Source organism: Bidens hawaiensis, unplaced genomic scaffold (genome assembly GCF_021521415.1).
Source record: "Bidens hawaiensis isolate Kalapana, Puna unplaced genomic scaffold, B.hawaiensis_p1.1 tig00018037_1, whole genome shotgun sequence".
NCBI lineage: Eukaryota > Viridiplantae > Streptophyta > Magnoliopsida > Asterales > Asteraceae > Bidens > Bidens hawaiensis.
Window position 1 is genome coordinate 421,827 of NW_027492725.1, and position 72,089 is coordinate 493,915.

At 35.4% G+C, this 72,089-nt stretch overlaps 1 protein-coding gene and 1 pseudogene across 1 annotated transcript; both read right to left on the reverse strand.

Moving 5' to 3' along the window:
* Positions 1-10,550: 10,550 nt before the first annotated feature.
* LOC143555303 (ent-copalyl diphosphate synthase 1-like) lies at positions 10,551-41,205 on the reverse strand (annotated as a pseudogene).
* Positions 41,206-57,915: 16,710 nt separating this feature from the next.
* Positions 57,916-60,283, reverse strand: LOC143555304 (putative jasmonic acid carboxyl methyltransferase 2). Its single transcript, XM_077044877.1, has 4 exons — positions 59,836-60,283; positions 59,081-59,353; positions 58,609-58,958; positions 57,916-58,042 (listed from the first exon to the last, which is right to left on the reverse strand). Exons 1-4 carry the CDS (start codon positions 60,205-60,207, stop codon positions 57,916-57,918), a joined length of 1,122 nt encoding a protein of 373 aa, XP_076900992.1. The 5' UTR covers positions 60,208-60,283.
* Positions 60,284-72,089: the final 11,806 nt, after the last annotated feature.

Below are 72,089 nucleotides of genomic sequence, written 5' to 3' on the forward strand. Positions count from 1 at the left end.
TCTAGATTTTAATCATTAATTGTCTTTGATACATAAAAAGGGTAAAATGCGGAAGCGTAATACGAGAATGTAAAAGATAACTCTGGTATCCACCACATTGTTTATAAGGAAAATTAACAAACTAATATACATCATATTAGATGGTTTTAACTTCGTTTACAAATTAGGCGTTCACAACATAACCAGTTTTCTAGGCCACTTTATTCTTTAACTATGTATTTGCGTCTAACAACATCAGCATGATTTATCACTTTGAGTACATAGCAGTTAGCACGTCATTCCAACTTGGGAATACCTGAAAAGCATGTTAAAACGGGTCAACTACAAAGAGTTGGTGAGTTTCAAAAGTTTGTATAAGATCAGTATGCGTAATTGTAATGTTCAGTATGTATGTATGTAAGTATGTATATGATATAATTATACTATGCCACAAGTGAACCCTTCTGACGTGCGTGTTTTTACGTGGCCCCTCATTGCCCACGCACTTCCTCGGCCCCGTAGGCCCATTTGCCCCAAGTAGTACTATATCTAACACTACATAGAAAATAGTAATCATAATTCTATGGTCAAGTGCAATTGATTAGTTCCGGTACACTCCACTGGTGGTATCAATTGGGTTTGTCAAACCAATAGTACTATTCACATACCACGGGCTCATAGTTAATCACTCGTGTAGGAGGCCTTTCAAGTGTTAGTACTTACATAATTCACATCATAAAACGTTTCCAAATAAATAGGTATATATAAACGTGCTTTCCACCCCAAATGCTCGTAAAACAGTTTAAAGTGGGGTCATGAAACTCACTTTATAGTAGTATTGATCAGTTACACGTGCAAATGTGGTATGCCTCGATTGTAGTACGTATCATATAATCGGTATAGTATTGTTAACACTAGTACAATCATTAAACGAAATCGGGTTGTATATGTAGTCTGGGTATGGGTGTTACTCCCAGAACATGTAAGTAGTCTTAGCTTGTGACGTTGTACGTTATGAAATATTCAAACCCAATTTTGGCTCAGCTTCACCGTTTTTCGTGCCTGGCCAAGTTGGTCATTTACGCGTTTCGAAAATAGTTATGATCACACAAACTTTAGTAAACATACTGTTTGATAAAATGATTCGATTTATAAAAGAAATTTAAGGTTTCAGTATCTGGATTGGTCGCATGGTTCGTTTCCGTTTTCATACGGGTTTGTTTACACAAGACGCGTAAAATCCACCCGAATTGTCCAAAAATCTCGTAAAAAGTTTGTATTTATTAAATTCATTCAAAACTATGATAGTTGACCACTTTTGACGTTTTGATATACCAGTGAGTTCGTAAAACATAATGTTGCAAGTTTTGTCAAAACATATATAATTTAAATCTTTAAATTATTATAATTATTTATATAATTATATATAAATTATGAGAATTTTTGTACAAACAAATTAAAATTTGTAGAAGTTTATAAAAATAATTTCAGAATTTTTACCCTTAACTATTCATAAAAATTCATTTTATGTGTTTTAATTAACCGATAAATCATTGGTTTATACTAAATGATTCCTGAAAAATCCGAAAAATTTGCAGAATGGTCAAAATATCATCAAATAATCCCTTTAAAATTTCCAAAACTTAACTCCTTTTCCAAAAAAGCTTTTTGTGCATGAATCGGCTGTTAAAACCCGATTAAACGAAATTGCTCGAACTATAATTAGACTTCTCCAATTGATCTAAAATTTTCAGTGTGATTTACCAATGGTATTTGGGTGTTCGCCACAAAATATTAAAAATGTTTCTGCATTTTAACTATTTTTCATAATAAATCCTCAGTAAACGGTAATAAAATCGCTAAATATTCTTCGTTTATCGAAATATTATCAAATTTGGACAGAGACTCTCTTATATGGTCCCTAATGTTCCTGCAAAGTTTCATAGGAAAAAAAATGCTTGTCACAATCTAATTCTAAACAACCCCTAAACGATAATTCAGTTTAGTGTATTTGCGGTTTTTTACTTGTTTACGCTCTTTTCTCGAGTTTCTGGCTTCTTGGCTCACAATATAGTGTATCTACAGATCATATAACACAAAATCAAGCATCCAATATCAACCAACAAGCCTTGTATATTAGGGTTTCGGTTAGGGTTTCAAACCGAACTTTTAAACCGTGAAAACGTTATATCAATGTTCTAATCCGTGTTTTTGGTCAAAAATCCATATGTTTCTGGTTTTAATCATGCTTAAGATCAAATTACGATATTAGGTCATTTTAAGAGGTTTTGGATGGTATAAAAGTTTTTGGATGGTTTTAGGTCATTTAACATGTTTATATGATTATAAGTTGATTAAAACAAGGTTAAAACTTACAAAAATATGATCTTACATAGGTGTTTTTTGCTGTGAAAGATGAAGAACAAGCTGGTCCAGAGATATTATAAGTCTTTAAGTGTGAAAAAAACTCTATAAAATATCTAATGTTCAAGATATACCAAAGGGGCAGATTCTCCATGTTTGTGGCCACCATTTTAGGACGGGGGGGGGGGGTATGGCCCCCTCTTTTGGACCCACTTGCCTCGTTTTAGGTACCCGAAGTTCGATCTTGATTTCAATTTTAGTTAGGGTTCAGTATTTCACAAGAAAAATAGTTCGGGTGCGACAAACAACGCGACAACAAGTGTTTTTCAGCCACTTTTTGTAAAATAAGAAAAACGTACTGACTTGTTGTAAAAATCCAAAATTTTATCACGGATTTCTTGAAACATCTTATATAAGTGTTCTATAAGTCTTTTTCAGTTTGACTGATGATATAGTGCTTGTTTTGGTATTAACAATCGCATTTAAGTTTACAACGTATTGTTAAACGAAACCTTTTTTGTTTAAATGGTTTTGTACGTACCGAGGGTCTTAATATCAACATTTTAGCCACTATAATGTATATATTACTTATATATGACCCTAGAGTATATTTTGGGTCATAACCAGTATCGGTCGGTTACTCATTTAATCGCTGCGAATTAACCGATTAGGTGTTTATTCACCATGTAGCGACTAACATGTACCTCGTTTTGTCACGAATGTCACAATTAACGATAAAAATTGATTAATGATATCGAAAATACTAAAATTGAGATTTGTTAAATTATGTAGATGGCCACAATCAACAATCCACCTAACGCAATTATCCCGCCCGTCCATAACCTAACACTAAGAACCATACTCGATAAGGATCGTCTCAACTACAACAATTTCATGGATTGGCATCGAAACCTGAGAATCGTTCTCACGCAAGAGAAGAAATCCTACATATTGGACGATCCTATACCCGACGAACCTAACCTTGATGATGGTTATGCCTATAATGATTGGTTAAAATTCACCGAGGATTCGGTCCAAGTTTCTTCCCTCATGCTAGGAACTATGATTCCCGAGATTCAAAAGGACTTTAAAAAACATGAGGCATAGTACATGATCGCCCAACTAAAGGAAATGTTCCTAACACAAGCTAGGTTGGAACGCTTCGAAACTATTCTAGCGCTTCATGCATGTCATGTAGAAGAAACCCAATCGGTTTCATCTTATGTGCTTAAGATGAAAAGCCACATTGATCGACTCTAACGGCTAAATTGTCCCATCTCGACAGAGTTAGCCGACGGGGCTTAACCAAGAAATTTAAGACTTTTTTCATGAATTACAACATGAATGGATTGGACAAGAGCATCAGTGAGCTTCACAGAATGCTCAAAACGGCCGAAGCGGGAATGGGAAGGAAGGTTTTACCAGTTCTCACGATCAATGAAGGTAGCAATATGAAGAGGCATCACCCAGAACCTAAAGCAAAAGTTGCCAAAGGTAAGCGACACGTCAAGGGAAAGTTCAACGGGAAGGCTAAAGAGGAAACACCCAAACTAAAGGAGAATAAGCTAAAGGTTAGCTCAGAATGTAACATCTGCCCGAATCCGACCCGACCCAGGTACCCGTTTCTCTGACCCGATCTCTTTCTTTTATGATTTAATATTTATACTTATATTTTACTTTTAATAATAATATATATATTTTCCTTCCCGCCTCTTTCTCTCTCTTTCTTTCCGCCGTCCCGTCCCTCCTTCTCTCTTTCCGCCCTCTTTTCCCTCTTGTCGCCGTCCCGCCCTTAAGCCTTGTTTCCCTCTTTTTCTTCTAACTCTTTGCTTGTCCTTTGTTCCTTCCCCGCCTAAGGTTGTCTGCGCAGCTCCACGCGCCAGACCCCTTGCAAGGAAGCCTGCGTGAAGACCATCTGTTCCAGCGATACGCGAGACGAACTCTTCTCGCGGCGCGCTAAGAATTGTAATTCTTCCCGCAGCGCGCTAAGGAATTGTAGTTCTTCTCGCAGCGCGCTAAGAATCGTAGTTCATCCCTCGGCGCGCGAAGAATTATAGTTCTTCCCGCGGCGCGCTAGGAATTTTAGTTCCTCCCGCGGCGCGCTAAGAAATGTGATTCTTCCCGCGGCGCGCTTAGAAATGAAGTTCTTTCCGCGACGCGTTAAGGTTGTTTCTGTCTGCCTTCGCGCTCGCGCTCTCTTGACCTTCTGTGTCTGCCTTCGCGCTCGAGCTTCTCGCGCTAAACCCTTTGAGTTTTCTTCTGTTTAATCTAGCCGTTGCTTTTGTGTTGTCTTATCTTTTGTGCTGTTGACCTAATCTGCTTTATGTCTGAAAAGTTACTTTCGGCGCAGCATGCGCACCAACCCCATTGGTTGACAGAAAAAGTGACTGACATTATCTTTTGAGATCTGCTTTTTCCATGCTTGACCAGTACCTTTATCTGAACCGCCCATGCCTTTTTTTTTACTGTTCCCTGTCAGCTTTATCTTGCCCCCTGCAGCTGCCATATCTTTCCATATCTTTTGCTTTTGTTTTCTTATGCTTTTTGATATCTTTTGCTTTTGGAATCTTTTGCTTTTTGAGATCTTTTCCCCTTTTCTAGGGATTGTGTTCCCTAGGGTTTCCCTATAAATAATAATCTTATTTTTCTTAACACTACACACACAAACACTTAATCTCTCCTGTTCTCTCTTGCTCCTTGCTCTCTCTGCCGTCTTCCTCTCTGCCTCCGTCTTCCTCCCTGTTCTGCCCTGCTTTTCCGGTAATATATATTATATATAATAATTTACTTATTAATTATGCTAACTTATAATCAAGACTTAAAACCAATCATTAAAACAATAATCTTATTTATAGGTTAACTTGTGCTTGTTTAAAGTTGGTTCTTGCTTTATCTTACACCGCATCGTTTATCAAGTGAGTAATCTCGTACCTAATCCCTTTTTATTTTAATGTTTTGGGATGTTCATGTGTTCATACAAACTTAGAGTCTTAAACTTGTTTATGAACTTTAGTCGCGCAGTACCCCATGTGTTGAGGACGTAGACTTGGCTGTTTATTTGTATGTGTGGATCATTAACCGTCTTGTCGGTCTATTCCGCAGTTCTCATGGTACCATTAGATGAACACGGGAGAACTATCGTTTATAATTTTCTCTTTTGTTTGCACATGCACAGTTTGTCTTGTTTGTGAGCTCAATTGTGAGCACTGGCAGTCTATGAATCTTAGAGTTGGTCCCGATCAGATTACACCCTTGTTGAAAACCAGACATACACATGTTGCGCGCAGATTTATTGTTATCTATGTATTGTATTAAACTTGATTTCTCACCAACACGCAAGTGTTTGACGTTTATTTTAACACATGTTCAGGTTTGCAGTAGCTGTTTTGGAGATTGAGGACACGTAGGGAGTTTTCTTTATTTTGGACCTAGATTAAAATGTATCAAGACAAGTTATTGTTGTTCGAATATTATGATATATTGATTTATGATGATTTATGTTATCTTGTGTTTACTTTGCGCGTGCGCGAATGAATGTATTTATTAAATATTGACACCCAATAGTGTCACGAGTAATGAAACAATATGTGGCGCCCCGATGTATAATCCGCCTTTGGTCGGGGTGTTACACAGAAGACTCGTGCTTTGGTTGTGGTGAGATAGGACATTGGAAGAGGAATTGTCCAACCTATCTTAAAGAGTTGAAAGACAAGAGGGACACGGGGCAAAACTCAGGTACAACTTTAATGATCCATATTGAACTTAATGATATTTCTTCTAATACATGGGTATTGGATACCTCATACATACCCTTCAAAAGAATGGTCTTTTGTAAACAAATGAAGATGATTCATTTGATAAGCGTGAATCTTGTTTACAAGGAAAGATGACCAAGGAACCCTTTAGTGGAACTAACGAAAGGGCATAAGACTTATTAGGTATCATACATTCGGATGTATGTGGTCCTTTTGGACGATTATAGTCGTTATGGGTATGTGTATTGTTAAGACACAAAGATGAAACTTTTGAAATGTTCTAAGTCTTCAATAATGAAGTAGAAAATTAACTCAATAAAACCCTCAAAGTTCTTCGTTCGGATAGAGGAGGTAAATACCTTAGTGATGCTTCCCAAGCTCATCTTAGAAGTTGTGGGATCATCTCACAACTCAGTCCACCGGGAACACCACAACATAATGGTGTGTCCGAAAGGAAGAATCGAACTCTATTGGATATGATTCGATCTATGATGGCTAGAATCACATTGCCTCTATCATTTTGGGGCATCGCATTACTCTCTGCGGCATGTGTTCTAAATACGTCCCCAACCAAGAAAGTGGACAAGACACCTTTTGAAATATGGCATGGAATAGCTCCATCATATCATATTTAAAGGTATGGGGTTGTGAGGCTTATGTTAAGGACAACACCCAAAACAAATTTGAAAGCCGATCCACTAAGTGTATCTTTATAGAATATCCCAAAGACTCTATGGGATATTATTTCTACAACCTAACCGAGCAAAATGTGTTTATTGATCGAAAGGCTGAGTTCTTTAAAGAGGTTCCTTATAGAAGGAACTAGTAGAATAGTGGAATTCGAGGAGGATCGAGAACCACAAGCTGATACACGTTTGGTTGATACTAGCAATCAACAAGAGGTTGTTGAGAATTATGAAATAGTTTATCAAGACACACAAAACGTTTGCAGATTTGGTAGAATTAGTCATCCACCTGAAAGATATGGATTTTCCATGTATGGATGCTATGTGGTAGATTCGGATGAACCCACCACATACCATAATGCAATGTCACAATCCGATTGTGACAAATGGCTTGACGCCATGAATGTTAAGATGCAATCCATGCATGACAACCAAGTATGGGATTTGTTGTACCACCTCTTAACTCCAACCCGGTTGGAAGTAAGTGGGTTTTCATGCATGAAAACTTGGATACTTATAAAGCAAGACTTGTAGTAAAAGGTTTCACTCAAAGTCAAGGGGTTGATTATGATGAGACCTTCTCGCTCGTGGCAATGCTAAAGTCAATTAGGATATTATTTGCCATAGCCGCATATTATGACTATGAGATTTGGAAAATGGATGTCAAAACCGCTTTCCTAAATGAGAAGATGATTATATGGTTCAGCCCGAAGGTTTTGTTGATCCACAACATCCTAATAAAGTATGCAAGTTAAAGAAATCAATCTATGGATTGAAACAAGCATCTAGAAGTTGGAATCACTGTTTTGATGAAGAGGTTAAGAAATTTGGATTCATCAAGAACAATGATGAGGCTTGCGTGTATAAGAAAGCTAGTGGGAGCATCATTACTTTCTAAGTATTGTATGTTAATGACATACTACTATTTGGAAATGACATTCCAACCATGGAAGGTGTAAAAGCCTGGCTTGGGAGTTGTTTTTTTCTCAAAGATCTTGGTGAAGCCGCCTATATTATGGGAATAAAGATATATAGGGATAGATCAAGGTGGTTTAAACCAAGGTGCGTACATTGATAAAATCTTGAAAATGTTCAAGATAGAGAACTCTAAGAAAGGTTTGATACCCATTCAAAGAGGAACGATATTGAGTGAGTCTCAATGTCCAAGCTCAAAGAATGAGCAAGATAAAATGGAAGGAGTCCCATACGCGTCAGCTATAGGATCCATCATGTATGCAATGATATGCACTAGACCGGACGTGTCATGCACTTTAAGCATGACAAGTAGATACCAACAAAATCCTAGAAGTAGCCATTGGATGGCGGTTAAGAGTATATTGAAATACCTTAGAAGGAATAAGGATATATTTCTAATATGCGGTTCTTGTGAGGAAGAACTCGTTGTAAAAGGTTACACATATGAGAGTTTCCAAACCGATCGAGATGATTCTCAATCACAATCGGGATATGTTTTCGTTATGAATGGTGGGGCAGTCTCTTGGAAGAGCTCGAAACAAGATGTGGTACGTTGTCCGCCACACAATCAGAATACATCGTCGCCTAATTCACAGCATAATAAGCTGCGTGGATAAAGAAGTTCATTGGCGACCTAGGGGTGGTCCGTACCATTCAGGACCCTCTAGAGATCTTTTATTACAACGAGGGTAAAATTACCCAAATCAAGGAACCTCGTGCACATCAAAAGAAGAGGCACATTAAGCGGAGATTCAAATACATAAGGGATGAAGATGAAAACGAAAATATATGTATTCGTAAAGTTCACACCGATCAAAACATTGCGGATCCACTCACGATGCTTCTGAAAGGCGGAATTATGAAACTCAAACTTGCGCCTAGGAATTCGATATTTAAGTGATTGGATTTGATCTATTTTGTATTTGGATACTGGAACAATTGTTATTTTGACTCATTCATATGATTATTGTTTATGATAGATCAAGGAGTTGCAACCAAGGTTCTTAGATATTTATGGGATACAACTGTACAAGTATTGGACTGACCCACTCTCAAATGTTACCACATGGAATCTTTGTGATTGATCATAAGTAAATTTGAGTGAAGGCGAATATTATAGTATCCTCCAACTTGAGATACATATTGGGTCATGATATTCACCAAATATTATACTTTGCGTTAGTTCTTCACTGCTCTGAAACATGACAATACATAAGGCTAAGTTCAGGTGTAGTACAAGGTGATTGTGAGTGCTATATGTAGTCAAGAGGAGATTTGTCCCTCTTATTCGTTGAAAGTAAGATGTCTAAGGCCTGCTAAGTTAAATCCACAGAGAATGATCACTTTGTATCTCTGGATTTGACATGACATCTGTGACAAAAGGATAAATGATTGATTCACCTAAATCATTTTCAAGTAATGGACTTGAATGAGATGATGTTATTGAATGGAACTTCGTCATACATATTAGGGGTAGTAAACCGTTGTTAGGCGGTATTTGCTACTTGCATCAATCTTCTATGTATCTTGTGCAAGTGGGAGATTTTTGGACTCGGTTTGACCAAGACACATACTAAATTGATGTGGCTAGTACGTTATGATCCAAGTCGGTTCATACCCAATAACAAGCTAGACAAACACCCACGATATTTATTTTAATAAATGATCTAGCAAATAAATATTAACAATTAGAGTATTTATAAATTGGGTTTCTAAATATTTGCACTTGTGTAGTAAATAAATTATATGGATAATTTATATTTTGAGAGAAGATACTTTATAATGTTATTTAAGTTCGTCAAATAACAACATAAAAACCTATGACATGATTCATGCTACCTACATTATGTTATGTTACATTTTATGACATCTAACAAGTATAACATAAACACGATTGAGTTTCAAAATTTGTGAGGGAAAACTTTTGCCTCTCTCATCTTTTATTATTGCACAAGTTTCTATAACATGCAAGTATTCTCATTGGGCTAAGAGGTGGTGCATTGGTTGTAAAAAATATCTCTCTCTGTCACACACACACACACACACACAAACAATCTACACAAGTAACAAGTGCAAAACTCATCCCTTTTTCTCTCCCATTTTTGGCCAAGATCAAAAAGGGAGAAGGTAGGAGTCTTAAGTGTAAATCCTAGCGAATCAAAGGGTGTTTTGTTGGTGGCTTGGGGTATACAAGCTTGAGGGTTTCTTCATCTGAAGACTAGCCTCTCAAGAACATCATCCTCTCCATCTTTCCTAGCAACTTGAAGGTAGTTTGCTAACCACCCTATGGTTGTTTCTTTTGATAGTATGTATTTTTGTATATGGATCCGGTTTTTTGGGTTTTGTATATAGAATCAGCTTTATATTCTTCTAAATAACAAGTTTTGAAATAAATATATGCACTGCGTTTTCGTATAAATATGGCTATATGGCTTTGATAACCTTGTTAAAAACCCAACACATTTATCCTCCGATGTTGAACAGTTTGTTTTGACCCTACTTAATTTGTGTCCCCCGTCTAAAAAGTTTCCAGATCCATCCTTGGACTTCGATGTAGAGTTATATACAAATTGAATCACTGCCTTTGGATCGTTGCATCGCTTATATTATGCTGGTTAAGTTTTAACCGTAGACTCCTTCCTAACAATTCAACCGTGTAACCCATTAACAGGTTAATTTACATACTTGAAGATTTATCAAACAATTTCTTGTGGCACATAACTAAAGTCTAATATAATAAACCCATCTTAATAAATAATTAAAATGTTTGACATAACTAATGTGATGAACATCAAATCACATTTTCAAACATGACTTAACCAATGTGGCAGTTTATGGATTCAGGATCAAAGTATGCTCTGTAGTAGAACGTTTTAGCAACAGTTAAAAACATCTGCTTCATATCAGGATCAATATTATCAGTTGAGTCACATAACATGAGTTGCACAAGCTCTTGCATTTTGGACTCGATATTATAACCTATTGTACGATTTTCCTGAACACATGTGTATAATTTTGATAAAATGATATATTAATTAGGAATTGTATCTGGTGATTTTTTTTGTCTACCTTAAGAGAGAGTTGGTGACACAACTCATTTGTGAAAGAGGATAGTCGTTGGTATCGATGATGACATGATGGTTCCTTAGGTAACCATCGACCACTATTCATGTATATTGTTTGAACAATGAGTTTGACTTCTTTGCTAACTACATCCCCTTTCTTTTGACAGTTCAGCAAGTATGATGCCCACTTATATTTGTAAAATAAAAAAAGAAGCAAAATGGGAGAAAATGATGTGTTAGATAGTGGCATTTTTGTTTACTATATTGGCTGAAGATGGTTATGAGGAACTTACAACATGATGGAGTTTTTGATGGATGTCTATTCCATGATCTATTAGCATTTCGGATGAGATCTGGTTTAGAGTTTTATGCAGTGCATTCAATACTATGTGCCAAGGTTTTATATCTTTTTCATGGCTCTTATGGTTTGAAAAGTTATCTGTAAACTCTTGCATGTCAGAATTGGTGAACTGAGGTCTACCAAAGAAGTAGTTTATCATATTGAGTATCACCACTGTTTTGGCTCAAGCGACTCACGCATTTCGTCTTTCGGGCTCAAATATGCTAGCCGCAGCCTCATAATATGAGCATAAAACCTTTTCTTTTAAGCTCCCTTCCATTCTTAGATGTCCATACCATCTATTTAAAAATTCATTAAGTCCAATCCACCTAATTAAATTGATATATATATATATATATATATATATATATATATATATATATATATATATACATTTACTAGAGATCCAAAGAAATGAACAAAGTTTAACAATATATGATGGTTCAAATAAAGGACAACATACTCTTGGATTTGTCTCCATTCTAACTGATGAATTGCTTTGGAAATGATTGTATTCCAGTTGGCCATCTCAAGATACTTATTATTGCAAATATTTCCAGTCCTGTATTTTTAATTTGTTTGATTTTTAGTTATAAAAATAAGTTGAAAATCATAGGATGGCATATAACCATACCTATAAAGGATTTTAGCGAGCCAAACATCGTTTTCCCCTCCATATTTTTCCAAGTAATATCTTGCCTCAAGTCGAGGTAAAATAGCATGTCGTGGGACATGAAGCACATATCCAACCTGTGTACCGAGTTTAAAAACCAGTTTGAAGGTAAATTACAACTAAAGCACTAAAACAAACTTTGTTTCCCATTCCATCTATATAATGCTTATAATTTAGGAATGCTAGTATACATGCCTCCCCAGGGAAGTCTTTTGTGATGATCCATCTGTCCAAAAGTTGGTTGGCTAATCATTTTTTGGTCAAGAATTTATGAGAAAAGTTCTAGTTTCTCTCCTGGAAAAAGCACTTGTGAAGCTCTATATAGATTGAACATCACAGTCATAGTTTCCGTTGACTGTCCGGGATAACTCCCGAATTGTCCATGTTTACAAAAGTGTCTAAATGCATCTATTACAAGTTCACAACACAATACAAGTTAATTTTGATTAATGATAAGACAAAACATAACATTATCTATTTTTAGTTTTTAGTGTTAATGAGACTCACTTGTAGAAATTTTATAACCATTAGTTCTTAAGACCCGAAAAGCCATTGCAGTGTCATCGAGGTTTGGTACGTTGCAGTTTCTAGAAAATCCGATTCCTTGATCATCCCAATACCTTCAAACATTCACGCAAGATTATTAGTGGTTCATCCAGTAAGATTTTAATATGTTGGCATTCCAGTTATTTAACTCTAAATTTTCTGATTTAAACTCAAGTTTTATATACTTGTAGATATAGGTAAGACAATCCTTGATCTCAGAATGAAAATAGCGTGTAATTCCAAGACGTTGCAGGCGATCTACAATCCAAATTCATTCATACATGTCAACAGGGTACCCAGTTGAAACTGTGCCAAATGAGTTTTCAAGTTAACTTGTTATGAAGTATGAGATGATCTTATAAGATCAGGATCCATTTAAAGTTATATATCCACGAAAATCAGTTAATAATTTTCTTTTATACTTTATTGTTACCTCCTCCATTGAACTTGACAGCAAGATTGGTTAAATATGCAAAACACTTTTGATCGTTAGTTTTCATGAATGCAAAGGCAGTTGCAGCTAGAGACTCAAGGAAGGATCTGTTTTCCGATTGATGTTTTAGAAGCTTATCCCATTCCAAATCTTTCATCCCTTCCAAGTTATAAAGCATGATTGTTTGGATCTTATGAAGTATATCTTTCGGTATCCTTACACCACCACATAATTAACGTCGAGTTTCTTGTATATATATAAATTGGGAGTTCAAAGAGGCTAACCAAATTAAATTACCCATACATTAAGGATTATTTACTATATATGCATCTAGCACTAACTAATATGTTGTATTTCATATGCATTGAGGGTCTAACATGTTTAGTGTTGAGTCAAAGATTTGACCTAAAAAATATATATAGAAGATTGGAATCTTCTCAACCTCCTCAGAATTCGCTAAGTATGGAATCAGGCACACCTTAGACTTCCGAGCAAGGTTTTACTTAGCCGGGCATGATATTTTGTCTATCGGGCAAGGTTATCTTCTAGAATTCTTCTTTAGTGGATATCCGGGCAGGGCTCGCAAATTAGTGTATTACCGGGCAAGGTTCACTAGTTTGTACATACAAGGATCACTTTATCAAGCAAGTCTGTTCTTCATAGCCAAGTAAGGTTTACTTCCGAGTAAGCTTTTGGCTAACCAAGCTCATGAAGCCAAGTGATTGGAAGACCGGGCAAGGTATTCTTTAATAATACATTGGTCCAAGTAGGCTTGATGAATAATGGAATATCTCAAGTTACATCGGGTATAGATCAACTCAAGCAAGGAATAGTGCTACCGGGCACACTTTGCTAATAAGCTATTTTCTAGTAAAGAGTTGAAGGGACTATTGAAGAACAAGGTTGCTCGTAAGAGTTTGTCGGGCAAAGTCTGATAAAGTCAAGAAGATTGAAGTCTACCCGGTGAGTATTTTACTTGGTAAAATACTCTTTAAGTAAAGTCTACCCGGAAACTGATCCCGGGCACACATCAATGTTACCAAGTACTGAAGGAAGGCAAAGCACACAGTCTACTCGGAAAGTCATATTGCTACAAAGCCTACCCGGAAGACTTGTTTTACACTTGGAATAGTTTTGAATATGTAATTTGAATATGTTTTAGCATTTAGGGTTTCTAGAAGGAATGACAGCTGTAAAGGAGGTGTCAGGCCTATAAAAGGAATAATTTAGGGCACGCCTCCTAAGGACGGATTCAGGCAATCACACTTTTAAGATAAGAAGGAATATTTCTGAGTGTGACAGCCGTCCTAGGAATCGTACGGATATAACTTTCCCTTCAAGAAACCCTAAATCGATTATCGTTTGTTTGATGAACATTATATGAATAGAAATCTTTTGAGTGAATCTTGAGTGTGTTAGTTACCTTTGATGTATTATTTAGCAACTACCCTGTTTGTTATTGATTCCGCCTTTAACAAACAGTTATCTTTCTAAATATAGCAACCCGTCATTAACTCCCTTCTCAACACATTTATTCGTGTGAGTTATGACTTGATTTGTGTAAGATCTACCTGAAATCGGGGACCTGACAAGTGGTATCATAGCTTGTTGCTGCTATTTTAGTAAGATTCTTGTTGCTGATTGAAGATTTGAAGAAAGATGTCGTAAGCAGACCACTATTCCATTGAAAAGTGACGTCAGCTGCTCTGTTCTTCATTTTTCTTCTAGATCTACAATTTCTTGGTGTTTTCTCTTCCTTATGTCAATTAAATCTTGAATTTTTATTTCTAAATCTTGTTCTAATCGCACCAGATACATCAGATCTGAACAACCGGTTTTCAGATCTGATTATTTTTAAAACTCTGTTTTGACAAATTAACTGACTTTGATTTTTCAAAATGTCTGGTTATGAAGAATAAGAAGTGTCTACTAACAAGATTCCTAGATTGTATGGACAGGAAAATTTACAAAATGGAAGGTCTTGTTTGAAGCAGCAGTTTGCTATAATGATGTTGATATGTGGAACTCAATCAGAAATGGTCCTCAAGACACCACTAAGGGTGCGAATCCAGCTGCAACGGCAGCTGTGCATGAAAGAATGAGGAAAGTGGATGACGGGGCCTTAGCCATGATAAAGCTAGATCTATCATGGGAAATATTGACCAAAGTTGCACATCATGCCACTGCAAAGGCTATGTATGATGCAATTCTTGAAATGTTTTAGGGAAACACAGAGCTGAAGAACATCAAAAAGCAAATGCTCAAACAATAGCTAGAAAGGTTTAAGTATAAGGAAGGAGAGAGATTGAAGTTAATTCTAGAAAGATTTCTAGCAATTGTGAATGAGTTGAGAACCATTGACTATGTCATGACTGATTATGACTTGAATACCAAGTTGCTCAACTCAATGCCTAAGGAATGGTACACTGCCTGCTAGTTCATCCTTCAAAATCCCAATTACAATGATTTGAAAGTGGATGATGTAGTGTGCTTCCTTCAGGCTGCAGAGATAGAAATGATTGAAAATGAGATGATCAAAGAAGAGAAGCCATGTTTCCAGATCACTAATGCTTTTATTGAACCCATGAGCAACTTGTAAACCAAAAACCAACAGATTCCCATCATTGAAGAACCAGTTGAGCATTGTGTTGACACACCAAAGTCTTTTGTTGGTGGTAGCACAAGTCACCATAGTAACCAGCAAAGGTTCAATATCCAGTTGATAGATGATAATGATTCTGCCTCTATGGCAAATGGGCATGTACCTTACACTGGTGGTGGAAATGGCCAAGGAAGTGAAACACAGGCTTTATTCTCAATGTTTACAGAGTCATATAATGCTTTTGTTGCAAAGAATCTGATTCATACAAGTGTGATACAAGATGACCTTGGGCAGATAGATGCTGATGATTTAGAGGATATGGATTTGAAATGGCAAGCAACCATGTTGGCTCTTAGAAGCAAAAGGTTATACAATAGGACTGGTAGATCACTTCTATCAGGGCCAAATGAAAGAATTGGTTTTGATAAGTCAAAATCCATTTGCTATAACTGCCAACAGCCAGGTCACTTTGCAAGAGAGTGTAATATGCCAAGAAACTATCAAATGAACCAATTCCAAAATCAACCAAGAACCCAGCAGTATCAATATCAACATAACCAAATGAGAAGCAACAATCCCAACAACAACAAATTCAGCAATTATAATCCCAATTTCAACAACTTCCAGCCTCAAATGAACAATCACAATCAAGTTGTGCCACAGAATCAAGGTTTTCAAAGAAATAACAACCAAAACCTTCAAAATATTCCAAATAACTCAGTCCTAACCAATCAAAACCAACCCAGAAATCAAGGAAATTTGGCTGTAACTACACAGCATGAGGGTAATTTTGACTGGAGCAATCATGAAGAAGACATTGCTGATGACATCAAGAGAGCAAATGTGGCATTCATGGACTTGATTGAGAAAGAAGCTGGATCAACATCTCAGGTACACTCTGCTCCTACTGTTGATTTAAATGAAATTATCAATGATTTGAAAACAAAAGTAGGCAAGCTGGAAAGTGAGTGTTTTAAGAAATAAAGTATTATCAATGGGTATGAGGCAAGTGAGCTGTTAAGTGAAGAAAGAATGAAAAGTTTGGAAGAAGACTGTGTAATCAGTTATAGAGCCCAGAAAAGGTTTACGACTGAGATAGATGGGTTGAAGAAAATGATTGTTGAAGAAAAGATGTAGAACACAAAACTGCAAGTTACCAAATAAATCAAACATATACTCACAAGTATTAGGTGGTCTCCACTGGAAACATCTGTGGTATTCTAAACCAAGTAAAGGAAGAAGACAAATATAAGGCAGTAACACCACCATTCAACAACTTTATGCCAAAAGTTGATAAAGAGAAAAGGGATGCATATCTACAACAATTCAAAGATGTCTTTCAAGACTAAGAAGAGTTTGTGGATTTGTATAAGAATGTTGAGGTGAATGAAGAAGGAGAATTTGTGGTAAAGAAAGATGTGAAAGAAGACAAGTCAATTGGAGTTCAAGTCTCTGAAGATGACTTTGATTCTGTTGATTTTAATCAAGATGATTTGAGTTATCATATTACTGATGAAGAGATTAAAGCTGCTGAAAGAGGAAGAAGGTACAAGAAACCTGATTCAATTGAGAAACTGCCACAACTTCCACCAGTGACACCCAAGATGAATAAAATGAATGAAAGAATCAGAAGAGAACATGTATCCTTTGATATATGTGAGAGAAAGAAGGTAAACTACAATGCAGTCAAGCCACCTAGTATTGATGTATTGGAGAGGATAAGTAAAAACAAAAAGAAAAGAGAAACTGAAGAAGTTAATATTGAGATCTTTATCCCAGTTTACCCTGTTTTCTCAAGTCATGAGGTGTTTGACATTGGGGAAGTGGAAACATTGGAAGAATATTAAAAGAGGCAATCAAGACATAGAGAGAGTCAAGATGAAGAACCACTGAATATGCAAAGGAAAGATTCAAGATGAAGAACAATTGGTGTCAAAGAACCTAAAACAAGTGAAAGGTTCAGAAAAGGAAGTGATCATGAAAAATACAAAGGAAAGGTTTGGTGCAAGAAATGTGATGAGTATGGCCATCACACAGATTCTTGTAATGACAGACTCAAATTCAAGCCTTTTCATGTCCCAGATAAAACAATGTATGGACAAGACTTTGTTGTGTACAAGCAAAAATATGACAAATACCTAGGAAAAGGAAAGGTGTATGAGAAGGAATCATTGAATGAGGATAGCCTGAAGCCATCATTAAAAGCCAAGAAACATGTGGCTGAACAAGTTAAAAGGAGTAAATCTCCTATGAAGCATGAGAGAGATGTTAAGAAGAACTTTCAGCCCTTGAGAATCATTCCCAAAAGAGATACACAATCAGTCAAATCTGATAGCTCTCAAGGAACACCATATAGTGAGAAGACAAGAATTAGAGGTATCTTTCCTAGAAAGAAACCAACAGAATTTACTGGTGATGAGAAGTTTCTGATGAAACATGGTTATGAACCTGAAGGATTCCTTTGGAAACCTAAGATTGAAACTAAGGTGGAGACAGTTGCTGATGTAAGAGATTACTCAAAAAAGTCTAAGCTCAACCTCATTTGTTAAAACCCCAAGGGAGTGTGGCTATGAAACAGACAATTCAGACAATATAGAAGTCACTCATGAAGATCCTGAACCAACAACACTCACTTCCCATGCTGACACTGAAATTCAAGTTGATGAGTTGCAAGCTGAAATAGCTTGCACTTCATCACTCAACTAATCAAATTCTTTCTTTTGTGCAGGAACAGCCTCTAAATGACATATGGTATTAGTGGTTGTTCTAGACACATGACTTGTGACAGGAGATCACTTGTCAATTATGAAGAAAAAATTGAAAGTCCTGTGGCTTTTGGGAGTGATGAAAATGGTGGAAAGATTGTTGGAAAGGAAATTTTAACAAATGGAAAAGTTTCATTTGATAATGTGTTTCATGTTGAAGGTCTACAGTATAATCTGCTGAGCATATCACAAATGTGTGATAAGGGTTACAAAGTTGGGTTTGATGACTCACATTGTTTCATCCTAAAACCTGAATTTGTTATCCCACCAGAAATGATTATGATGATGGCCCCAAGAAATGGAAACTTATATGAGTTGAATATGAAAGAAGTTGTTTCAAGGGGGGTGCATGTTTTGTTTCCAAAGCCACTGAAAATGAGTCAAAATTGTGGCATAGGAAATTGTGTCATGTGAATTTGAAGAACATGAATAGACTTGTCAAAGGTGAACATGTAATTGGCTTACCAACAAGAGAATTCAAATTGCAGGAAAGGCAAACAACATAAATCCTCTCATAAGACAAAGCTCATCAATTCAATTGATCAAGTACTTGAATTACTTCCCATGGATCTCTTTGGTCCTGTGAGTGTGCCAAGTATAGGGACAAAGAGATATTGTCTTGTGATCATTGATGATTATTCAAGATATGCTTGGGTTTACTTCCTAAGTACCAAGGATGAGACTGCAGAGTTGATTAAGGGATGTGTAACAATGATTGAGAACAAACTGAGTAAGAAGGTTAAAATGATGAGAAGTGACAATGGTACAGAGTTCAAAAATGGAGTTATTGAAGAATTTTGTGTAGGAAAGGGAATAATTCAACAATTCTCAGCTCCTAGAACTCCTGAACAAAATGGTGTTGCAGAAAGAAGGAACAGAACATTAATTGAAGCTGCAAGAACCATGTTAGCATATGCTAATTTACCAGTTACATTTTGGGCTGAAGCCATAAATACAGCCTGCTATGTTCAGAACAGGGTACTTGTCAACAAAAGGCATAACAAAACTCCATATGAGATTTTCTTTAACAGAAAGCCTTATATCAAGTTTTTCAAACCTTTTAGATGCAAATGTTTTCTTCTAAACACTAGAGATCACTTGAACAAGTTTCAGACAAAATCCCTAGACTGTTTCTTTATTGGATATTCTACACACTCAAAAACATATAGAGTATATGCGAAAGACCATTTGAGTGTTATTGAATCATCTGACACCATATTTAATGGGAATCAATTCAACACAGTTGATGGTGCAGCATGGCTGTTTGATCATGAGAAATTGATAAGGTCTTTCAAGATTTATCCTGAAGACTTTGATGACTCATTCTACAAGACCAGTGTAACTGAAGAGAAAAAGAAGAAAACATTGGACTTGGAAGAATTGTGGAAGAAGGTTGCTAGTAAAGAAAAGGAGTATACATTTGTAAAAGTCCCCTCAAGTGACATTGTTGAACAAGTTCAAGACAACAATCTGGAGAACAATCAAAGTCCAGAACAAGATCATGTAGATTTGAATCAAGAAAATGAAGAAACAAACAATGATCTAGTTCAGGATGAGGGAAACTCAGGCAACCAACCAAACAATGAAGAAGCTGTCACTACAGCAAGGTTTCAAGATCTGTTTCAAAGACTAAACTTGGAAAACAATGGTGCATCCACTTCAAGACAGAATAATGAAGAAGCACCAGAGTTTCATGTTGCAGGAACTGAATTGATCATTGAAGAACCAGATCTCAATGAATCAAATCTTGACACAAATGTGTCTGCTGATATAATTGTTCAAACCCCTTATGTTGAGAAAAATCATCCTTCTGAAAACATCATTGGAAATGTATATGAAAGAGTCACAAGAAGCCATTCTAACATTGCAAATATTTGTTTATACTCCTTCTTTCTATCCCAAATAGAACCAAAAAACATTGCTCAGGCACTAAAAGACAATAGTTGGGTGGAAGCAATGCAGGAGGAGTTGGCATAGTTCAGAGATTTACATGTGTGGGATCTTGTAGATAGGCCAATAGACAGATATGCAATTGGAACTAAATGGGTTTTTAGAAACAAAAGGGATGAGAGGGGTTTGGTGATTAAGAATAAAGCTAGGCTTGTGGCACTGGGATGCCTTCAAGAGGAGGGAATAGACTTTGAGGAAGTCTTTGCACCTATTGCAAAACTTGAAGCTATCGGGATTTTTCTTGCATATGCTGCCGCAAATAACATTAAGGTTTTCCAGCTTGATGTTAAGTCTGCATTCCTAAATGGCAAGATTGATGAAGAGGTGTATGTTGCTCAACCTCCAGGCTTTGAGGATCCTTTGTATCCAAACAGGGTGTATAAGTTGAATAAAGCCCTATATTGATTGCATCAAGCTCCTAGAGCTTGGTATGATGAGCTATCAAATCATCTTCTTGAAAATGGTTTTCAAAGAGGAGCCATTGACAAGACACTTTTCTACAAAAGAAAGGGATCAGACTTGCTTCTGTTACAAGTTTATGTGGATGATATCTTCTTTGGATCTACAAATGAACAAATGTGTATGGAGTTTGAAGGGGTAATGAAATCCAAATACAACATGAGATCTATGGGAGAAATGAACTTCTTTCTTTGACTGCTAGTTCAACAGAAAGCTGAAGGGATTTTCATTTACCAAACCAAATACAAAAGAAAAGATGATTGCTGATGAAAAGGGGGACCCTGTGGATGAACATGAATATAGACCCAAAATTGGATCCCTGATGTACCTTACTGCAACAAGACCAGATATTATGTTTGATGTATGTGTGTGTGCAAGATTCCAATCAAATCCAAAAGTCTCCCATATGAATGCTGTGAAGAGAATTTTTAGATATTTGAAGGGAAGACCAGACTTAGGAATTTGGTATCCAAAGAATCAGTCTTTTGATCTGATTGCCTACACAGACAGTGATTATGATGGCTGCAACATGAGCAGAAAGTCAACCTTAGGTGGATGTCAATTTTTGGGTGACAGGCTAGTGCCATGGCAATGCAAGAAGCAGACCACTGTCTCAATCTCAACTGCAGAAGCTGAATACATTGTTGCATCTGCTTGCTGTGCACAAGTTCTATGGATTCAAAACCAGATGTTGGACTATGGTTTGAATTTTCTAAATACCTCTATTCTTATTGATAATACTGCTGCATATTTTACTGTTAAGAATCCAGTTCAACATTCTAAGACTAAGCACATTGAAATCAGACATCACTTCATAAGAGATTGTAGTGAAAAAGGTTTGATTGAAATGCAAAGAGTTGATACAAGTGATAATTTGGCAGACCTTTTCACCAAACCACTTGATAGAACCATGTTCAATTTTCTTTTGAAAGCCCTGGGAATGATCAACTCTGATGAAATCTGATTAAGGATGTGTGCCTAGTTGTGTACCTCTTTGTGCTAACTGATTATATTGTTAGAGGTTGCACACAATGAATTTTGAATGAATATGTTTGAATATGTTACTTGTTTGCTGTTAACTGATATGTGCTTAAGTGATTATCTATGCAACTTAGGTGTCATTGATGCTTATGATTGCATGTCAGTTAACTGTTTTGATGTTATGATAAGTAGTTTGAAATTTCTATATTGATTAAATGCTTATCTGATATCATAACTAATTGCTTGAATATGTATTTATTCTGATCTGATGATGTTATTAGGATATGCTAGACTATGAATATTAGAAATGTCTGCCTGTTTTGATGATGTTATGTATGATTAGGATTTGAATATGTTACAACTGCTTGTGTCAAAATATGTCTTTATGTCAAAATTAAATAACCAAATGAAATTTCAAATGAATTTTGCATAATCACAAGAATTTTGAGCAAAACATGAGCAAGTAGAGATATGATAAGACTATTCGGTTCAAGCTTTAAAGAAGCTTAAAAGAAGGATTTTTAAAGAAAAGTCTCAAGTAGTTGTTTTTGCTGAAAATTATGTCATTTGCCCAGTTAGATGGACATACACTTGTGTATGTTTGGTCATATAATCTGTATAGATTTAAAGGATAGCCATTAACCAGAAAAATGAAAGCATTTGGGGCAATTATAACTTGTTTCCTATTCCTTCACTTAAAACTAAGTCAATAACTCTGACTTTGAAAGGACATATATTCACATGTATGTTTGGTCCTGTTGACCACTTTTAGTCAAACAGGATAGCCATTTACCTGCCAATTAAGAGATATTGGGGTGATTGAATATTAAACTGAATTTAAACTGAATTTAAAATGGGAAATGATAGTACATTGAGTACTTAGCCAATCATATGGATTTATTAGGCTGAAAGAACACTTAGTATAATCATTACCATGTACGGTTGTTTTCCCATGATGTGTAAAATCAAAAGTGATATAAATATAATGAATATGCAAATCTTTATGTGGAGATACATAGTTGTCTTTGCATGTCTCAAGATAAATCTCTCCAAATGATAGGCAGAAAAGTGATTACCCAGTCATACACAAGCCTGTTGTTATTTGGTCAACCCAAAAATATGAAACATCTTTTGAATATGACAAAGAACATACTTTAAAAAAATTTGAGAAAATATCAAAAACAAGGGGAAGAATGAATAAATCAACCAAAAGTTGATAAGTGTTTTAAATATTTTATCAAACAAGAGGGTTACAACTAGAACTACAAAGATGTTGACTAAATCTGTATCATCTTGAATGAAAGGCCTGTTATTTAAACAGTAAGCCCAACGTTCAACCTCTATATATGTTTGAAAAACAAAAATACAAAAAGATCCAATAAATTCTGTCATATAAAAACAAATTTTTGACCAAATACAGGAGGTTGGAGTCAAATTGGGGTGATCTGGGGAAAGCCAAATAAGCTTTGATCTTTAATGAAAAAAATATGCTTTGAAAAGTGGTTTAAGTCAAAAAGTGTTGCATTTTGCCTAAAAATGTCTAAATATGAATTTCGGGAAAGATTTGATGTTTTCTAACCTTCCCGGACACACAATATTGTATTAAGTAATTTCGGGTAAGGTTTGATGTTTTATAACCTTTCCGGGCAATCTTAGTCACTTTGAACTAAGTTTATGATTTTCGGGCATGCTTTGAAGTGTTTACACTTTCCGGGTAGAGTACACTACTGTACTAATTTCCCGAGCAAGCTTGAAGTCTTGAGATGAATATGTGTTTTAGCTAGCTTTTAACAAGGATTTCTTGTTCCGGGCAAGCTTTGCATCTTATGTGCTGAATAATATATCAAGCAAGCTTTGTGAACTTAGTTTTAGTACACTGAGTAAGCTTTGTGTTTTTAATTGATTAAGAGTGAATATGTTTCTTTCTTTGAAATTACAAGTGTTTCCGGGCAAACATTGTTTTCCAGGCACACTTTATATTCCGGGCACACTTTGAATGTTCAAATGTTCCCTAAATATACTTAAGTAATTTCACAGTTTATCCGAGTACACTTTGTGTTATGAAATCCCTAGCACAATGTATTCTTTACCGGGCATACTTTGTATTAAAGTATACTTGACTGATTATTCAAATTGTAATTGACCGAGTAAGGTTTGTGATTAAAGGTTTTAAATGAGCCTAGTAGTTAAATTAGATGTAAATTATTTGGGGATCTTAACTGATTCCTAGTAAGGTTGCACGCTTGATGTGTTATACTTGATCAATGTTACTTGTGATTTAGTTCTCAAGAAATCTTGTATTTCAAGTAAGCTTTCTTCATTTTAACTTCTAATTTATACCAACTTATAATCGGGTAAGCTTTGAGTAAGTGGAGTATACCGAGTAGACTTTGCAAAAATTTACTTTTTCGAGCAAGGTTTGCTAAATCTAAATATTAAAGAGTTGAATGTTTTTCAAATACTTTTAAAATATCAAGTGGATAATGTTACTATTTGACAGCTAATAACTCACTAAACGACAAAAAAACATTTAAAACCCACTTTTCAAAAGGTATATAAGAGGGAGTGAGAGACGGTTTTATACATTATCCCCCCCCCCTCTCTCCTTCCACTGATTACTCCAAAGTAATATCAAAACGACTCATCGCATTCGACTAATCCTAACCCTAATTTTACCAGCCCACTAGTTCCGAATCGGTAAGAAATAATTACTTGTTTTACGACCACGATTAGATGATTATGGTCTTCGATTATGTATTTGATTGCTAACACTCTTTTTTATGTATAGGTTATTAATTTGTCGAAGATCAGGTTCTTAATGAAATTTCTCTCTTTCTTCTTCAAATTTATAACTTGAAATTGCTTAAAGTAATGAACTTTTAAGCTAATTTCACTTTGAATATGTTTGATTGTGTTGTTCAGATATGGCAGAAGAAGAAGATCAACCCAAATTGTCTTTGAACAGAAGCACAATATGTGTGCCCTGTTGCAAATCACTCCTGACAATGAGCCGGTGTCTAGGATGATTACATGGATGTCAAGATCAAATGTGAGTTTTGCTCTCACAGAGTGCCCAGTCATTTATAGAAATCGTTCACTCGATTTCTGGCGCTCAGCAAGACTGGTTGATGATATAAATGGTTGAAGAATAGAAGCGACAGTTGCAAGACAAGAAATACAGATAGCTGAAAGATTGATCAGACGATGCTTGCAGTTACACGATGACGACCATAACCCTATCAATTTCAACACTGATCACCTACTGAGAATCTTTGAGCAAACGATGGGATATTAGGGGAAAGTACAGATTTTTAATTCATCATGTGATTCAGGGGTTTGCCCCGAGGAAAGGATCATGGACTTTGATGAGTCGTGACTTAGCAAATGCTACTGTTGCTATCATATATGATCTACCATTCAAATTTTCCAAGATGATATTTGAAGGAATGGTAGGAAATTTGAAGAAGGAGTAGATAGATTCCTACAATATCCCAGATTCCTACAGATAATATTCAACAGGGAGTTACAGGACTTACCCACAATTGGCATTACTCATTTGCTGCAGAATCCCAACATATTTAAAAGAATTGTAAATCCGGGAAGGGCAAACATATTTAATCCAAACATCCCATTTGAGATTCTGCCATGGTTATTAAACCATGACTTGGAGATTATGCCAGTACCTGAGTTGAGCTCAGAGGAGGAAGAAAGGGATGATGTTGAAGGAGATGATGATGATTCTGGTGATGAAGATAATGAAGATGATGGAAATGAAGGAGGGGCTGGAGTAGTCATGGATGTTTATGTACTTGATCAGGGGGAGAACCAACCGATAACAACTCCACCATCCACACCTTTAGCCTCACAACCTCTTATACCATCACCACCACAATCACCACCACCCATATTAAACCAATCACCACATGTATCACCACAACCACAAGACCACACAACTCAATCCCCAATCCAAACCTTAACCCTAAGCCATCCTGAAACATCAACTCATATATCCCCAACACCACAAACACCACCAACCACTAGCCCAATTCAAACAGATTCATTTATTCCAGGCCCACCCCCATACACAATCACCACCCCAACCCACTATCCAAACTCAAACCATAAACCAAGAACAATCTGAACATGAACCTTTCTCTACATCACCACTTACAACCTCACATACTGAAACAGACCTATTTCAAAGAAATTTGGATTTAATGAAAGAAAATGTTGAACTAAAGAAGAGGAATGAGGAGGTGACAATGGAGAATGTGATGTTGCTAGATCAGTTGGTCCGAGCAAAATTGAGAATTCAAACCCTGGAGCAGGAGGTTGAGAAGACCTCAGCTGCCCCAAAACAGGGGGAGAATATAAATGTGCCAACTGATGCTATGGAGAATGTGGAGATTGAAAAGGATACAAATGATGAGACTATTGATGGTTTGAAATGTATACTGAATGCATATGATGAGATGAGGATAGTGAAGAAAGAAGTATGGAAGATGTTGCATGTCAGAAAAAGAGCTTGCTTAATCAAACTTAATATTATTAAGACAAGTAGACAAAAAAGAAAACAAGGTGGTTGCCGTCAAAAACCCTAATTCTCTCTCTCTAGAATGGCGATTTTGATGAATTTTCTTCTTGTGATCGATCTGGTTTAGGGTTTGGGGTTTATTCGGATTCCTTATTGGTAGTAATCCTTGAATATAACCTTCAGTTCTAAACTCTGCTCGATCTTTCTTTGCTGTCGTCATTCTTTATTAGGGTTTTGCTTGGTGTTTTCGTTTCTGTTTTGCACGGGTTTTTGCTGCTCGATTCTTTGCTGCTCGTTCTTTGCTGCTCGTTCTTTCGTTGCTTTCTTTGCTGCTCGTTCTTTCTTTGCTTTCTTTTCCGTCTTTTTGGCAGAAGTTAACCTCACTTGTGCTTTTGATGTCCGAGTATGGAGTCTAAAGAAGAGGTCAATCTCGTGTCAAAGGTAAAGAACATTGATGGTGCTCCGATACGTGGTATTTTAAAGAAACATAATCATGGTGTTTCTGCTCATGTGATGGCTGATCCAATGGTGGCTAGGGTTCCACATAATGCAAAGGTGACTAGGGTTTCTTATAATATTCTTGATTCTATGAATCAGGATATTAGTTTATCAAATTCTGTTAACAATAATGGAGATGTTTCCCAAAATATTAACGATCTGAAGGTTGATTTGGAGGATGATAAGATTGCTGATCCTCAAGGCGATTCTGGTAGGAAAGATGGTGTTGAAAATTCTGGTTCAAAAGATTCTTATGCCGGGGTTCTTAAATCTGGAAATTCTGAGAAAAAGAAGGTAAACTTTAGGTGTTTGGAGTCAGATTCTAACATTGAAGGTGTGGATGTGATTCTGCCAAAATCATCAATAAAGGAGGTCAATGAAAGGTATGAACATACATTGTATGGTTATTTTTTGGACAAAAGACTCCCTTTTCCGGTTGTAGAATCATATGTTAAAAATGCTTGGGCTAAATTTGGTATACAACGGTGCATGATGAATGCGGATGGATTTTTCTTTTTTAAATTTGATTCAAAGGAGGGAATGGATAGAGTTATGGAACATGGTCCATGGCTAATCAGGTCGATGCCTCTTATCTTAAATATATGGACACCGTTCACTGTGTTATGTAAATCTGAAGTTACCCGTGTCCCGGTTTGGATTAAAATGCATCATGTGCCGTTAGTTGCTTATACGGAGGATGGTTTAAGTATGCTAGCTACAAAGGTTGGTGATCCGATCATGCTGGACTCTTATACATCATCTATGTGTGTTGATTCTTGGGGTCGCAGTAGCTATGCTAGAGCTTTGGTTGAATTGAAAGCGGATCATGAGTTTAAAGATTCTTTAGTAGTGGGAATTCCAGCGTTGATTGGGGAGGGTGTCATTAAACAAACAGTGGAGATTGAGTATGAATGGAAGCCTCCTCATTGCAATACTTGTAAATCGTTTGGCCATGCTGATAGGAAGTGTCCAAAACAAGTTAAAGAGATTGCGAAAGAGAAGAATGGGGATGATGAGGAGGGATACCAACAAGTTAAACGAAAGCATAAATCAAAAGCTGGTGGTAGTGAGTATAAGGGTATTGAGGGTGTTCATCTCTCCAAACCTAAGCCAAAATTCGTTTACCGTGTTAAACAGTTTCAGAATTCTCAAAGTAGTGATAAAAAGAAAGGGAATGAAAATTCGTTTGCTCCTTTGTCAGAAATCAGAGGTGATGTGGATGGTTCCAATGAAGATTTGGATGATGATATTGAGGAAGTGTTCAATGAGATCAATATTAAGGTAAATTCTGAGGGGGCAAGCACTCCCGTTTCAATGGTTCATAATGTTTAATGCTATGTCTTGGAATGTGAGGGGTGTGAACCGCTCCCCTAAACAAAGTGAGGTTCGGCAGGTTATAGCTGAAAATAAGATTTCGTTATGTGCTATTTTAGAATCGCATGTTCAACCTTCAAATTTGAGTGGGATATGTAGTAGGATGTTTCGTAATTGGAGCTGGAGTTCTAATGGAAATGTTTGTGAAAAGTACTCTCGGGTTATTGTTGGATGGGATACGAATGTGATGGATTTGATGATTCTCTCTCAATCGGATCAAGTGGTGCACACGCAAATTTGTCTTAAATCGGATCGGAAAGTAATTTTCTTTTCTTTTATTTATGCTCATAATTCGTATCTTTTGAGGCGTCAATTATGGCAAAATCTTATGATTCATAACAATTTGGTTAATAATCAGCCGTGGATTGTGATGGGGGACTTTAATACGATTATGAATCTGGATGAGTCTACTTCTAGTTCCTCTTCGAGGGATATCTCGATGGTTGAGTTTAAGGATTGTATTCAAGAGCTGGAAATTTTAGATTTAAAATTTACTGGTCTTCAATACACTTGGAACCAAAAACCAAAGGGTGATTCAGGTCTTTTGAAGAAGCTGGATAGAATAATGGGGAACCAGGTTTTTAATGATATTTTCCCGGGGTCTTATGTTGAGTTTCTGCCGTATAGAATATCGGACCACACTCCAGCTATTCTTTCTATTCCTTTGTCCAGGAAGTTCTGTCCGAAGCCTTTTAAGTTTTCAAATGTTCTGACTTCACATGCAGATTTTAAACAGGTGGTTAAGGATGGTTGGAACATAGAGGTAGAGGGTTATTATATGTTCTCTTTGACTAAGAAACTGAAAAATTTGAAGAAACCTCTCCGTAAACTGTTATATGACAAGGGTAATCTCCATATTAAAGTTAATAAAATGCGGTTCGAAGTGGATTCTGTTCAAAGGAGTGTTGATGCGGATCCGTTTAATCAGATTCTGCGCGAGGATCAAGCTGTGTTAGTTAGTGCGTTGAATGATGCTATTTTGGATGAGGAACGATTTCTTAAACAGAAGGCAAAGGTGGAGTGGCTTGAGTTGGGTGAGTCGAATACAGCTTATTTTCATAAAGTTGTCAAAGCTAATCAGTCTCGTAATCGGATCGATTGTATTGAAGATGAGGAGGGAAATGTTTTCCATGGGGAGGATGTTGCTAAAATTTTAGTGAATTATTTTAAAGGCTTTCTTGGCAATATTGGAACAGTTTCTGATCTGGATGATCATCATCTTTTTCGCACAAAACTTTCGACGACTCAAGCTAACAGTATGGTTGGGCCTGTTTCGTCTGAGGAGGTTCGAGGTGCTATGTTTGATATTGGAGATGATAAAGCCCCTGGTCCGGATGGTTATTCAGCTGCTTTTTTTAAGAATTCTTGGGATATTGTTGGTCCGTTAGTGATTTTGGCGGTGCAGGATTTCTTTATTTCGGGGAGATTGCTTAAAGAGGTTAATCATACTATTCTCTCATTATTACCTAAGGTGGGAAATGCTCGTCTTCCGAAAGATTATAGGCCAATATCTCTTTGCAATGTGGTGTATAAATGTATTACTAAAATTATTGCAAATCGTATTAAAGGTTCTTTGGAGGATTTAGTTGATATTAATCAATCGGCTTTTATTCCTGGTAGGAATATTTCTGATAACATTTTACTGGCCCAGGAGTTGATGCATAGCTACCACCTTGATCGTGGTGCAGCCCGGTGTGCTTTTAAAGTGGATATTCAGAAAGCTTATGACACTGTTGATTGGTCGTTCTTGAAGAGGATTTTAAGTGGGTTTGGGTTTCATCCTATAATGATAAATTGGATCATGACATGTGTAACCTCGTCCTCTTTCTCAGTTTCGGTGAATGGCGTTCCGCATGGTTTCTTCGTGGGAAAACGTGGGTTGCGTCAAGGGGACCCGTTATCCCCTTACTTATTTACTCTAATTATGGAGGTTCTAACTCTTATTTTGAAGCGTAGGGTTCGAAATTCGGCGGGTTTTATTTATCACCCGAAATGTGAAGACTTGGATATTGTTAACTTATGTTTTGCAGATGATCTCTTCATTTTTCTCCATGCAGATCCCGTGTCAGTTCAAGTTATTATGGGAGGCTTGGAGGAATTTAAGGAAGTGTCGGGTTTGGCTCCTAGTTTACCAAAGAGTACTGCTTTTTTCTGTAATACTCTGAACCATGTCAAACTAGATATTCTTAACATCTCCCCTTTTGCTGAAGGTAATTTACCCGTTAAATATCTTGGTGTTCCGTTGGTTTCAAAAAATCTTTATTACAAGGATTGCCGGATTTTGGTGGATCGTGTTCGAGGAAGGTTAGCTGATTGGAAAAATAAAAGTTTGTCTTTTGCGGGTAGGCTTCAATTAATTAAATCAGTTATTTCTTCTATGCATATTTACTGGGGTAAAATGTTTTTACTTCCGGCAAAATTAATTACTGAAATTGAAAAACTCATGAGAAGATTCCTTTGGTCTAATGGGGATTGTTGCCGGGGAAAAGCTAAAGTGGCTTGGGAGGCTGTTTGCCTTCCTAAATTTGAAGGTGGTCTTGGTATTCGAAGGTTGTCCGAGTTTAATGTTGCGCTTTTGTCTGCTCATATATGGAATTTGCTTAGTAACAAGGAATCTCTTTGGGTCAGATGGATTCATACTTATAAACTGCGGGGCGTTAGCTTCTGGGCTGTCCAAAAGCGGGGTAATATGTCTTGCACTTGGAGAAACCTCTTACAGATTCGGCAAATGGTGAGACAATTTTTCTGGTTTCGTATTGGGAACGGTGACTCTACTTCTGTCTGGTATGATAATTGGTGTACTACACGTCCTCTGATTGATATGGTGTCTACTAGATCAATCCATCGGGAGGGTTTTTCTTTATCTGACAGAGTTTCAAATTTAGTTGAGGAGGGTATTTGGAGGTGGCCGGTTGAATGGAATTCTTTTCTTCATTCTGTGCAGTTTCCTTCAATTCAAAATCAAAAAGATGATGAAGTTTGGATCAAAGATTTGAATGGAAAGTTTGTTCAGTTTTCTGTTAAGGATATGTGGCATGCGATTCGATCTAAGGATCGCAAGGTCACTTGGTTTAATGTTGTATGGTATCCTAACTGTATTCCTAAGCACGCTTTTTTATTGTGGCTGATCATTAAGAATCGTTTAAAAACTCAGGATAAGGTAAGATATTGGGAGAACCGAACTGATGTCAGCCAGGTATGTCCGCTGTGTGATGTTCAACCTGATTCTCATGGTCATTTATTCTTTCGCTGCTCGCTTTCACTCAAAGTCTGGAAAGGTGTATGTGAGTTTGCTAAGATTGATTCATATTCTGATATGTGGGGGGATATCTTGGTGAAATACGAGTCTTTTGCTTCTAGTAAATCGGCGGATGTGGTTACTGCTAAACTTGTTTTAGCAGCGAGTTGCTACCTGATTTGGCAGGAAAGGAATTTAAGACTATTCAAAAATCAAAAGAGGGATTGCAGTCAGATCATTGATGCGGTAGTGGGCATTGTCAGATTAAAACTTCTCTCGAGTCGGTTTCGTTCAAGCTCAAGGAAGTGGATGGAAGTTTGGAAGCTGCCTAATGCTACATTAGAAGTCTAATGTTTTTTGTTTTCTTGTAGTTTATTGGGCTGTGTTTAGTGGGTTTTTAGGCTAGCGAGTGGTATGCCTCTCGTCTAGTTTTTGTGGTTGTGTTTTTTGTTGCCGTTTTGATACTCTGTCATTACGCCAGTTTTTTATTTTTATTATAGCCTGGGTACAAACCCTTTTTACCCAAAAAAAGTATGGAAGATGTTGATTATGAAGCATATTCTTCTGATAAAGGAGAACAGAATTATGATGTTAATGATGAAGTAATGAATGTGATATGGAGAGAAGAGGATGAAAAGGATGATGAGAAGAGAAGGGAAAAGGAAAATGTGGATGAAACTGAAATGTTGATCCATGAAGAAAATGTGGTTCCTACTGATGAGGCAACTGATGTATTAACTGACATTCAAACTGAGGAACAAACTAATGTAATAAATAAGGAAGATGCTGCTACTAAGGAGTTAATACTTACTGAGTCTGAACAACATGAAAGCTCCAAGACTGTAGAGCATGATGAGGAAATGGATGAGTTAGATAGAGATATTTATAATTTCCCTCCAGAGAATGAAGAAGAATTGAAGAAAAGACTGGACAAGGGAAAGGCAAAAGTAACTGAAGAAGAGCCTGTTAAGGCAAATCCTGTGAAAGAGATTTTATTCACTGAAAATGAAGAAGCTTCTGCTGCTGCAAAAAGAAAACTTGAAGAAATTATGAGAGAAATAAGGGAGAGGGAGATACTGGCCCAAACCTTGACTCCTCAAGAATTAGCAGAGCAGGAAGCATTAATTGATCAGGCCAATGTTGCCAAAGTAATAAATGAAGAAGAGGCTGATGATCAAATAGTTATTGAGGCATTGATAAATCTAAGAAGGGATAAGGAAGTTGACAATTCCCTAGCCATGGTTGTGAGTATGTTTGCACAAAAGGATCCTGAACCTGAAAAAGAATCTCAACAGGAACCTGAGAAGGAACCTGAAAAGGAAAATGAAGAATCAATTGAAGAGATGTTGGCTAAAGCCTAAAAAATACATGAGAATGTGGGCAGATTTGAAAAGACATATTCTAGAAAGAGAAAAGCCACTGATCAATGTATGAGGGAGGATCTGAAAACCAAGAAAGGAAAATGGGATGACAAGAACAAATGTTATGTAGAAACTCCTGATGACGAAGAAAGTCAAATCAGAGCAGTTCCATTGCAAACTTTGAAACCAGAAGAAAAGCTGCCTGGTGTTCCAGGTGTTCCAAGTGTTGATACAACACCAGAAAGTCCAACTCTTGATGAACCCAAAATTGATGTAGTAAATGAATCAACAGAGGAGGAGGATGAGTCTGATGAATCTGATAATAATGATGACAATGATGGAAAAGATGATGAAGTTGCTAATGTTGTGTCCCCACAAGTCACAATGACTGATGAGCAAAGGGCAAACATTGAGCTGAGCATGTTGGAAGCTAAAAGGAAAAATCCATTAGTAATGAAACTGAGGAACTTTGGTATAAGCTTTGAAACTTTGGTTGATTTGGATGACAATCAGTTGCAAAAGAGATTGGACAAGGAAAGATATGAAATCAAGAAAAGAATGGAACAAAAGAATAGAGATGCTCAAAAGTATATAGAATATCTGAGAAAGCATGGGTACTCTGAGAAAGATTTAATTCACTTCAAGATTGACAAGCTTCAAGATCTCTACAATAGTGAAAGAGAAAAGGTAAAAGAAAAATATGTCAAAGAAAATGAAGAGGCTGAGAAACTTGAGGCTTTAAAAGAAAATTTTGATGGTAAGTGTGGATTCTTGTTGAAGAAAGGATTGAAGCCAAGTATGATTGATTGCTTGGAGAAAGAGGCTGTTGATACACTCTACGAGAAAATAAAAAGAAAAGAAGAAATGAAGGAGTTGTTACATACTGAAACATCCAATGCTGAATCAAAAGCTTCAAAGCAAGAAAAGGAAAGACAAAGACTCACAAAGTATTTAAAGTTGCACAATCATTCTGAAGCTGACTTGAAAAATTGTACTTATAAGCAACTCAAATATTTATACCACAAAACAAAAGATACTGAAAAAGAAAAAGACTTTGAGAAAGCCAAGCAGAAAGTTGCAAATGAAAAGGAAAGGATTGAAAAGATCAATAGCAAATATGGTGGAAAGTGCAAATTTCTGATTGAACATGGAAGAACTTTAAATGATGTGGAATTAATGTCCCAAGATGTGGTTGAATATGAATACAAGATTTTGAAAAGGAAGATTCAGAATGAAGAAAGAGAAAGCCAGACTGGGCCTCCTAAGAAGAAAAGGAAGTTAATGTCCTTAAGGAAGAAGCAAGAGGCTGATAGAGCTGAAACTCATGAAACCCCAATCCCAGAGGAAGTAAATCCTGAATCTGTTGATGAACCCATAGTTCCTTGGGAAAATGATGAAATGATTGATATATTGAGAGAGGTAATGACTACACAGAAGGAAATGGATGTAGATGCCTTTAATGCACTAAACAAAGATGAACTGAAAGATATGTTCTATATGCAAAAGGCTGAGTGGGAGAAGGTATTGCTGCAGGGGGCAAATCCAAAAAGTTTTATTGGAGGAAGATTTGTACCTGCTGTTTTACTGCGTGATGAGGCAATTGATGAAATGATTGCAAGATTGTTTAGTGAAGGGGGTGAAAAGTTGGATGAATTAGTTAATCTTCCTGCTGAAATGGTTATGAGTTGGTACAAGACAAGATTTGAAGTAGAGGGGCCCTATCAACCCATGATGTCTACATAAACAGGGCCATTTACATCAAGGCAACAATCAACAACTCATAGAGATGAATCTAGTGGAGCTGAATTGCAAAGAACAACAAGACCACAATCTGATGTGGATCTACCCAGAAGACTCTACTATGATTCAGTCTCTCAGTCTCTGAAAGTAGTGATGGAAAGTAAACAACTAAGAGACATAATTCTGAAGGATGACTTTGCTAATTTCACACAAGAACAATTGGAGAAAATGGCCAAGCTTGACCTTTATGACTATCATGACACAAGCAAAATGGCAGGGAGACAGCAAAATGAACTCTCAAAGTTCCTAAGAGATGAATCTGACAAGGGATTCTCCTTCTTAAAAGAAAAGAAAAGCTGGAAAATGAAAAGACTTGAGAAAACAAGAAGAACAGCTAAACTGAAGAAAATAGCTAGTGCTGAACTGAGATATGAGATGAACATCAAAGATAAAAATACTTTGTCAAATATGAATACCTGCATCAGAATGGAAAAAAAGAATGACAAGACCAAATTACACTGTGCAGAAGAATTAGAGGTGCACAAATCGGTTTTTTTGAAAAAACCGGTTCGGTTATTAACCGGACCGGTTTTTTTTATCCAGAAAAAAACCGGTTCGGTTAATAACCGGACCGGTTATTAACCGGTTTTTATCAATGAAAACTCAAACCGGCCAAACCGGTTTGGACCGGTTTAGAAACCGGTTAGAACCGGTTATTAAACCGGTTTTTTTATAACCGGTTTTTAATAACCGGTCTAACCGGTTAACCGGTTTTTTTTTTTTTTTTTTTTTTTTTTTTTTTTTTTTTTTGCTTTAGGGTTTAGGGTTTAGGGTTTCGTTGTTAGCATTCTTTGCTTGGAAGATTAAAAACACATAACTTTCATTTATAGCTTTTACATTAAAAATACAAACATTAAATCGTTATCGCATATTCGTAACTCAAAAATACAAACATTAAAGAATGCTTAGACACGATTACATTAACAAGTTGATGTTTGTTACTCATTTTCTTCGCTACCCGATCCCGAGCTATTCCTTAGGTAATCGTCGTACGCGGCTTCTTCATCGGTCATTGGTTGAGTGTGTCCTTGATTGACCTCGTCTTCATACAAGGCCGCCTCATACTCCATTTCCCCCTCGAGTGAGCGTTGATGTTGTGCCCTATCTAAAGAGTCCAAGTAATCCTTGTAGCAAATCGACATCTCTACAGCTGGTGGAGTGAGTCGAGTCCTCCTAATCGATATAACCCTGCCAGAAACAGAAAAAGCAGACTCCGAAGCTACCGTGGAAGCTTGGACCGTTAGTAAATCTTTGGCCATGGCGGCGAGGATCGGAAACTCATCCTCCTTACCTCTCCACCAAGCCAGCAAATCAAGACTTCTAAATTCATCCGGAGTCATGTGTTTCACAAAGTTGGTACCACCATACCTTCCAAGTTCACTGCTTGGGGTGTTTACCCTTTGACGTTTACCGGCGTCTTCCCAAATCATGTAGTACATCCCCATTTCAAGGTCGGTTTGGGATTGGGATTGGGCAACAGCTCTTAACGAGTCATGAATTTGGGAAGACGACCCGTGTTTTGTAAGGTAAACATCATACATGTTTGCCAAGGTGGTGTTGAAAGCATTCTTTAAAGTTTGGTTATAATGGGGGTTTTGATCGTCGTTTAACTCTAGCTCATCACAAATTTTTTCTATTAAAGCTTCAACACCACCAACATTGATGCAAGGGTTTAACGCAGCCGCACAGGTCAAAACAGCGGGTAGTTGTTGAAAATATTTTCTAAATTTTTCTTTCATTTTTGCACCCATATCAAAATAAGGTGCACCCCTACAATGAATTTCAGTCAACTTTGTGCACATGACAGCAATTTTTGGTAAAGCAATGGGGCTTGTTGGATAGTAAACCCCGGATAAACTAGTTGTGCAAGATTTAAAAATTTGAAGAACCTCCGTAACGATCTCAATCAATAACCAGTTTCTAGGATCGTACGGTGCACATTTACCCCTATTTGACAAAATTTGATGAAACGCAATTAACGATTGTTTTTGTTGGATGGCTTTCTCAAACATTTCACAAGTCGAGTTCCATCTTGTTGGACAATCCCAATTAGGCCCCAACCATTGACAGTTAGCTTCTTCACAAAATTTTTTGTATCTTGAAAATGTTGAATTGTTGCTAAAAACATCTCGTAACATTCTTTTAAAATTGTTTCTTTGCGTTTCGATCACGTTTAACCCATCTTGCACGGCCAAGTTGATAATATGTGCAATGCATCGGCTATGAAAAAACGCTCCATCACAGATAGGTTTATACTTTAATTTTAAATGGCCAACCGCGGCCGTATTGTTGGACGCGTTATCAAACGATATTGAAAAGATTTTATCTTCAATCTTGTATTGTCGAATGACTTTATCCAAGAGTTTAAAAATATTTCTACCCGTGTGCGGGTAATCAAACAATTGAAACGCAACGGTTCGTTTCATCATTTGCCACGACCGGGGGTCAACCCAATGAGCCGTCACACAAATGTATGAGTCGGGCGAACCATTAGGTACCGACCACACATCCGTTGTTAAGTTCACACCAGTTTGTAAGTTTGAAAAGTATGAAATTAGTTCGGATTTAGCGTTTTTCCATGCTTTAAGACAATCTCTTCTAAGGGTCGAACGACTTACGTGTTGGTAGCGTGGTTGAACATACTTTTGCATCATCTCCGTGAATTGAGGGTTGTCGAAGTGGTTGAAAGGAAGTGATTGTTGAATCACAAAGTTGCCAAACTGTTGACGTACCGCTTCAAGGTCGTACGTAAACACCGTTCCTTGATTCGTCATCTCCGGCTGCGAACTACTTCCGGATTCGTCCTTCAAGACCTTGCAAGAGGGCTTTTCTACATGAGCTCTTAAACTGGAGTTTGCTTCTTTGTTATAAAACTTCAAACAATGTTTGCATCTAGCTTTTTGGGTTCCGTTAGACATTTCGCATAGGTCGAAATGTTGCCAAATATCTTGGTTTCGTTTCGTGGGGATGACCCGAACGACGGTTTCTCCCGTGTTCGAGGCACCCATGTTGACCGATGAAGCAGCACTTTGGGAGGCCATGATAATCGACTACGAATTAAGAGTGGTATACTCGAGTATGAAATAAACGACTACGAAAGAAGAGCGTTTGGAGTTGTATAATCGCGTATGAAATAAACGTTTAGAGCGTTTGGAGTTGTATAATCAAGTGTGATCTAACCAATACCCAACCTAAACTATATATAGATGTTTGTGGGGGTAAAATGGTAAAAAAACAAAAAAAAAACGGCTAAAAAACGGTCAAAAAAAAAAAAAACGGCTATAAAGCCGTTTGGTAACGTTCGAAAACCGGTTTAACCGGTTAACCGGTTATTAAAAAACCGGTTAACCGGTTTTTTTTATAACGGTAATAAACCGGTTATTTTAAAAACCGGTTAACCGGTTTTTTAATAACCGGTTATTTAAAAAAACCGGTTTTTTTTTTAACCGGTTATAAAACCGGTTTTGGCTCCAAAACGTATAACCGATACGTAAACCGGTTACGTAAACCGGTCAAACCGGTTTTTAAAAAAACCGGTTTTTAAAAAACCGGTTTCCGGTTGAACCGGCCAAACCGGTTCCGTAACCGGTTTTTTTGAACACCTCTAAGAAGAATGGCATCATTGCAGAGATTGAATACAAGGAGAATACAGACCATTATGTTCTTAGAAACTCAGATGGAGTAACTTTGGCAGTAATCAGAAGAGATGAAGACTTGACTTACCTGCACTATGAAGACTTAAGAGATATTAGGGATTTGGTCATTCCAGAAAGTCACACTCATTACCAAATCCTTGATATTTTCAAACAAAGAGCAGCAACAGTCATTCTGAATAGAAGGCAAGCCTACTATAATGCAAGAAGAAAATGAGCATTATTATAGGCTTTGTTTTGTAATGTCTACGGACAACATTTGAATATGTAATTATTTGATTTTGTTATGAATATGTATTTTGATTTTGATTTTGATTTGTTGTGTATTTTGACTAAGTGTATGTAAACCATAAAGATGTTTTGGGTCAGTTGAGGTGTTCCAATCTAGGGGGAGATTGTTGAGTCAAAGATTTGACCTAAAAATGATATATGGAAGATTGGAATCTTCTCAACCTCCTCAGAATTCGCTAAGTATGGAACCGGGCACACCTTAGACTTCCGAGCAAGGTTTTACTTAGCCAGGCATGATATTTTGTCTATCAGGCAAGGTTATCTTTTAGAATTCTTCTTTAGTGGATATCCGGGCAGGGCTCGTAAATTAGTGTATTACGGGCATGGTTCACTATTTTGTACATACCCGGGCAAGGATCACTATATCAAGAAAGTATGTTCTTCATAGCCAAGTAAGGTTTACTTCCGAGTAAGCTTTTGGCTAACCAAGCTCATGAAGCCAAGTGATTGGAAGACCGGGCAAGGTATTCTTTAATAATACATTGGTCCAAGTAGGCTTGATGAATAATGGAATATCTCAAGTTACATCGGGCATAGATCAACTCAAGCAAGGAATAGTGCTACCGGGCACACTTTGCTAATAAGCTATTTTCTAGTAAAGAGTTGAAGGGACTATTGAAGAACAAGGTTGCTCGTAAGAGTTTGTCGGGCAAAGTCTGATAAAGTCAAGAAGATTGAAGTCTACCCGGTGAGTATTTTACTTGGTAAAATACTCTTTAAGTAAAGTCTACCCGGAAACTAATCCCGGGAACACATCAATGTTACCAAGTACTGAAGGAAGGCAAAACACACAGTTTACTCGGAAAGTCATATTGCTACAAAGCCTACCCGGAAGACTTGTTTTACACTTGGAATAGTTTTGAATATGTAATTTGAATATGTTTTAGCATTTAGGGTTTCTAGAAGGAATGACAGCTGTAAAGGAGGTGTCATGCCTATAAAAGGAATAATTTAGGGCACGCCTCCTAAGGACGGATTCAGGCAATCACACTTTTAAGATAAGAAGGAATATTTATGAATGTGACAGCCGTCCTAGGAATCGTACGGATATAACTTTCCATTCAAGAAACCCTAAATCGGTTATCGTTTGTATGATGAACATTATATGAATGAAAATCTTTTGAGTGAATCTTGAGTGTGTTAGTTACCTTTGATTTATTATTTAGCAACTACCCTGTTTGTTATTGATTCCGCCTTTAACAAACGGTTATCTTTCTAAATATAGCAACCCGTCATTAACTCCCTTGTCAACACATTTATTTGTGTGAGTTATGACTTGATTTATGTAAGATCTACCTGAGATCGGGGACCTGACATTTAGATTATTATTATTATTATTATCATCATCATCAACATCCTTGTTGGTATAACAATCAATGACAACTCACTTTGCGAGTTCTTGTCTTGTCTTGTGTAGATCATTTTCAAGACCGGAGAATCAATTGGCACTTTGATTCCTAGTTTACGCGCTCTTTCAATGAGAGAAGGGAGGACCAATTTAAAAAATCAGGTGTCATGTGTTCTTTCTTCTCGTATCCAAGCTTGTTCATATTTTCACTCACAAATTTCACTCCTGTATGATGTCAAACTAATATTAACGTTCCAAGAAGTTAGTGCGATAGCTAAAGATACATGTGTGGTTCCTATATTTGGTACCTTTTCCACACTTGTTAGGATGAACGTTCCAAGAAGTTAGTGCGATCACACAAGCCAATGTGTTAAGAAGCCTATTAAAAGCCCAAAACATCAAGGGTTCTCCCCACGAGCCATTAGGGAGCTGATGTTTCACGACCCATTGTAGACTTGATGGGAATTGAGGACTACCACTTTGTCCATCCACATCTTTTATAAGTGCAACCCAAGATGTGTCATAAGCTATATTTCCATCGGTCATAGAAATAAAAATGGACTAAATGGATTCGACATACTCCTATACTACATGATGCTTGTCCACTAATGGCAACATAAATTGTTCCAGTACATCTGCAACATTTTAAATTTTGGGATGTATTAATGTTTATGTGCATAATGTATTGATTATAATAAATTTGAAAACCATTAAAAAACAATAATTCCAAAAAAAATATTGAAAGTTCTGTTGAAAAAAAGAAAATTATGAAAAAAAGAAAAGTGCGAAAATTTAAAAGATTATATCATTCAAAACTTGTTCTATACACCGTTAAGGCTATATTGTGTTGTGGGATAACTAGTAAAAGCTAGTTATCGAGTCACGACATTGTCATGTAGGATAACTAGCTACCCGTTTATGCATCGTGAGATAACTATCCACTACCCGATTAAAATAATAATTAAATTGTTTAGAAATTAAATAAAAAAAGTTGTAAAGTGGGTGAGATGGATTTTTTTGATTGGTTACAACTATTTCATTTTGTTAGTGGGATAGACCCACCATTTTCTTAAGTACTTAACCATCACCCTCTATGCCATTTGATGAGAAATCCAATTGTATAATTCATTACTTTGCAAGTCTTCGCAACGGTTTGATGGTCACAAATAGCCAAGAAAGTGAACCTACTACATTATTAATCTTATGAGTATAATTCACGGTTCAAATACCTTTGTTACTAAGATTGTAGAAGTCTTTGCACCGTTAATGGGAAACTATTATACCACCTATAAATTATTTACTAAAATATATTAAATGTAATAAAAAAAGAGATTAATCAGGATTTATGCGTGCATATTTAGATAAGAACAACGTATCGAAATAAATAAGACACTTGTAAACTTAATGAAGCGTCGGTTCCGACCGTGAGAGGGAAAAGAAGAAGTGATGGTGTGAGTGAAGCAGCGTGGAAAAGTGGCGGCGGTGGTGGTGACAGAAGGTGGTGAGATGATAGTGTTCATGTGGAGATTAATCATTGTTTTGGTTTGCTACGTTGTGGGAAGGAGTACGCCATAGACAACATTTTATAGGGATCCAGAATTAATAAACTTTTTATTTCAATCTACTTAAATCTTAATTCCCCCTTAATACGAAATATTTTTGAAAACACTAGATTAAACCATAGCAAATATTAGAAAATGCTTATTACATTTCATCTTAATGAACATATAATAATGAAACATGATAATGTAAATAAACATGATAATGTAAATAAACATGCATTAAACTTTTATCACTAAAAATGAGAACCTTTCAATACCAACCAAGATTTATTATTATTTATCGAGCTATTGGCTAGTTGGAACAAATAATCAGATCAAACGAACAAACAAATAAATGAACACGAGATATTGAGATGACAACCTTAACTATTTTCATATAATCAAACGAACTTCACGAATATAAAAAGAAAGAGACTATTTGACACAAAAAAACAATAATCTAGACCCCTATTTACAAATCTACTAAACTTGCCCTAAAAAACAACTACTAAACTTTATATCCAAGGCAAAACCTTTTCTAAACCTATTATAATTCAATTAAGTAAATAAAACATAACAAATAAACCCTTAACTTAAATAATAATTCTAGTTTAACCTTCATTCATCTTTTTAAATGGGAAACTTTTATACCACCTATAAATATATATATATATATATATATCTATACTATATTAAAATACATATAGGAAGGACAAGAAAGTAATTTCACCAAATACTCTTAAAATTAAGAGGTACAAACTTTTGAAGCTTGGTGTACAATTATTTTTAGCATAAAATATTACCAGCAAAAAAGTTGTCTAGATCCCGCTCAAATTTCTTATTCTCCCAGTATGGTTCAAATTTTGAATTCCACCAATTTGGAAATATCACCAAAAACCTTTTCATCTCTCTCATCAGTACCATGGCAGCTGTTGACTATTCCACAGGGTTCTTTTTCGTCATCTTCATCAACATCGTCGTTTAATCAGATCATTTCCCCTTCCACACCACAATCATCATGAGTTTAGGTAATTTTCAAACCCTAATTTGGTTTATTTCATCTTTTTTCTTTCTCCACATCTTCACTGAGTGTAGAAGAGTCAATGAGTTCTTACCTGTTACAGTTAGAAAGAAAGCCGGTGTTTTGATGAGCTCAATTTCATCACTGATTGCAAATCTAAGACCGGGTTCCAGTACTCTTTCCGTCCGTCGCTGTCTAACTCGCCGTCTTCACAGTTGTTTTCCACGAGCATAACAACAAGCAGGTATTGTATTCAAATCATCATCTTTTAATTTTGATTTTAGGGTTTCAAATTTGAGGTATGTATTAGGGTTCTTTGGTATTTGAATTTTTTATGATTTAATTACGATTAGTGTTTGATTTAGGCTAAATTAGTACCGGATTTCGGTTCAGATGCGACTGTTTCGCGAAACCTGGGACAACAGCGAATGGATTTCTGGCTTAGGTCGGAAGTTGCTTGTCCAGTTCATGGCAGATCGCGGTCGCGAAGGTAAACCTTCAAACCCTAACTGAGTTTTCGGCCGTTCAAATGCTTCGCTAAAAACCGATCTATAGTTGGTTTGTCAATCAATTTGCCTTTTTTGAGGTGGAAATTACATCCAGTATGATGAGTTTTGTTTGTTTATAATGTTTTGAAAAATTAGAAGGGGTTATAGATAAATCACATGAGAAGGATGTGATTTGGTTTTTCTTTGAATTTTAGGATTTGTTGTTTCATTTTTCAGGGGTTTTAAGGCGTGTCAGTTTCAGGTTGGTTATTTGGTCAATTTTATTGAGTTTCTTTATTCACGTCGTGATTCTGTTCATATTTTGCTTTAATGCCACTTTTTTTTAATATTTTTTATTCGTGATATGTATATGTTGATTTTGCACTATCTCTGAATCTCTGATCAACTTTGACGTTTACAGTTGCAGATATTTTGTTCGAAGCTTATAATCGGGCAGAAGGTGTAAGAGACTGCCTTCTAACGAACTTAGGATTTGTTTAGGTACTCATCATTATTTGAATGTAAAATATTTTAGTGTTCATACATTTAAATTTAGCGGCAGTGATAACACTGGATTTTCGGACACAGCAGTGGCGGCACAACCATCTGTTAAGGTCTCCCGGTTGTCTTCGACATAACAACCATGTTCGGTGGCGACAACATATGGATAGGTAGCCTTGTGCTCATATACAGTTTCCGGCAACGAGTTCAGATGTAGAAGTGGTTGAGGATTATCCAACCGGATGTAAGTTTTTTAAGAGGTTAGTTTCTTGTCTAAGTCAGTTCAAGTGAAGAAGATTTCTTGTTTAATATTATTAACAATGTACTCTTTTTTTTCCTTTTCAGTTTACGACTTATATTATTTTAAAATCGTCTATGTGCAGTTATCTTTGAATTTCTTGATTTTTCTATGACAGACCTGCACATTGCCAGAAGTACTAGAACGTTTGAACCAGCTGTTGAACGCTCGGTGAAACGGTAACAAAGAGGGCTGTCATTAGTTTGTTGCAAAACTGGTAGTAATTTTTGATTGAGATGTAAGTTTTTTAATTTGCCAAATTAAGTTAATACAATTTGTGCAGGTCATTTTTGACCAATATGACCCATTTAGATACCTTACTGTCTTTATTTTTTTGATTTGCATGCAGGATCACGTATGGAGGTAAATATATTTCACATAACCTGACAAAAAAAGCCTCTCAACGCTTGATCTTGCACACCAAGATCTCTTGAAAAGGTGTTGTGAATGAGCTACTGCAGTTAATTAACATGGTTAGTTTCCAAATTATCAATGAAGCTGCATATGAGCAGTATAAATGCCAGTAACATCCTTTATTTCTTTGTTACCCGAACCCAAGTGGTCATTAGCTGTGATCATGTTTGTTGGTAGAAAATAATTTGAAGAAACTGAAAGATATGTGCAAATAATGTGGCAAATGGTGCACTCGAAACTTGATGTCAATGTGTGTTTCTCTTTTTTTTATTTAATTTAGTAAAATCGTTGCTGGCAAGTTCTTTCTTTTATTCTTATTATTTTTTGTGGTGAAGTTGATTGGGGTTTAAAAAAATTGGCTTGTAAATGAGTCGAATGAGATGGCTTGGTTTGTGAACAAAGCGATAGCGATTTTTCTCAAGCTATTTTCGAGCAAGCTTTTAAAATTTAAGTAGGGTCAAATGGGATATTTGGCGAACTTTGATATTTTTGGTCATAGTTGACTTTCTATTCCTTGTTGACTTTTTATGGGTCAACATGAATATTTGTTGGACATTATTTGACAAAACTGGGTTGGATCATGATAGCCATAGTAATTCATCTTCTTGAAAATTAAAATCATCCACTGACAAATTTTTGGAAAAACATTTTGAGTGTAACATTCCGATTTTGCCCCTGGTTAGTGTTACAGATTGTATTTGATCTTCAATCATCTGTTTTAATTACCTTTATAAACCATGAAATTAGAATGCTAATTTATATTAAATTTGTTAATTATAACGTTCATCGTTCATTAAATCATATCGATACGCATTCAAATGAACTTTTGGGAATAATATTTTTTTGTTTTTGTATGGTAGCTAGGAGGATTGAACTCTGTGTTAGTTGTTGAGCATTCTCCATCTATTCCAGTTATATCCAAGTAACCAACAATCATTCTTGGAATGGATGTGTCTCAATGTCAGCCTGGTCAATATGATGTGCCCTCAATTGCCACGGTAATTTCACTATTTTAAATAAGGCTTTTTTAGGCTCAAGCTTGTTTAAGCTTGGCTCGGTTCAAGCTTTTAGCGAGACGATCTTAAGAAACTCACGAGTGCATTGCTTGGTTGCATCCCTAAATGTAGATGCTATGAATGTGGCCTCGGCTGATAGATCTGTTTTTTTTTTTTTGAATTAGATTTGTATTATTAATTTTGCTGATTAGAAATTCATATTTAGGATTGTTTATTGTGTAGGTAGTTCGAGATTGAGGATATACCAAAGAGTATTGATACAGGAGTTCTTTTAGATACAGAGCTTCCTGATGATATATACTTTTATTATTTTTTATAACTTTTTTTTTGCAAAGTTGCATGTTTTTGTAGTTACATGGTTAAAGTAACATTTTAATTTTTTGTTTGTATTTAACGTCACTAATATAGAAGCATAGGGGAGCAAGGGAAAGGATGCCCTTTTGCAATTTTGGCTGTGATCACCAATTGTATGAGGTACCAATTTCAACCATAAATTTTTAAGGTAACATTTATATCTACTTCAATTTTTTTTCAATAAAAATATGATTTTTGAATCAATATCTACATTTTGAATTATAGACTGAAAATTTAAAAATCTTGTGAGATGCTATTAAAAGAATAAACTTAGAGACAGTTTTGATCCTTTTATTTTCAGATGGGTCAATTAGATGTGTTTTATCTCTCATGGTCATGGCTTAAATGAGTAAAAAAAATGTTATCTATAAAAAAACATGCAATTTGGACTTTTATTTTAAAAGCGTTAAGCCTCTGAAATCATCAACTTATATTCAACATAATTTTTATCTATTAAATGTTCAAATATTCTTTATGTTTTCGTTGATAGTTGTACAACTTGGTGTCAACAATCTAATCAGAAACAGGTACAAAGGAGTTGAAGATGACCAAAATCTAGAAGAAAAAGAGGCGGTAATGAGCTACCGACTATCACTCTTGGCCAGTTTCTGAAAAAGGCAAAAGATGGCTTCTTGTATGTGTTTTTAGCCCTAACTAATTCCGACCCATGTAAACAGATAGCTAAAGTCGACCTGATTGCAAACTTAGTAATGTAAACAGGTCTAAGGATTATGTTTTTTTCTTTGAAGTTGTATACTTAATCATGTTAAATTTTGGGGACTCCAGATTTCTTTTATTTTTATTTCATATGTTCGCTTAATAATGATACCCCATGTTTTACTTGAACTTGAATCAGGTTGAGGGTTGTAATTTCTAAGAAATGAAGTGTAATTTCTTGCTCGTTTCTTTGTTTTTTTTACTTCATGCTTGTTTCGCTTTATTAATTTACTATGTTTGTTCAAATAATTATAATAAATACTTAAATAAATTTGAGTGTCCTAACCTTTTGTCTATATACGATAACCATTGCACTAAAATTGGTTCAAGATAACCAGCTCTAACAATGGAGTTACAATGACACTATTCTATGTATCAACTTTCATATTCACAGATTTTGCATAGAAAAGACTATTTGGGTGTATATGGAATAAATCTTCGGTTTACATATTTTACAGACATAGATTGACCACATCAATGCTATTAGAAAAATAAAAGATGCATGATACAATATATCATGAAGGATTGATAAACTAACACAATTGAGTAAGCGTTGTAAATTGTTATCACCACCGCATCACGCGGGTTTCGTACTAGGTTGATATGTGTTTGTACTTGGTTGAACTTGTTTAACCTTTTAAGTATTGTGCATTAAGTTGAACTTGTTATGGAGTTATTTTGTACTTGGTTGATATGTGTTTTTAAATTTTCTTTTTTTAATGAAGCTGACCTAGCTCAAAGTTCTCCTTGGCACTCGGCACATGAACACTCCAATATAATGAAAGTGGTAAAACAACTTGTTGTAAAATGTTGTTGCCGTCGCATCGCGCGGGTACCTACTAGTATATATATATATATATATAGGGTTGGTATCATTTAAGAACTCTAAAATAGTTAAGAACTCTAAGGAACCTTTAAAAACTAAACAAATTTTTAATTTTTTTCATATATTAACATTATTTAAGAGTAGTTTTATCATATTTTATATAAAAATTTTTGATTACATATATTATTCACAAGTTTACATACATGTAAAATTTATGTACTAACAAATTTACATAGGTGTAAAACAAAACATATAGATATGTATAAAAACTAATTTTCAAAATTGTAATTGTAGATATAGATATAAAAAATGATAAAACTACTCTCAAAGAACATTAACATACAAATTTTTTTATAAAAAACGTCAGTTTTCAACGGTTCATTCAAGTTCTTAAATAATTTAACAGTTCTGTAATGATACTCATCCTATATATATATATATATATATATATATATATATATATATATATAGGGAGATGATCATAAGAGAACTTCACTTTATAGAGAGAACTAGAGAACTAATAATGAAGTATTTTTAATTTAATTAAAAAATATAATTTAAATTTTTTTTCTTTCATCCTTCTTATATGTTGATTTTTTTCACAACAAAAAAATATAAAAATTAAAAAAAATTAACGTTGTAATGCATATATGCAATACATCGACTTTTTTTATAATGCATATGTGCAATAGTGTGCATTTTGATATTTGAAATAGTGTTGAATAGCATATATATAGTTGTTTGTATTGTATATTTGCAATAGTGTTATATTATACACAAAAATTAAAAAAATCGATATAGTGCATTAGTGTTGTATTACATATATGCAATAATGTGTTTTGCATACAATTATTAGTGTCGTATTTGCATATATTCAATAGTGTGTATTAGATAATGTATTTTGTGTTGTATTATATGCAATAAAACACTATTTTATATATACAATACACATTAATGCTACAATAAAACACTATTTTATATATACAATACACATTAATGCACATATGCATACATCGACGGTTTTTTTAGGAACAATATCATTTTATTAGAAGGAGGAAAGAAAAAAAATCACAAAATAATATTTTAAAAAAAGTTAAAAAAAAATTCTTTACTAGTTCTCTCTTTAAGAGAAGTTCTCTCTAGATCCCACCCCTATATATATATATATATATATATATATATATATATATATATATATATATATATATATATATATATATATATATATATTGTGTTCATGTGGAGATTGATCATTGTTTTAATTTGTTACGCTGTGGCAAGGAGTACGTCATAGACAACATTTTATAGGGATCCAATCAACTAAATTAATAAACTTTTGATTTCAGTCTAATCAAATCTTAATTCCCCTTAATACTAAATATTTTTTTATTTCAATCTAATGAACTGAATTAATAAACTTTGCACCGTAAATGACAAACTTTTATACCACCTGTATATATATATATAAACTTTTATACCACCTATATATATATATACTTAAATTATTTACCAAAATATATAAAACGCCATCAAAAAAGAGATTAATCAGCATTCATCCCGTGCATATGTAGATAAGGACAATGTATCGAAATAAAGAAGATGCTTGTAAATAAATAAAGCGTCGGTTCTGACCGTGAGAGGGAAAAGAAAAAGTGGTGGTGTGAGTGAAGCAGTGTGGAAAAGTGGCGGTGGCGGCGATGACAAGAGGTGGTGAGATGATATGATAGTGTTCATATCTCCATTAACCATTATTTTGGTTTGCTACATTGTGGGAAGGAGTATGCCATAGACAACATTTTATAGGGATCCAATCAACTGAATTAATAAACTTTTGATTTCAATATAATTAAATCTTAATCCCCCCTTAACACGGAATATTTTTGAAAACACTAGATTAAACCATAAAAATATTACCAAATGCTTATTACACAAAGGAGTAAGTACTAATTAGTTAAATATTTTCAGATAGTACATATTAAATATGCTTGAAAAGGCTGTGACCGGAGATGCAACCGAAGCTTATGTGTCTATTGATAAAGCTGCATTGGAATTTGAACAGTTAGAGGATATTGTTAGTGTTTAAATTATCTTCAAGTGGCTTTTATTGTGGTTGATTTGAGTTATGGTTTCACTTTATCCCAAATGTCTAATGAGCCATGTGAATTGTCAAGGTTGAAGGAGAACGAATCAAAAGGGATTAAATGATGCGGATGATGGGTGTTGTGCCGGGAGAAATTGCTGGAGTTGAACAGTGTAGCATATGACGAACTAAAAGACGACCCATTTCAAGATTAACGTCTAATAGGTACTATGTGTCAAGGTTGGGTAACCCGTCAAACATGTAATTTAGTATGTGTCAAAGTAGGATAGGTACTATGGTTGGGTAACCCGTCAAACATATTGTTGTATTGCTTATATGAAATCAACAATTATCTTTTACTGGCCTCTTAAACTTTTAGTTACTCGGTTATTGCATTCAAAATGGTAATTATTTTTTTTTGTCAGTCACTTCTAATTGTACAAAAAGTCTTATGGTTTGTAATTTCTTACTTCATCCATTATTATACCTCATAAGACCTGCATGAAACATGATCAATTTAAGAGAATGCACCTTAGCATATAAGAAAAGAAAGAACCAAACTACTATGGTAACAAACTGAACAAATTCTGATAAATAGAAAACGAGTACCGCGCTATAAATTGTCGTCGCCCGCCGCATCGCGCTGGTTTCCTACTAGTTAATATTCAATTAAGTAAATAAAACATAACAAATAAACTCTTAACTTAAATAATAATTCAAGATTAACCTCCATTTACCTCCTTAATATTGAATTGTTCGTCTTCTTGCTTTTATACCGCTGCTAAGGTCTTGAATTCCCAATAGTACCCCAACTTTTCAATTGTAACTATTGGTACATCTTTACCTTTTCATGCCATTTTTTTTTGGAACAAACCTGTTTAACAGGTTCTTCACGTTCCTTGCACAAACCATCCACGTTGATATCAGATATAACTTCATTATTCTCATTCTGCTTTCTCACTTTTCTTTTCTTTCTTAGCTTATCGAAACTTGCAGATTGGTTATTCTTTCTTTCTATAATAGACCCTATTGGGCCTTCAATTATGATAGTTTTTATTAACATTTTATTCGGTTATAATCTTTCTTAGACACATGCTCAATTGATGACTTTCACACACGGTTCTAATTTAGCAGACCTGTTAGCAGCATCATTCCTTTCATTTAGTACAATATCCTTTCTCTCATCATCATGATCAGTAGCAGCATTCTTGCTTCGTTTTTACTCACTTATCTTAATAGTTTTCTCAACTTCAAGGTTGTTTGAGTCAGAATAACATACCTGAAGATTCACCATCCTCTCTTCTTCTTTCGAAGAAATTCTTTCTTTTTCTTCATTCAACTTTTCTTTTTTTTCACAATCTAAAAAAACTTGCAAAGCTTCTTCTATCTCTACAACTAATATAGCTTCTTTCTTATGTGCTTGTTCTTCTTGAACAATCGCATCCGATCTTTCTTTCTCGGCGATCTCATCCAATCTTTCTTTCTTAACGGCTTCTTGAGCTGCTTTTTCAACTTCAACCTTTCGTTCATAATCAATTTCAAGAAACCGAATCTTCAAAGTAAGCCATACTTCATTAGCATTCATGAGTATGCCAACTTGTATCAAGATGCCTTTCGGTAGGGTTTGACATATGAACCTCAACACCGTGTACATCTTCCTTTCATCTACAATTACGCCGACTGTAGGTTCAATAACGTCCCAAAAGCTATAGTCTTTCAAAAATCCCTCCGATCGACCATTCTTTTTATTTTGATTTCGTCTATAGTGGAAGAACCCCATTCACCATCGTGCCTTTCCTCTATTTACTTTCTCTTCCGAGTTGCTCTTTCAGTTGGAATTGATTCCCAATCTTGAAACCAATCCTTTGTTGCATGATGGCGGTTGTTGAAATTCTGTTTGATAGATGATCTCACAAATTGACTTATTGACGTTCAGTATAAAAAAGATATATATTGACTTTTTATGTAAAGCAGTTTCAAATTGCTTTTGATGTTGGCGGCTATACTTCCCCTCATTTATTCAATAAGCAAACACGCTGATAATCAAAAACGCGACTTCAATCCTTGAATCAGTTAAAAACAAACCAACCTAACCTCAAATACCAATTGTTAGCCCATATATAACAAATAATCAGATCAAACAAGCTAACAAACAAACAAATGAACACGAGATTTTTGGGTGACAACCCTCGACTCTTTTCATTTAATCAAAGGAACTTCACGAACATACAAAGAAAGAGACCTCTTTAAACACAAAAAAACAATAATCTAGATCCCTATTTATAGATATACTAAACTTGCTCTCCAAGACAACAACTAAACTTTCTCTCCAAGGCAAAACATTTCCTAAACCTATTATAATTCAATTAAGTAAATAAAACATAACAAATAAACCCTTAACTTTAATAATAATTCAAGATTAACCATCATTCACCCCCTTATTCTTGAATTGTTCATCTTTTTTTCTCCTGTGCCGTCGCCAAGGTCTTGAATTCCCAATAGCACTCTTAGGTGCTGTTTGTTTTTCCTCAAAAGCACTTCTGCACCTCTTTTGTCTGCACTGAGAAGAGGACGCGCAGACGTTGGGCTCTGCGCGTCCTCTTCTCCTAGAAGCATTGTTCAAACCACTTCCCACCTCTTCTCCTCTTTTTCTTATTTTTTCATCAGACAACTACCAACAACGTTCCTTCTCCTCTCAAACCCTTCTCCTCTCAAACCCTAGCTCCACCCTCCACCGTCGGCTACCCTCCACCGCCGCTGCATCTCTCTCTCCACCACAGGGGAAGATATACCAGGTATATGAAATTAAAATGAGTTTAACACACGCGTGACGATCGTTCTCTCCTCACGACGCCGTTGGTAGCCGGTCTTCGGACCGGATCAAAGACGATGGGTGTTCGTCGATCATGGTTATGGGATCTTGAAGATGATAGAACTATTATTATTATTATTATTATTATTATTATTATACAACAATCTGTGAATTGGGGGTTTGATGGAAAATTAGAGCAAAAGGGGGGTTTGTGTACGGGGAACAAATTCTGAGGCGACATCAATTTTGTCACTGGTTGATATTATTATTATTATTATTATTATTGTTATACATATGATTGTAGAGTAAACATTTGTTTTGGTGTTTTGAAGTTTGGAATGACTTCTCTCCTCTCCGTATAGTTTTTTTGTTAGTTGTTAACGTTTATTGTTAATTTCGTTAAATTATTATTAGTAGAGAGTGTAGGTTTGATGAATATCGTTATTAGCTTCAGTTTATTTAAATTTCAGTTTCAGTTTATTTTAGCAGTCTGCAGACGTTAAAAAACAAACAGTCTTCTTGTTGCAGACTGCAGAGGTTTGATCCACCTCTTCTGCTACAGATGTTTACAGATGTGGTCCACTGACTGCAGACATTTTACCTCTGAAAAAACAAACAGCACCTTAATCGTTCAATTTTAATCATTAGTACGTCTTTACCCTTTCTCTCTAGTTGTTTGTGATAAACCTGTTTGTGACAACATCATTCTTATTCTTCTTTCTCACTTTTATTTTCTTTTTTTGTTAATCAAAACTTGAAGATTAGTTATTCTTTCTTTGTTTATTAGACCCTGTTGGACCTTTCATGTTGATAGTTTTTATTAACCCTTTTATTCGGTTATGATCTCTCTTCAGGAAATGCTCGATTGTTGACTTTCACACACGATTCTAAATTTTGCTTACTTGTTAGCTACATTATTCCTTCATTTAGTATAATATCCTTTCTCTCATCATCATGATCAGTAGTAGATATCTTGCTTCATTTTTACTCACTTATCTTAACATTTTTCGCAACTTCAAGGTTGTTTGAGTTAGAAAACATACCTGAAGATTCACCATCTTCTCTTCTTCATATGAAGAAATTCTTTCTTTTTCTTCGTTCAACCTTTCTTTTTTCTTCACAATCTAAAATAACTTGCAAAGCTTCTTCTATCTCTGCAACTTATAGATCTTATTTCTTACGTGCTTGTTCTTCTTGAACAATCGCATCCAATCTTTTTTTCTAGGTGATCTCATCCAATCTTTCTTTTTCAACGGCTTCTTGAGTTGGTTTTTCATCTTCTAACTTTCGCTCTGAGTCAATTCCAAAAAACCCGAATCTTCAAAGCACGCCATACTTCATTTGCATTCATGAGTGTATGCCAACTTGTATCAAGATGCATTCTGGTAGGGTTTGACATATGAACCGAACCCTAATGCCGTTTGCATCTTCCTTTCATCTACCGTTACACGGACTGTAGGTTCAATAACGACCCAAAAGACATAGTCTTTAAGAATTCCCTCTGATCGACCGTACTTTTTAGTTCAATTTGGTCAATAGTGGAAGTCCCCAATTCATCATCGTGCCTTTCCTCTCTTTAGTTTATTTTCCGATTTGCTCTTTCAGTTGGAATTTATTCCCGATCATGAAACCAATTCTTTGTTGCAAGATGGTGATTGTCAAAATTCAGTCTGATCGATGATCTCACAATTTCACTTATTGATGTTCAATATAAAAAAAATATATTGACTTTTTATGTAAAGCAATACAAAATTGCTTTTGATGTTGGCATGTCAAGACTGGATTTCTTACACAATTAGATTAATCGAACAAGAATCACGAAACACAATTTTGTTGTAGACCTCCAAATGTAGCCAACGAAATCAACTACATTTGAAAGTTTGCTAAAATTAGAAAGTAACAAAAGAACAAATCACACAAGGTCACTCAAAATATTTCCATCTAATAATGGTCTTTGAATACAACAGAAAAACATAGGGTTTCTAGGTGTAGAATGTCAAGTGCGGCTGTCGGTACAATTCAGGTAGGTGTAAGAGTCGTATTCGATGTATCCATTAATGAAACCTAAACATTCTATTTATAGGCACCTGTCACCTTCTAGAAACCCTAATCATTACATAATCAATCTCAATATAAATACAAGTGTCAAACAGGTCTTCGAGTAAGCATATTCCATATCAAGTAGACCTTGTACTCCTCGAGTGTGCGCAGAACATTACTTTGAGTAGAATTGGAAAATATTCTTTTAAAGTAGAATTCAATCTTCATTATATAACCATACTTTGCTCGGAAATATCCCACAAGCAAACTAGTTCTTGCTGGAATCTCTTCAATCGTTGGCTTAGTTTTATATGAGCAAAATAAGTATACTCATACACTTGCTTGGAGTAACACTTAGAACAATTTCCAATAACTCCCTACAAACATACTTGAGGTCCACTATTATTTATCCTTGCTCTAGCCACCAGTTTACTTGTAAACATAGTTTAAGCTTGGATATATCAAGGGTTTGCTCGGATACAAACCTTGCTTGATATAAGAACTTTGAAGATTAGTTATTCTTCTTGAAGATTAGTTATTCTTATTCTTCTTTCTCACTTTTATTTTCTTTTTTTGTTAATCAAAACTTGAAGATTAGTTATTCTTTCTTTGTTTATTAGACCCTGTTGGACCTTTCATGTTGATAGTTTTTATTAACCCTTTTATTCGGTTATGATCTCTCTTCAGGAAATGCTCGATTGTTGACTTTCACACACGATTCTAAATTTTGCTTACTTGTTAGCTACATTATTCCTTCATTTAGTATAATATCCTTTCTCTCATCATCATGATCAGTAGTAGATATCTTGCTTCATTTTTACTCACTTATCTTAACATTTTTCGCAACTTCAAGGTTGTTTGAGTTAGAAAACATACCTGAAGATTCACCATCTTCTCTTCTTCATATGAAGAAATTCTTTCTTTTTCTTCGTTCAACCTTTCTTTTTTCTTCACAATCTAAAATAACTTGCAAAGCTTCTTCTATCTCTGCAACTTATAGATCTTATTTCTTACGTGCTTGTTCTTCTTGAACAATCGCATCCAATCTTTTTTCTAGGTGATCTCATCCAATCTTTCTTTTTCAACGGCTTCTTGAGTTGGTTTTTCATCTTCTAACTTTCGCTCTGAGTCAATTCCAAAAAACCCGAATCTTCAAAGCACGCCATACTTCATTTGCATTCATGAGTGTATGCCAACTTGTATCAAGATGCATTCTGGTAGGGTTTGACATATGAACCGAACCCTAATGCCGTTTGCATCTTCCTTTCATCTACCGTTACACGGACTGTAGGTTCAATAACGACCCAAACGACATAGTCTTTAAGAATTCCCTCTGATCGACCGTACTTTTTAGTTCAATTTGGTCAATAGTGGAAGTCCCCAATTCATCATCGTGCCTTTCCTCTCTTTAGTTTATTTTCCGATTTGCTCTTTCAGTTGGAATTTATTCCCGATCATGAAACCAATTCTTTGTTGCAAGATGGTGATTGTCAAAATTCAGTCTGATCAATGATCTCACAATTTCACTTATTGATGTTCAATATAAAAAAAATATATTGACTTTTTATGTAAAGCAATACAAAATTGCTTTTGATGTTGGCATGTCAAGACTGGATTTCTTACACAATTAGATTAATCGAACAAGAATCACGAAACACAATTTTGTTGTAGACCTCCAAATGTAGCCAACGAAATCAACTACATTTGAAAGGTTGCTAAAATTAGAAAGTAACAAAAGAACAAATCACACAAGGTCACTCAAAATATTTCCATCTAATAATGGTCTTTGAATACAACAGAAAAACATAGGGTTTCTAGGTGTAGAATGTCAAGTGCGGCTGTCGGTACAATTCAGGTAGGTGTAAGAGTCGTATTCGATGTATCCATTAATGAAACCTAAACATTCTATTTATAGGCACCTGTCACCTTCTAGAAACCCTAATCATTACATAATCAATCTCAATATAAATACAAGTGTCAAACAGGTCTTCGAGTAAGCATATTCCATATCAAGTAGACCTTGTACTCCTCGAGTGTGCGCAGAACATTACTTTGAGTAGAATTGGAAAATATTCTTTTAAAGTAGAATTCAATCTTCATTATATAACCATACTTTGCTCGGAAATATCCCACAAGCAAACTAGTTCTTGCTGGAATCTCTTCAATCGTTGGCTTAGTTTTATATGAGCAAAATAAGTATACTCATACACTTGCTTGGAGTAACACTTAGAACAATTTCCAATAACTCCCTACAAACATACTTGAGGTCCACTATTATTTATCCTTGCTCTAGCCACCAGTTTACTTGTAAACATAGTTTAAGCTTGGATATATCAAGGGTTTGCTCGGATACAAACCTTGCTTGATATAAGAACAACTTTACTCGAAGAAGTGCAATTTGCTCGAAATTAACATTTAGACGAATTCTAGAAGATAACCTTATTCGGATAAGAAATCTTGCTCGAAGTATTAAATGCCTTACTTGAAGTGCTTGAGTTTTCTCGAGTTCCATACTTAGCATTTCTTGGGGAGGTTGAGAAGATTCCAATATTTACTTATCAAATCCTTAGACCCAACAAGCTTCCCCTAGATTGGAACAAACTCAGATGCACCAAAACATATCTGTTTTACATTCACTTGTTTAAAAAAAACACATCAAATCCTTAAAAGCAGTAAATTACTAATGTGCGAAAATATATATAAATAATAATCATGAATCGTAACTAAGCTTTAAAAACCAAACAATCTATCGTAGTTCACACAAACGAAAAGTCAGTCGGTTGTGAATAGCAAAGACAAGGAAAGTCCGGATATCGAACTCGAAGACAAGTGAGAACGGCTCAGATTATAAACCATAATCCAAGTCCTATCTAAATATTTAATTGATTTTATATTAATTATTTTAAACTAATTAATTTAACTAACTTAACGAAACTAACTGAAAGATTTAAAGGGATGTAACAGTAATGAGAAAGTAAATCACCTAGGTAGGATGATCTAACGGATGTAGGATGACTCGGGTAGTAACTCATGGTTGAAACCAGGATTCTGAAGATGTGCTAACAAAGTGAAGCCAAGGTAACTAGGTCCCTACAGTCAGATTTACTAGAAAACCCTAACAACGTCTAGTTAACTTTTAATTCTTGGTTGTTTATTCTAAGTACCCTAATAACTCAACACTTGGTCCATGTTTAAGCTACAAGACTCGCCAAGTTCCAAGCTAATATAAACCTAGGAGAAGAAATTCAATACTAAGGATAAAACAACTCAACTTACAAACTTAACCTAGTTGATAGTGGGAAAACCCGCACGTGGTCACTCAACGACTAACCCGATCAACTAACTAGCAAGATAAGCCGACACCAAAGGTTTTGCTCAAACTCAAAGGTGGTTAATCTACTGATGTTAATGATCTATGCAACACAAACGCTAATGGCACGTCTATCACAATCAATCAACACACAAAGTATTAACCGAATTATGCAATTAACGACTACACAAAACTAATTCATGCAATAATCAACCACACGGGTCTCATGCAACCTAAGATACATCTATGGTAGTAGATATAAATGGGATTAAATCACAAAATATGAACATGACAATACAAAAATAATCAACCACTTGTTAAGCACCCTAAACCTGTTTAATTTAACCGTTAAACATCAACCCTAGGTAATTCAAACAAGTTTAGCCTATAATAATCATGAACAATTTTAAATATGAATAATAATAATAATAATAATAATAATAATAATAATCACCATGGTCATTAGAAACTGAATACAACTTGATTTACGGTTTAAAACTTCAAAACGAACTTACAATCGTTAAAACAATGAAACCGGACTCTTTTTTTTCATTCAATTCATTCTTCACCTTACTTTCTCAACATCACCACCAGCTAATAACATAAACCACCACCACCACCTTCGTTGTCTCCACCGCCACCTCCGCCACCATTGTCATCGTCGCCACTACCACCATTACCACCGCCACCGCCGCCACCATTGTCACCGTAACCACCACAACCATTGTCACGGCAACCATTTCCACTGTCGCCGCCTGGCCTACCATTGTCACTGCCTGACCACCACAACCGTCGCAGCCACCCTACCATCGCCATCACTACCAATGCTACCATCCCTCGACCACCACCACCCCTCCCACCACAACCACCTCCCTTGCCTCTTGACTACCACTACCACCACCGTTGCCAACACCATTTTCGTCGTCGGAGCTACCATCACCGTCGCCATTGAAGCTTTTTTTTTTTTTTTTTGTAAAAAAATTTACTTTTAGATAAGAGTGTTTTTATTATTTCTATTTAATTCCTACAATTGTTTTGCACACCAAACAACATTAACTAATAATTCATTTCATTTCCTTAGGTTAACCAAACAAGATAAATGAATAGTAATGATCAATTTCATTCCCTTATTCATTACATCCCCCTTCATTCTATTACATCCATCCAACCAACCAGTTGAACATGGCATGGGAGAAGAAAGCCGGAACATTAGGGTTAGAAAACCACCAAGAGCACCGGGCAAGTAGTGGCGGACAAAAAAACTGATTTTTTTGAAGCGGTCTAGAACACCTCTTCATATCATATTCACACCGTTTTGAAAGAGTATTCCTTTAGCAGTGATTTTGACGGTTTTAACCAATAGAATAGCATGCGGTAAAAATCAAAAGTATAATTTTAGAAAAATAAACATTATGATAAATTACACTCCCTTGGAGTAATACATAATTGTTCCATTTAATTATCTTGAAACATCAAAAAGCTAAGGATACACACTTTGGATGAATATATTATATATTTACTCATTTCTCATGAAAGAAATGACTAAATTAATGTACTTTAACTTTGTCTTGGAGAGGCAATCATCGATAATTTTCGCATATCTTCGAAACAACTCATCCATTAATTCCGGCCCAAGATCAAAATGACTCTCTAACATTGGCTCCACCACAGCGCGAATGGTTTTAGCCACTCGGTAACCGATTGATATATTAAAATCACTCTTGTCACCGTCATCCCATTTTATCACAAATGTCTCAGCACCATCGACTACAAATGATCCATCATACTCAACTTCACGTGCCACTTCTTCGAGACTAGGTGCATAATAAGGAGCATTAAATGAATCAATCTTTTCCTTGTCAAGAAGTCCCTACAAAAACATATGTATAAACTTATCAATACGATTAATCACACTTGAAACACCACTTTGATGACTTCTCCAAGAATTAATATAGTTACTCATTTAAGAAAGAGAATGGATGGAGAACACACATCTAAAGCAAGACTCATCAAGGCATTGGCTAGAAGCTCCCATTGGTAACAAGCCTCGTCTGCACATGGGTTTGGGGACCGTCGACCCATAAATGACAAAACCATCCGACCCTTACTAACCATTTCTTTAGCCCGTGATCTTAAAAACAACGAGAAATCCTCATGGAACTGGCGTTGGTACGCTTTTACAACACTCATTGAGCTACTTTTCGATAAGTATATCTTCTCTTTATTCAAATGAGTTCCAACCTTAGGTTTCAAACCCAATGGTACCTAAGTCAAATATCACAAGCCAATAGAGTAACTATACCAACTATGACAATCAATTCATGTAAAGTTAGTATTGTACTGTACGTGGTTCCCATGCATATAACATGTTATGATAAGTTGGTTGAGTTTCAAGTGGACCATTTTGGTCTCTACTACTTTTGGCTTTAACTTTTTGTAGTTGGCTTTTTCAAGATATTTTTTTGTATAGTGTTTTACACCGTTTGTACTTGATATTTTTAGTTTCTTACGTCTGAGACTTTGCAACTACTTATTCAAACCAATGAGTCATTCATCATAATATTATGACCCCAAGATCATAATATCCAGAAAGGGTTTGTAACACAACTTATTATGAGTTTGCCTTCTATTTCGATCAAGGTGAAAAATTTGCACTTCGAGTTTACTAAAAGATCGTAAGTGACCAAAACCGAAAAAATCTGAAAATAGTTATGTATATCAATAAAATAACCTATAAAGATACTAACTTGAGACAGCCAGTGGAGGCTAGAAGAAGAATGAACAAAGTGAAGACTTTGGGCTGGAAACAGGCTTCCATAAAATGAACCAGGCAAGCCCCAAACGTAGCAATCTTCAATACCATAATCTTTCTTCATCTTATTGTAAAGCTTTGGCAATGACTTAAACACATCGTTAAAGTCGTTACCAGGGAGATCATTCAGTGACACCCTTAGTTCAGGTACCGATAGACCAATCTGCTGGCTAACAACATTAACCGTGTGGATTATCTTAGAGACCGCAGTCAGAGAGTTGGGTCCAGAAGAGCACCCCAAGTCCGCAACTCCCATGCTCTTGGGCTGCACCTCCAAAATGATGTTAAAAATGGCAGATTCCACCATTGAACTACCTACTGATATTATCTTCTTCTGCACTCAAACCTTCTAGTTAGTTATCTATGTTTCGGATTCACAAGAGAGTAAACTGCCATTTCTGCGTCCCTAGCTACACGGTTCAGCCGGTCACATTTGCCATTTCCCTCAATAATACCCTTTATAATCTCTACTATGTATAAAGAGAGAGTGAAGGACCTCATAAATTTTAAGAGGTACAATCAAGTATGCAACATGTACAATTATAAATGCTTATATTTTTAAAAATTTGAGGGTATTTATGTATTTAACCAACATTCAATAACCGTAGCTTTTCATTTTATTTCAATAATTACAATAATTACCCTTGAACTTTAGATAGCATTTGTAATTTATAAGAATAGTTACACATCTAACCCTCATCTTTATCCAAAAACTTGACAAATTTGTTTTTGTTTCCGTCTATATTTTTAAATATATTATGTTTTACAAAATACTGAACATACCATTACGACGTGCTAATTTTTGTCGACATTTAGATATAAAAAAATCTTCCAAACCAACATGTATATTAAAATGTACAAGTTAATGAAACATTAATGTACAAGTTAGATATGCAACTATAAACCTATAAATAAATTTACATTCTCTAACTATATTTACAATAACTACCCTTAAACTTTATATGGCTTTTGTAATATTTAGGAATTGTTGCATATTTTACCCATCATCTTTAGCCAATAATTTGACAAATTTATATATTTATTTTTTTCCTCAATATCTTTAAATATCTATGTTTATAAAAGAACCAAAACCTATATTACGGCGTGCATGTTTTTGTTGACGTTTAGATATAAAAAAAATTCAACACCAGTGTGTAGATTATAATTTACAAGTCAATGAAACATTAAAGTACAACTTAGATATGCATTATGAACCTATAAAATGTTTAAACGCATAAAGATGACCTCTGTTTGACTTTATCAAATTAGAATTTACAAAAAACCAGTCTTCCCATTTATATAACTCAAATTACAAAATAAAAATAAATAAATCAACTCCGATTAATATTATTTTGGATATGAGTTGTAATTCTTTTGGTGACATATACATTTATGGGTGTCCAAAAACTCCGCGACTCGCCCAACGCAATCACTCGAAAAAAGTTGATTAGAAATTGAGTCGAGCCGGCTCGTTTTGTAATCGAGTCCAGGTGGCTCGGCTCGGTAGATAGATTAATATGCATATGTAGAGTATTTTGTTTATATATTCAACCTTTTAATATCAAAAGTGTTCAAGCTAATTTAGCTTGCTACTTCTCAACACTGGTACACGCAATTCACTTCCCTCCCGAGTTCAAAACATGTTTCTCCCAAATTATTTTTCACATTTTCTTTGCATGATTGCATCCCACATCAGCTGGCTCTCAGATATACTCTAAAACTTTGCATTCTTGAATGGTCTCTAAAAATAATGGTCATAACAACTAATTCAATGTAAGATATTATGGCTAGGTTCAAACTAATGAAAAACCAAAAATAGCTCAATAGAAAAGGGTTCGAGCCATTTCGAGTTGACCCAAGCTGGCTTAATTTATGAATGAGCCAAGCTTAAGCTCCCATGTTCAGTTCGCTAAAAGTTTCGAGCTCGAGCCGAGCTAGCTCGACATGTATTCGAGTCGAGCTTGGCTCAACTCGGCTCATTGACAACCCAACATACATGTATCAACCGAACCAATTCAACAATTAACGTAATAAACTTTTGTAAAACATTAAGCAATTAAGAAAACTATCATAAGTATAGGAAAACTGTTAATCTATAAAGGGAGACAAAAAATAATAGTGTGAGAAGTATTTGTGACTTCAAAAGAAACTCCTAAAAAATTTCAAGAAAAATATTAAAAAAATAATAACTAAAAATATTAATAAAAAACAAAAAAAAACCTAATATAACATAATGCCAAGAAAAATATAACATAATGTTGCTTAACATAACAATATTAAGAAAAAAGACACTATCAATAAATAAGACACAATCAATGACGAAAATAAACAAAAAACACAATAATATTTTTTTTAACATTTTTTTTTAGAATGAGGAAGACGGGAGAAGCATTTTTGTTTTTTTTTTGTTTACTTTTTTTTCTTTTAATTAAATTTCGAGTGATGACTTTTTTTTATTATATTCTTTATTCTTTTTCTTTCTTTCTCTATTTTTTATTATAAAGACCTGGTACCTGGGAACATGCGGCTCTGATTATATTAAATTTGTATCACATCTTAGTAACCGATATCTAATTCGGAATATGTCCCCCCGTTTTGACTAATTTAACACCACTTAGACCATGTGTAGTCATAAAGCTCCACTACCAGAGGTTATGCGCCACGTGGCGCCCAGTCAGAGTTATGGTTTTGTACAAAAACAGGCTGTAGTCATAACTCTCCACTACCAGGGGTTACGCGCCACGTGGCGCCCAGTCACTATTAATTTTATTTGTTTTTTTAAATTATAAATCATTTAAATAATTAAATATATAATTAAAAAACTACATTAATATTAAAAAAATACCAAACCCAAATCAGATCTTCTTCCATTTCATTCCAAAACCAAATCTGAAACCTCCTTCAATTTCCGACGGATGCAAAACAGCATCAGTATGAGTGCTGACGTCACGATGAGTACGGTGACGACGATGATGACGTAGAGCTTTTGCCCTAGGATGGACGTCTTGGAGGTGAGACTAACGCCGCCGCTGGTGGACGATTTGTTACCGGAATCCGCCATTGTTTCTGGCGAGATCAGATGCTGAAAGGTGGAAACTATAACGGAATTCAACGGATAGTTTTTTGATATTTGAGCCAGATCTAGCGTTTTGTACAAAACATTCGGAAAAATGAAATCAACATAACACAGGGGGGGCGGTGTTCCCCCCGCGTTTTGGTTCACAACGCTGGTGGCAAAGCCACCACTACGGGTGGTCTTATTAATGAAGGGCAAAGTTTATTATAATGACAGCTAATGCACGCGCGTCATATAACTCAACAAATTGGGCATCACTTTACATTACAATTTACCAGTAATAATACTAAACGTGTCGATTTATTATAAAAAGGAAAATAAATACTTAAAAAGGGTTAAAAAAAGTAGAAAAATGTTAGATCTAGCGTTTGATGATCGATAAGGTAAGAATGTTATATAAGCTCATATGTTATTCTTAAGTGTGTACACATGTATTAGAGGTGCACATATAGGTTAGTTACCCTAAACTGGTTCAGGATGAAACCGAACTGATTTTTGGTTAAGCTAGTCAAAACCGGTTTCTGACATACCGAACCAGATTGAGGCATTGAAAACTGGACAAGATGAAATCGGTTAATGTCGGTTTGGAAGCGGTTTTCTATAAAAGGATACTTCTACTAAAACACAAAAATAACTACATATATACGTACCTACATACAGTGTTGTAAAAATCGCTAGTCGGGCGGTGGAGTGGAGACTAGCTATTAATTAGGATTAATCGGGTCGGAATTTAACAGTTATATATATACATACACAAAGTTTTGAATGTAATTTTCAGTTTAATACACATACAAACATATGTTGGCTAGAATCTCGCTTGAAACAATTGGATTTTGCTGGAATCTCGCGTGGAACCGTTCATTTTGGTGGGAATCTCGCCGGAAACTGCTGATTTTGGTTGGAATCTTGTTGAAAACCGTCGATTTTGCCCAGATTTGACCGGAAACCGCCGATTTTTCCCGGATTTGACCATTTACCAGTTAATTGGCCGACTAGCCCAAAATTAATCAATGAAATGAGGACTAGCGTTGAATTGAGGATTAATCGGTGACTAGTCGGGATTTTTGCAACATTGCCTACACATACATAATGTACGTACATAAATAGATACATGCATGACAAACATATATATAGATACACACATATTATTTACATACATACATACATACATACATACATACATACATACATACATACATACATACGTAATAAGATATACATAGAAAAATACACACATATGCATCGGTTTCTTAGCATCGGTTCCAAATTAACCGGTTTTAAAAGAATCGGTTCTAAACTGGTTTCTGAAAACTACAAACCGGTCCTGACCTGACGGCCTTTCAAAACAGTTTATATATGATCGGGTTAAACCGGTTCGATTTTCGACTCAATTTTCGAGTCTGTTTGATTAACAGGTTTTTCAACATGCTTACCGTTAGGTGTGAATCTTAAAAATGATCAATGTTCTATATTAGTTTAATGGGGCAATTTCATTGAATAGTAACCAGGTTACAGCAAAATTGTTCCAATTAGGTCACTTAACTTTAAAAAGTGTTCCAGTTAAGTCACTCAATTTTTATATTTTATTAAATTAAAGGTTTTAACTTGTTTTTTTTAGCCTTTCTCTTTTTTGTTTCATATAGGAAATCCTTTTATCTTTTTTTGATATTGACGTTGAGTGACGAAGTGAATTTTATTTTATTTTTTTGGATTTTAATGTAATTAACGTTTTTTAAAATTTCTAAATTTAACTACATATATTGCGAATTCCGACCCCCACATCTTATCATCAATTTATTTCTTGACACATAAAAAAATCGGTGAGACTTTATTTGAAGATTTAGTGACCCGATTTGTGAAAAATATGCATGACTGACTTAATTGAAACAGTTTTGAAACTTAGTTACTATTCTATGAGATATTCACTTAATTTATATTAGAGGACAAAATAAAAACAAGATTAAATCCGACAAAAGGGCCACATCTATAGTAAGAACACAGTCGTGATAATTAGGTCATTCATGTGTATTCATTTCCACATGATCATACACGTGTTTTGTAAAGTTTTTGAGGCAAATGTGGTCCTTTAATCACTTATTATCAATTAGTATGCAACCCAATGCGCAGCAAGCACACAACTAAAGAGCACATGTTGCATGCTTGTGGCGAAAGTGGTCCACGCTCACAGCTAACTGGAGGCTAACTCGTGTATTGGGGTGGGACGAGCAGTGGAAATTTGACGGGTATCAATTTGATTCGTTATGATATAATTGGTAGGGTACCGACGTTATGATTTGATCAAAATGATATCTATAAAAATTAGTTTGAACTTCGGATAACTTTTACATTAATTGACTCGTATCTTTTTCCGATCAAAAACAATAAAACATTATCTTGAAATTCGAAATACAACTTAATGTCGTTAAGTTTATTTAATGGAAGTCCAATAAAACAAAAATGTTTAAAATGTGGAACTTTCATAAGGAATATCCTCAGGTGGGATTACTAATGGCCGATCGCAAAAAGATGTAATTATTAAATTTCAATTTGGCTTATATTTATTAGGGTAAAGTTAAAATACAAATTGAGACAAAAATGAAAAATGTGATAAATATTTATGGTCAAACAAAAAGCCCCTAAAATATAAAATAAAAAAATCATAACTCAAAATATAAATAAAAAACAAAACAACTTTAAAAGTTAAGTTGTTTCCCCCACCATTCTCGTTTAAAAAAAAGATGAAAATAAACAATGTCCAGAAAAAAGGCACAATAATAAAAAATTAACAGAAGACACAACTATAAATAAAAAAAGTCATAATAGATCGTAAAATATAATATAATGTTGAGTAATATAACACAATATCAAGAGAAAAAAACACAATGTTAAAGAAAAAAGGAACGATGACGAAAATAAACAAAAAACACATTGATACAAAAAGAAACAATAATCGTTTTCCTCAATATTGTGTAACGAGAAAAACGGCAGAAACATTATTGTTTTATACTTTTTTTTATATTTTTTACCTTTGAGTTGTGATTTTTTTATTAATTTTTTAGAGGTTTTTTTTACACAAATATATTTTATCATTCTCATTTTTATTCTCATTTATAGAATAGCCTAACCCATTTATTAGATAACATAAAAGATATAATATGAATGCCAAGCTTTTGAACAAGTATTATTAGCTACTAATAGAAGGTTATGTGTTCAAACCCAACAGAATAAAAAAAATTTAATTGTTCAAAAAATAGTTAGTTACTAATTTATTTATTTCTTTAGACGGACCCTACAACAAAAAATATTTGTAAGGTTGTCCTATATGGTGTGGGGTGGGGGGGGGGGGGGCGGGCGTCGAAGCCCCCTCTACATTGCCACGTAAGCACCGGGGGGCATCGAAGCTTCAACCTATAACGCTCCGTTGTGGTTTAAAGCCCCTCGGGCGTCTGCATTATATATATATATATGTGTGTGTGTATGTGTGTGTGCGCGCGTGTGTATGTATGTGTGTGAGAGATGGAGAGAAAGAACTACGCATGACGTTTCAAGGTCGTCCCTCCCTCGCCGCCCACGCCATTTCTGCCCCTGGTGGTGTTTCGTGCCCCAACACCGCCCCACTTCTGCACCCATAGCGTGGAGTCTAAAGGTTGTTTTATTATCATTAGATTAGATACAACATATGTATACTATAATTGGTTATTAATACGTCAAATAACATGAAACGGTTAAAAACCAAGAGATACTGATTTTTAAAACTCCTAACTTTAACTCGTTGGACGATAAAACTCCCAACTAACGGTTTGTCTCTCACCACTCTCAACTTATAACTTATTTTCTTCTATTACTCCCAAACTTAACGGATCATAACCCCTTTAGTTCTTTTGATGCCATGGCATTTTTTGCTAATGTGGTATGCTATGTTGAATGTATCATATTTAAATAAAAAACCTAAAAACAACAAATACTACACACACACACACACATATATATGCAAATTGGATTTAAATAATCCCAACTTAATGCAGTTGACCGGTAATAATTCCAACATTTAAAAAAAAAACTTAACTTCCTTAAGTTTTTTTCTTAATTTCAAATTGATGTTTTAGGGTTTTTGATCAGAATGAGAATGCGAATCGATTGATGTAAAAGTTTTACATCAATCGATTAAGTTTTACAAAGCTGCACCATTTCGAGGTAAGTTTTACATAAATTGATTCCTATTCTCATTCCGATCAAAATCCCTAAAGCATCAATATGAAATTTGGAAAAACTTAACAACATTAACTTTTCTAGCGGAGGTCCAATGAAAACAAATAGTTTGAAAGTTGGGAACAGTGATAACTATTTTCTAAGATGAGATTATTAAAATCCAACCGGACTATTAACACACACACACACACACACATATATATATATGCAAACACAAACATCACCACTACTGTTTCATAACCACCGTCTACACCACCACATACCTCTCCACCACTTCCGGCCTCTATCGTCACCTTCACCACCACCGGCAGACTCACTGTCTTCACTACCACCAGCAGCCTCCACCGCCTCCATCACTCAGATCAAATCCCATACTCCTATGAGGTAGTTGTTGTTCAAAATCCCAACACCAAATGTGGTTACCACCGCCACCACATTTTTTCGACAAGTGTCGCCGTTAACGTTAGAGAAACAATTCGAGGTATAAACATTGCATTCTACTCATTTCTTTATTATGATCAAAAGCCCAATGCTGATGTATTTAAACTGTAAACAAGAGCATTGAATTTTAGCAAAGTAAATTGGGTTGGTATTGCGTTTGGTGGTGATGGTGAAGGCAGTGGAGGCTGGCGGTGTGTAAGGCGCTAGTCTCGGTGCCCTACTTTAGCGTTCGATTTACTCATAAGCATAGTTATAAATATCATAGTGAATTAAAACTTTCGCGGAATACTTAAAATATCAAACATTCATTACAAAATATTAAAATCTTGTCTTTAAACTTTCAAATATAAAACATCATAACTCTTCATCACTAGATGCCAGTCAGCTCAGTCCATGCCATGTGTCCCCCTCAAGCCAGCTCCTTCATCCTATTTTTCTGCGTGAATACTAAAAGTCAGCTACGCTGAGTGAGTTCTAGTAAATCATGCAACATACATTACATTCACATACTTACTTATACGTATCTGTATATACATATTACATACTTAACCTGCTTATTTCATACATACATGCATGCATGCATGCATACATACATACATACATACATGCATACATACAACCTTTTTATATCATTCATATAGCATACACTTACTTACCATTTAACGTAAGTGTATTATCTAAACACAAGGAGCATGCGCACAGCATCGAAAAACATAACAGAGAAAAGGGGCTAGAAACTCACCTGGATCCTGTTACGTTCAAAGCTAATTGTAATCCCCTTCCTTAGTTGTGGACGACTAACTTATTAACACATACGAGTTAACTACAACTTTTGTATTCTTGCGTGTCTATCCTAACCTCTGTCTTTCTTTCTAATTCGTTCTCATTTTAATTATTACCTTTATGTATTAATTTATCATTTATTCTTTTCTTATACACCGTATAAGTTCATACACGTCGTATACGTACTTATTCGCCGTATATCTTTCTTTTATTCGGAAATCCACTTATCCAACGTATATGTCCTCAATGTATATGTATCCAGCATACATATATGCCCACGTGCTTCTATACATATGTGCCCGTATATTTATAATACATATCCGTCATCTAAGTGTGCAACTATGCGCCCGTATATGCATAACACATATTCGCCGTATAAGTGTGGAACTTATGCGACCATATATGCATAACACATATCCGCCATATAAGTGTGGAACTTATGCGCCCGTATATGTATAACACGTATCTGCCATATATGTGACATATGTGCCCATCACTTATAAGCATGGCACCGGATATGTGCAATTCGGCTCGTCTTTAAAGCGTTTTCAGGGTTTTTCAGCGATTCAGGCACCGCCAGCCGTCGTTCACCACCATGGTTGGTTGTATTTGATTGTTTATGACCCAGGTAATTTCGGGTGGTCCAGATACAAGCTAAGGTGACCCTTAGGCTCGTTTTTGATTGATTAAACACAAGATTAAAGCTAAATCTAGATTTAAACGGCTCATTCGGCATCCTGGGGCTGCGATGTCGGGTTCTATAATTCTATAATGTTGGGTGATCTGAGATAAATGATATCCTACCAAGTTTTATACAAACCGACATCGTTTACCCGTCTTTTTCACGAACCAAACACTACTCATTTTAACCGAAACGAACCAGCTAATCCGTTTACTAGCAAGTTCATTACTTTATCAATAATCGTGACCCGTTCTATCATCCTACAAATTTTCATGCAAATCCGTATACGGAAACTAAACATTTTTAACAAAAAAGTACCTTTGAGGTTTATGTTCGAAATTACTCGAATAGACCGAAAGCATATCAAACAAACTTGAAATTGAGTGCTTAAAGCAGCCACGAAACCGTCTCGCACCGATCTACTAACACATCATCTCTTCGTCGCCGGAATCCGCTGCTATAGTTGCCGGAACACTTCATTTTTAGTTTTTACGGTTTCGCTGGTAAAAACCGGACTTCCCGACCTCTGATCGAAGATCTGATAGTGAAAATCTCCGATAGTATGCCATTAACTCTCAGTTAAAATTTGAGACCGATCCTACGGTTAGATATCCGGGATTCATTGGATCTTCATGGGTTGTTCTCTCAAAAACATGAATTTTTGTTAAAGAATGAGTTTGGAGGCTAGGATGGTTATAATGAGATAGTGACTACATTTATAGAAAGAGAGTAAGGTTCATGTTTAGATAATTACATTTATGTTTATATTTCATTTAAATCTAATTCATTAAAATATCAAATGAAATTTGAGATGTTACACGGCGGTGATGGCGAAGGCAGTGGAAGAAATCGGTGGTGGTGGAGGCCAATGTGGTGGTGGAATGGTACTTCATAGTAGTTTGTATATATTTATGTGTGTATATATGTATATATATATATACTAGTAGATTCCCGCGCGATGCGGCGGGATTCAAAAACGACTCGCAATACGTTAATGTTGTTTCGGATCGGGTTTAATACACCTTGTATGTTTAGGAGGCGGCAACAATATTTTATTTTATTTTATTTTTATAGTAAGAGTGGTGCCATTAGGGCTGTGTAAACAAAGTTAGGGTTTTTCATGTCGGGTTCCTTAGAATTCAGGTGCAGACGAGTTAGCCGTGTTTAGGCGTTTGAATGGGCTACAAAATCAAACAAAACCATAGTTGACTTTGTTTTTACTTTCTTCCGGCATTTTACACACCCTTAAATAGAGTATTACAATCATCCCATGAAGTTGATAAATGTAGTGAACTTTGAACAAATAAAATTGCATCATAAGAATGATCTGACTTTGAATGACGAATTTTTATGCAAACACCCCTAAATTTCTAACTGGATATTTAAATTCTATCCTACAAACAGACCACCCTTAAATAGTCATAAAATTTCAACAAATAGTACCAATTTCAAATAAAAGCAAATTGCTCAATTAGCTTTTTACATGAAAATTCAAAATAATAATTCACAACCAGGCTATGCGTAATGGGCGACGTTGTGGGCGAGAATGGGGCGACAAAGGGGAGCACACCGCGGAGAAGAAGTCGCCTATATATATATATATATATATATATATATATATATATATATATATGGATCAGGATTATGAGAGAACCTTTTTGAAATTGAGAACTATGAGAACCATTTTGGACCACAAAAAACCCAAAAATAAAAAAATCATAAAATAAAATAAAACACAAAAATGAAAAAAGTAAAAAAACCAAAATTCTTATTTTATCATCCCGGTTTCATAAAAAAAACAAAAACTCGGTTTATCTAAATTATATACACATATGTATAATATATACATATATGTACATTTACATGTTTTTTTTTGTACACATGTGTATAATTTAAGATAAATGATGTTGTACATATGTGTATATTACGTAACTAAAGATTAAATAAAATTATACATATGTGTATAATACAACGTTTTTTTTTTATTTTTTTCTATTTTTTTATTTTTTTAATGAAACCGGAATGAAATATAAGAATTTTGGTATTTTTACTTTTTTAAAATTTTTATTATTTTTTGTTTTATGATTTTTTTAAATATATTTTTTAAAGGTGTTATTAGTGGTCCAAAATGGTTCTCAAAGTTCTCAATTTGCAAAGGGTTCTCTTAGGATCCTTTTTTGGGTAAAGGGATTCACCCGGTTAAATGCATTCCACACAATCAAAAAGTACAAGTAATATGACAGAGTGCCATATTAGTTCTCATGTATGACATGCCATACAAGAGTAAACAAACCAAAACCACCAAACATTGGTAAACACAGCCAAAGCTTACACAAGAACAATGTAAATAAACAAAACTAAAACAAATCAACCATTATCATCAATCTGGTGGGAAACTCCCCGCGGAAAGTGCCAATCCTCGAGAACCCGATTAACCCGTTCAGAATTCTTGAACTTTAGAGTCATAAGCTTTAGGCGCGTCCCCCTAATGATTTCGTCCGCAACCATCTTCGGAGTCTTCAAAGAGTTCTTGAAAAGCCGGTTGTTTCGCTCCTTCCAGATAACGTAAACTGAAGCCCCAAATAGCAGCCGATTAACAACATTTTCAATAGAGTTGGACATTCCAAATTGAGACACATATTGAAGAATATTCGCCCAACCATTCCTACATCCCTGAAACTTCCCTTTCATTCTTACAATACTCCAAACCTCAGCAGAGAACTTACACTCAAAGAAGAGGTGGTTACGAGAATCCGGCTCTCCATTACAAAGAGGGCAGCAATACAAGTTATAATTTGGATACCCACCAATTTTCCATCCCATAATACGATTCTGCGTGCTCAACCTATCATGAAGCACAATCCACAACATAAAGGAGTGTTTTGGAACACATTGAGAGAACCAAACAACATGCACCCAAGACACCTTATCAGCCGGTCTCCGAATAAGATTCCAAATTCCAGACGCCGAGAAATTCATTGAAGTCCCATTCTCATCC

Excerpts from the sequence above, each read along its gene's own strand:
- LOC143555304 (XM_077044877.1), bottom strand. The coding sequence starts at position 60,207 with ATGGTGGAATCTGCCATTTTTAACATCATTTTGGAGGTGCAGCCCAAG. Across the intron at positions 59,354-59,835 it reads GCCTCCACTGGCTGTCTCAA|GTACCATTGGGTTTGAAACC; the intron begins GTTAGTATCTTT and ends TATTTGACTTAG. Across the intron at positions 58,959-59,080 it reads TGATGAGTCTTGCTTTAGAT|GGACTTCTTGACAAGGAAAA; the intron begins GTGTGTTCTCCA and ends ATGTTTTTGTAG.